The sequence below is a fragment of the Mytilus galloprovincialis genome, chromosome 5 (genome assembly GCF_965363235.1).
Source record: "Mytilus galloprovincialis chromosome 5, xbMytGall1.hap1.1, whole genome shotgun sequence".
Taxonomy (NCBI): Eukaryota; Metazoa; Mollusca; class Bivalvia; order Mytilida; family Mytilidae; genus Mytilus; species Mytilus galloprovincialis.
The window spans coordinates 26,732,087-26,787,854 of record NC_134842.1 but is presented as its reverse complement, the minus strand read 5'-3'; the positions used below and the strand labels follow the sequence as shown (position 1 = coordinate 26,787,854).

At 34.8% G+C, this 55,768-nt stretch overlaps 2 protein-coding genes across 3 annotated transcripts; both read left to right on the top strand.

The window, feature by feature from the left end:
* The first annotated feature begins 1,716 nt into the window (after nucleotides 1-1,716).
* On the top strand, nucleotides 1,717-43,642 carry LOC143075499 (uncharacterized). Of its 2 annotated transcripts, none has more exons than XM_076250930.1 (9): nucleotides 1,717-2,171; nucleotides 4,122-4,340; nucleotides 5,031-5,260; nucleotides 6,199-6,361; nucleotides 39,364-39,468; nucleotides 39,791-39,911; nucleotides 41,165-41,292; nucleotides 41,833-42,064; nucleotides 43,406-43,642. In XM_076250930.1, the coding sequence occupies exons 1-9, from the start codon at nucleotides 1,799-1,801 to the stop codon at nucleotides 43,605-43,607; spliced, it is 1,773 nt and encodes a 590-aa protein (XP_076107045.1). In that variant the 5' UTR covers nucleotides 1,717-1,798; the 3' UTR covers nucleotides 43,608-43,642. The 2 variants fall into 2 exon arrangements, with proteins under 2 accessions (XP_076107045.1, XP_076107046.1); XM_076250931.1 differs by lacking the exon at nucleotides 43,406-43,642 and adding an exon at nucleotides 43,341-43,395.
* Nucleotides 43,643-43,865: 223 nt separating this feature from the next.
* Nucleotides 43,866-50,247, top strand: LOC143075504 (uncharacterized). The gene is made up of 5 exons (XM_076250938.1): nucleotides 43,866-45,603; nucleotides 46,429-46,549; nucleotides 47,273-47,388; nucleotides 48,066-48,324; nucleotides 49,861-50,247. The coding sequence occupies exons 1-5, from the start codon at nucleotides 45,222-45,224 to the stop codon at nucleotides 50,078-50,080; spliced, it is 1,098 nt and encodes a 365-aa protein (XP_076107053.1). The 5' UTR covers nucleotides 43,866-45,221; the 3' UTR covers nucleotides 50,081-50,247.
* Nucleotides 50,248-55,768: the final 5,521 nt, after the last annotated feature.

The window sequence follows — 55,768 nt, the reverse complement described above, 5'->3', positions numbered from 1 at the left end:
GATTTAAAAAATGCGCATGCCATACTTTACTAGTTAAAGTATCATATCTATAGCATACTATTCCAAAAGATTTTAGTTGCGTTCGTATTGATATTTTCAACAATGTCATAAAGCGGGAGGTTTCTCATACCATTTAACCAGGTTCAACCACCTTGTTTTTTAAATGTCTTGCATCGAGTCAGGAATATGACAAAAAAATCGTTCCTATTTGTGTTTGTGTTTGTTTTTGTTGCACTTCGGTTTTCTGTTGCGTCTTTGTTTTCCTCTTATAGTTGATGTGTTTCCCTCGGTTTTGGTTTGTAACCCGGATTTGTTTTCACTCAATCGATTTATGACTTTTGAACACCGATATAATACTGTTGCCTTTATTGCCGAATGAGTAGTTACTTATTTCTTGCATTCTGCTTGTTGTTTAGGGTTAGTTTTATAGGAATGGGGTTTGGTTTACTTTGTTTTGTTACACGTGTTGTCATATAATACACTTTATAACTCTACATCCATAAGTCTATGTTAACATGATTAACAGATCCGGTGTGCTGCTTTCTAAAAATGAGTAACAGTATGAACAGACAATTCATTAGTTACACGTCTTACACCTGACCTAGTACTTGGTTTGTATACTTAAATTAGTCTCGGAGTTTGAAACTGTTCTCCAAAGATATCAGTCTTCTAATTTGTACGCCAGACGCGCATTTTGTCTACAAACAACTCATCAGTGACGCTCTAATAAAACATTTAAGGTCAAATCAGTTCGAAGTTCGGCATTGAGGACCCAACAAATCCGAATGTTTCATATTCAACCTAAAATTAATAATTTAAATACATATTGTGCATAATAACTTACCTTTCTAAAAAAAAATCCAAATACATGATAGTATGACTGAACTTTTTAATTTTATGAAAACATGAATACTTGAGAACTAAGCTTATTCCAGGCAGGCATGGTCTAAAGCAACTAACGTTAACTTAATACATACTTGCATGGACTAACACAACAGACTTTGACCCTGCATGCATGGACTAAACTAACTTTACATAGACATTTGAAATTATTCTTTTTTCAAGCAGACTTAGTCCATGCAAGTAAAACGATACAGAGTAATGCAGATTTTTTAAACTTGAAGTTGATTTCCAGTTTTATTTAATACATTGTTAGGGACGACATCAAAAGATCAATGTAAGATAAAAAAAAACTTAATTCAAATAGTTTGGGGGTGGGGGTGGGGGTTTGAACTGCTGCAAGATTTGGTTATCTGACATTGATTTTTACATATATCCATATGGGTCAATCAATTTTCCCCAAACTAAGTTAATAGGGGGTAGGGGGGTCAGTGAAAAAACTATTTGAATTAAGTTTTTTATCCTTCATTGAACTTTTGATGTCAAAAAGCCTTATCCCTTAGTGCTTTTTTCACCAGACACATATTTCGTTAACAAAACTGTCATTTGTGACGTTCGCCCGTTACATCAAGTTTGAGGTTGTAGAGCATTGACCCAAATATTCCGAATAATTTGACCAAATACAGCAAATGTATTCCCTTCTTGCAGGCAAACATCTTTAGTTTTTCGCAGAACTCTATAACCATGAACTACTAATCTTTCAGAACAGAGTGTTGACCTGAATAGATACCTTATTTGTTTCAATCTTCATTGCGTCACTAGATAACAAACCTCTATGGAATGTTTTATCTGTATCTTCCTTGTTGAATTCGACATTTCAAATGTCTGAAATAGATAAGAAGGACAAACACGTCTTAAATGTTTATCAGATCTGATCTCTGTCGTTGTTGATTAGTATATGGATCAAAAGATGAGACTGTTAATAGTTATTTCCGCATTTATAGTAGTTTCTAAAAGTTGCGAACAAATTCGCTCGCCATTATGTCAAACGGGAGTAGGATATAATTTAACAATATTCCCAAATTTAGCCGGTCATTTGTTTCAAGGTGGAGCAATAGTAGGATTACAAAATATTAGAGCTTTAATTGACCAAAAGTGTAGTCCAAATATCAGAGAATTTCTGTGTAGAGTTTACATACCGGAATGCTACCAAGGAAAACCTGTTTTGCCGAGCTGGGAGATGTGCCAGGAGGCTTACGAAGGGTGCCACCAGTTAATGTCTTCTTTGGGACAATCTTGGTCATTTTCTTTAAACTGTTCTAAATTTGAACGTAAGTATTAGAGGATTACAAGATATGTTTACGTGAGCAAAATATTAAATTCTTCCTTCCGTAGAAATATAAAACTATTACTATAAAAAGAGCGTAAAGCTCATATGATGTTGGATTATATATTTATACAAAATCTATCAATAAGAAGTAAAAAGATCTCAATTTGATTTTTTCTGATTGCTTAAAGTTTTCTTATCATTAAAGGTAAGCAATATCGACGAAATGTTGGGGTTTGTTTTTTTTATCTTAAAAGGGGCACATTTGTTAAATTTCGGAAAATTGGATGAGCAAAACTAAAATGTTAGTAAACATTCTTAATTATTTTTATACAATGTGTCCTAAACATGATAACAGATTTTAATGAAAGCCATTTAAAAAGTTGAACTTCAAATTGCTGAAAACGTGAGGCGTAAAATATCAAAGGGATATTCAAACTTTTAACCAAAAAAAAAAACTGACAACACCATGGCAAAATTGAAAAACAACGAAAAGAATAACAGTTAACAAAATCCTATATAGAAACAAACTAAAGACTGAGCAAGACAAACTCCACCAAAACATTTCGAAAGTTTATATGCCATTACATGTTTTGTGTATAAATTCGCGGATTTTTTCCTGTAAGCATTTTACAAATAAATGTTATGTTGTGTAACAATAAAACAGATGTACCTTTTCACACAGAATAAGATAACTAAACAAGGTGATAAGTCAGTGTTTATGATTTTTATCTTTGAAAATCTCACGTGAATGCAATATTTGACGTCGTGTTATACCTTTTGATTAAAAATACTGCAAAACATAATTTTTGGGGAAAGATGAATGCTAATTGTTACCACAGATACTACAACTGTGTTATGAATTCGACTCAAATATTCTCCAGATTTTTTCTAAATATCATTTAAAATATTCATCTGAGGCAGTTTAAATATCAATCATTTAGATTTTTTTTGTTGAAAATACAGCCAATAATTTCCCTGTAAATGTTTGTCTTCATGCTGGTTTGATTCTTCGTTTAATGAGGTAGTTTTAGGTTAAGGGAAATAACTCTTAAAATCATCAGTATGTTTGTGTCAATCATTTTCATAAATATAGTCTAAAATTTTAGTTCACATAGATTATTTCCAATCTGTTTCAGGTAAAAGCTTAGAATACATTGATGAAAACTTGACTTTTACAAACGCACGAGTGATTTAAAGAGTTGCCCCCTTAAGGCATAAATGCTTTAAAGAAAATAATTAATTCCGTAGAAAGTAGAATTTACAATGTTCTCTTAACATTTAGTTTGTTTTGAAACGGTCTGTTTCTGTCTTTTTTTCTTGGCCATGACATTATGTGTATTTCTTCGGCTTATCCGTTTTCGTCGTTTTGCCATTTTTGGTATCACGTTTGAGGAAATAACTAATTCAAATTCAGATAGAACTTATATTAGTACACCTGCTGTAACTAATGGTACGATATTTGATATAAGAACACACAACAAAATCAAATGAGCAGTAGTTTTCCGATGTTAAAATCTTCGTCGAATAATCTTAATGATAAGCATCGCCTAAGTGGTGGTGTTGTAACGTTCCTGGTCAGGGATGAAATTTGTTCGATTCCCCTCCGAGAATAAGCACGTGTTGATTCACAGCCGGGTCGATTCAACCACTATACAATAGGTATGTTTTGCTTTACAAGTGTGTACGCTACTACTAGACTTGATCATAAACCAATTAACCCTATTGCTTCTTTTCCACTTAAAACCATCACCAAATGCAGTTCGCTTCGTCAGCTTCGTCAGGTTTATGCAGAAAATGAAAACTAGCTGTGATCTTTCATAATTATACTTAGTTTATCATAAACATTTTAAATCGTTTGTTTTTCAGTACACAATACTACAAAGTACATAATTTTACTATGAACTTTAAACATGAACAATATATAACTAAAAGAATTGCATGTATTTATTAGAAAGTACAATTGACTCCATAAAGACTAAATCCAAGGATAATACCGAATTTTGGTTTGGAACTGGAGTTAATAAACTGTGCAATGCACCTCATGCAACCATTGCATGTAAGAGAAACATACATAAAGGTCACATGGACAGTATTGTGGCCAGATTCAATGGAAATTTAGACACCTCACAGGTAGACCGATTAATGCAGATCAACTATACATATAGTGCAGGTAATATTCATTATAAAAACACAAACATTAACTATATACTTCCTTTTTAATGAATTAACATACTGAAGTCATGCCATTTGAGTGCTTAAATTAAGTTGGTGAAATAACAACATTTATGGCAGTACCACCATTACTGCACTAAACAAGCATTTCACATCGATGTATCTTAACTATGAACAAAATAATTGAAAATTAATAACCTAATACAAATGAAATAATATGAATAAGAAGATGTTGTATCAGTGCCAATGAGACAATTCTTCAAAAGTTAACAGTTTAAATACTTATACATTTCGGCGTCAAGGGCGCGTTTTGATTCATATATACCAGGATGGCTTGAACCTCGGAAAGGCAGGGATGTATACATACTCAGAGACTTATTGATAAAATTAGACCTTAATAACAAAACATTTTTTTTAAAGATCAACTTTACTTGAGGATGGTTTAAATGTAACACAACTTATGATACCCTTTAATACTCCATCATGAGCTTAGTGCGAGTAAATGCAAAAAACACTTTATAATATTCGTACTTCCAAATTGTCTTTCAAGAAAAAACTGATCATCCATTTTCGAATAATGACTTTATCATCAAAATATTGATATACTTACATGTATCAACTAACCTCAGTAAATATGTAATATGATTGTATTGATGTGATTCAAGCATAGCTCCATATATTTTTTTAGAGCACATAACATCATGTTTTAACTCTTATTCGATGCCCGGTGGTAGCTTCCAGGTTGATCCGTTATCTCCTGCAGTACATCATCCATGGGAAGTTAGAAATACCCCAACTATCACGTGGACAGCTAACCCATCTCAGTATTATACACTGGTCCTTGTTGATGCTGGAATGGGCGGAAACGCTTATGCCGTGTTTATCAACATACTCGGCAATGACTATGCTCGACATGAAGTAAGAACATTTCAGCACTTTTATTATACATAGTTCTTTTCATTCGTATTTAAAAACTTGAAAAAGTCATGAAATTTGGAGTTACTACTATACGTACAAATAGATTTATACTTTATAGCATGAAAGACAGAATATATTTTAAAGGTAATGAAAATTTTGATAAGATAAGATATTTGGCATGCGAACCTTTCGAGATTTAAATATATAAATAGTGTTTTTTTTTATCATGACGCGAGAGACTTAAACTTAGTGAAAATTATAAAATACTAAGGCTAAAAACATCCCTTAACTCTTTTGTATGGGTGTCTGTTACAAATTAAAGAAAATTAAGGACGGGTGGTTTAGATTTATATAAATATCGCCAAGAAAAGTTTGCTTAGAAAAAAGGGAGATATCTTGCTATTGATAGATTAAAATCGAAGTAGTAGTCTTTCTCCATAATGTGTAAATCCTTGAACGAAACTCGAGATCATATCACCATAGCCAACTAGTAGACGTAATGATAATATATCTATGATATGACATTCACCAAATTTTAAACAAATTCTTTGATTACCAAATATTTTGGGCTGATAATAACTGAAGATGAATGATTTTTCGTAGTGCGTATTTGGTGCTTTAAATAAATTAGTAATGCTTTATGATATATTGTTTACAATATTTTTGTTGAAAATTAACCAACCGTCCTAAATATTTGTATGAATCGGTCCAGAACTCGGTAATACATTATAGGCCACTCGGTATTTTGGTTCAGAATTGATGGATTTTGACCAAGCATTACACTATATGCTTTGAATCAATTTATTTGGAATATTGATTGAAAATGTATTCGGTGTCATTTTTCTCTTATGTTTTTTAAAAACTTTTCTTTTGTACAATTTGGATTCTTTTATAGAATAATAATAAGGTGTATTATTTCTTTTACCTCTAATTTTCAGGCGGTAGTTGATTATCGAACACCAATGAACCCAACAGAGGTCGACAATCCATATGTTTTCCTATTATATGAACAAACAGGACGCATATCAGCTACCGGCAGTTTGATTCAAAATCTTACTAGTAATACTATAGCCGCATTGCACGCTAATTCTCATTTTAGAGGTAGGTCACGCTTTTTCATGAACTGATTTTTCTATAATTAGAACTCCAACGCCAATAGATCACCTGTTAACGTTACCCCCTATTGCGTTACATGAAAATGTTAGTGTACGCCTGATACGGTGCTTTTTGTCCGCAATTTGCTTTTTGTCCGCTTTTGCTTTTTGTCCGAAACTTTTGCTTTTTGTCCGAAACTTTTGCTTTTTGTCCGTTGCTTTTTGTCCGTTTTGCCTTTTGTCCGAAACTTTTGCTTTTTGTCCGAAACTTTTGCTTTTTGTCCGTTGCTTTTTGTCCGTTTTGCTTTTTGTCCGAAACTTTTGCTTTTTGTCCGAAACTTTTGCTTTTTGTCCGTTGCTTTTTGTCCGTTTTGCTTTTTGTCCGATAATTTTGCTCTTTGTCCGATATAAAATGCAAAAAATGAGTACATGTATATTTTTTTGCAGGTTTCATTTTGAACTTCGTAATACCTTGCCCTTTTTTGGAATGAAATACACACCATACTCACTATGTGAATGATTTGTACATGAACTATTCGTTTCTTTCCCGATATATAAGAAGATATGGTTTGAATGCCAATGAAAAATCTCTCCATCTAGTTTGATCAATATGTTCCGAATTTATCGCTCTCTAACGTTCAGTGGAAAAGTTTTAGAAGAGCATTTATAATTTTGACTTGTATTCACTTTCGACCGAGAAGCGCTCAACATAATGCAAAATATAGGTATGTAAATCCGACATCTTTTTTATCTTTTGGCATATATTTCGTTTAATTTATTTTAGATGTGAAAAATATCCCAATAATTAACAAAACTGCTCCAATGACACAATTTTCAATTGATTGTCCTTGATTTTATTTTCGTTGTTTCGTTTGTGTATAGGCTGATTTTAGGGGTATTTGTAGGATTCAACTATTCTTTTGTCAATGTTTAATTGTTATGTGTTTTTTTTCCTTGTGTATTTTTATCAATGAGTCAATTACAATAAGCGTATACAGGGGCTTGTTATTTTTACTAGAATATTAAACGCGGTTCATCTGATATTGACCTTACTTTGATCTTACTTTCATGTGCTATCGGTCGATGCTTATTTTTCATTAGATGTGTTTTTGTAATAATCTTATAGTAGACCAAGTATATTTTCTGAAATGATTTTAATAGGAACATACTATTCGCCAATAGTACGTCTGGAATTAAATTAAATTCGTTGTTTTATATGTTGTCTTTATGAGTGTGGAACGTTCGAAATTCAACAACGAGCAAAGTATATACTATATAGTCAATTATAAAATGCCCCGAAATAACAAATGAAAACAATTCAAACGAAAAACTAGCGGCCTAATAGTTGTACATAAAAATTAACGAAAAACAACAGTAAAAAACACCAACCACTGAATTAAGGTTCCTGGCTTGGGACAGAAAAAGAACATACAGAATGAGGAGTGGTATAAATGTAAATCTTCTTACCACCTTAGATCACCCCGAGTTTTGCTCAGAATGTTATGTTTTGTGTTCTTTGATTGTTTGTGTGCATTTGTCTTCTTTTTTTAGCCATTGCGATGTAAAATCATTTTCGCATTTCAGTTTTAATACCTCCTTGGTATTATTCGCCCCCTCTTTAGATGGAACAGTTCTAAATGAAACCACCTTAGATTTTCCATTTTTCCTTATCTATCTGAAAGCTTGAAACACTTGTATAGTTGTATCCTGAGAGAATGCATAGCATCCTTCAATTTCGTTTAGATTAAGAAAATGTTTGCCAATGTTGAAGGACTTGAAATAAATAATTTCAGACTAGTGATTTTTTGCCTTAGTTATGACTCTTGAAACTTGAAACTGTGGTTTACTCAATGTTAAAAGCCGAGCAAAAACTGTTTCGTTTCGTCCCCGAGGGTATCACCAACCCAGTAGTCAGCACTTAGGTGTTGACAAGAATATCAATTATATGGTCATTTTTATAAATTTTCTGTTTACAAAACTTTGAATTTTTCGAAAAACTAAGGATTTTCTTAACCCAGGAATAGATTACCTTAGCCGTATTTGGCACAACTTTTTGGAATTTTGGGTCCTCACTGCTCCTCAACTTTGTATTTGTTTTGGCTTTTTAACTATTTTGATCTGAGCGTCACTGATGAGTCTTATGTAGACGAAACGCGCGTCTGGCGTATAAAATTATAATCCTGTCTGGCGTATAAAATTATAATCCTGGTACTTTTGATAACTATTTACACCACTGGGTCGATGCCACTGCTGGTGGACTTTTCGTCCCCGAGGGTATCACCAACCCAGTAGTCAGCACTTAGGTGTTGACATGAATATCAATTATATGGTCATTTTTATAAATTTTCTGTTTACAAAACTTTGAATTTTTCGAAAAACTAAAGATTTTCTTACCCCAGGAGTAGATTACCTCATCCGTATTTGGCACAACTTTTTGGAATTTTGGGTCCTCAATGCTCCTCAACTTTGTATTTGTTTTGGCTTTTTAACTATTTAGATCTGAGCGTCACTGATGAGTCTTGTGTAGACGAAACGCGCGTCTGGCGTATACAATTATAATTCTGGTACTTTTGATAACTAATTATAATGATCACACTTTTGATTATTGGCTTTACTGGGTACACATATACCAAACAGGTTTTACAAGAAATCATGTGATGAAACTTCTTTAATGTCTTCTGATTTTTTATACCATAAGATGTCAAACTTTCCGCTATACGGTATTTGCATGAATAGATTGAAATACAAAACATAAGAAATAAAAAATTCTGAAAAAACAAGTTTTAATGAAAAAATAATACATTTTCCTGATTTGTATAAACACGGTAAATACATTTAGAAAAGTGTCGTTTGAACAACCTTCAAAGGTATCTATTCTTAAAAGACAACACTTATAGGTAAATTGGTAAGAAAAGAATTGTTAAAATTATATGACATTAATACGAGTTCCAAAACATACATATCCCTCTGATTGATTTGAATGAACTGTAAAAGTAATCCAACCTTTCACGACTACCCTCTGCCATTAGTTGCATACAATACAAATGCAGGGGAGGTGATGGCGTTCTAATGTAAAAGTAATTTCCGAGAGTTCAAACTGTGACATATCTGGAAATGACTGGGTTTTTTTTGTGTGATTTGAACTGATTTCACTTGAAAACGAGTACATGGACCCCTTTTATTTAAAACTGTATTGTTTATGATAACGTATGAAGGTTATTTGTACCAATTTAAATGAAAAAGTCAAAATTGATTTTTTTTTATTTGATAAAATGCCACAAAAATGCCGTTTTCCCTAAGATTCCGATTGTATTTGCAAAGCATTGTTGAACATACTAAGAGACGAGTTAAAAAGATTTTCATATTTTTTTGTACAAAAATCCGCTTGTGTTCATGTGTTCAAATAAAAATCAAAAGGATAAAAATGTAAAAAAAAAATAAAAAAAAATTGACCAATTTTATCTCTTAGACTTCAAGTAGCACATGAAGGTATATTATCATTACACAATTGAATTATCTTAGGTTTTATGCAAATTTTCGTACAAACATTATGGGATCGTAACTGTATTGTATACCATGAATGAGAAACTAAAATATTTTTATATGACCAGATTAATGTTAATCAAATGTACTTGAAAATTCATTCACGTTAGCTTAAGTGTTATACCTAGTATATGCAAGTCCTTTATTTAGGATACCGGTATGTGTAATGTACAAGATCCTACAAGGTACTACAATTTTAAAAAAAAACAATCGTCTTATCTTCTTATGATAAGGGGTTCAAAAAATAAATCTGTTTACCTCTACATAAATCTCTATAAAAAGTAAAATACATAAAAGTTAATATTTGTATACATCATTCAAAAATTAACTGGAAAGTCAAAAAATTTAACACAGTCAAATTAATATGAAAAGCACCTCTGGCAAAAGGAAAACAAACTACTAGGCTATACCAACTGGTTTGTTGCCTAAACTAAGATATACTAATTGACGACTGAAAATAGCATTGTTTCTTACAATTTAAGATATCAATCAAAGAAAGTTACGCTTTCTAGCGATATTTAAAAGCATACCAAAATATATGAACTAATTGCTTCAAAACAAACAATAAAAAAAAAACTGAAATAACTTGGTCTATGGTGATAGTTCAAAAATAACATATACTTCATCCAAATATTGGTTAAATGCAGACAACATTTTGAAACCTTTTTTTTATCATTATCTTGAAACGATATTTTTTCTAATTTTATTTAATATTTTGTTGAATTACATTCAGTTTTACAGCAACTTGTAGTAAAAAATACCCAAAAATCAACACATATGGCCCGAGAACACAGTTTATTTCGTGGTGCATTTCTTTATGACAATAAATTCAAATTAAAAAAATCGCACCTGCACTTTCTCAAATTTTGTAGTGTAGTGTACTACTAATGGGACAAATAATACCAAAATCATAGAAAGTTATACCAGCTCTAACTCAAAATATTAACAATTCTGTGATAAGAGGGTCTAGAATTAAGTTTGACAGCTTCAGACGTAATAAAAGTTGACCTTTTTGAACTGGACCAAATCACTACTTATTCATCCAAAGGTTTTTAACATGTAATGTCACCCCCTACATATAATTTCATGCATTAGATATCAAAACATTTATTGGGAAAGTGTATCAATAAAAAAATATGGCAAGTTATACACTGTTCACACTAGGGACTATGTTCGTTTATTCAACAGCAGCCAACTAGTTGTTATATTCATCTGATTTTCTTTCTACTATGATCCCTGTATTTGAGCCGTACATAATTAAGCCTTGGATTGATTAAAAATATCAGGACTTTTAATTTGGTATCTACATAACTCTGGATTTTTAGTTTCAAGAGTTAAGCTTCACAATAGGTATACATATATGATATAAAAATAAAGATGAATAAGTACAAACAAAAAGCTTGAGACTTGGATTATAGACTTGATGCAATACTTTTGATTTACCAAGAATCCCATGGAGAAATCAATTCCAGTATCCGTAAAGTATACTTTTCACGACAGTTTTTTTTATATGCAGTCTGTCTACAATTATGTAGAAATTGTTTCCCTATTTGGCTACATTTTCATATATCACATCATCAGCCAAATCATCTAACAAAGCTTTAGAACCTTGTCGAATATAAAGGTAAAAACAATGTCTAGAATATACATATAAGAAATTTAAAAGAAAATGAACATTGCATGGCACATATATGGTGGAGAGTTTCGCTTTCATAGTCAATAACAGTTGATTATGAAAATACAGTTGTGAAGTTAAAACGCCTGTTTTTTTTTGCATGACATCAACTTTAGATTAACATTGGAAAACCATATCTATTTATGAAGTGAATAGATGAATTGAAAATATTACAATGAAAATATCTCATGTTTTTAGTAACACATCTTGAAAAAAAAAGCCAACATTTATGCGATTGCCAGTGACAGTCATCTCTCCACCAGTGACTAAATATAAATATAAGAAACATAAGTAGTTCAATACTATAGCATACTATGTTGGTCAACAAGCGGCATTCAACTCGGAAAAAAATTCGTTAACATGTTAAGAGAACATCGACAGTGAATATGAGAGCGTTTAAACTGTAACAGTTATCTACAAATACTTGATAAGTTCTCTTATTTGTTAATGTTGCTGTATTTTGAAGTAGGTTTACGTAACTAAATTAAAAAATAAAGAAAATCTTAATACACGAAACTTTATATGTTTACATAGATACATGTAGGATATAACAAACAAAACATTTTGTTTTTTATAAATGTGATTTAATTTCACTTCAAAACCACCGATTATAGATTCAAATTTGATATTAATTCGAGACTTTTAAGATACAATACAGTATTTGAGTTCTGCTATACTATTGAACTAATATACATTCTTAGTAGAATTAATCATCGTCATGTTTTAGATAAAAGTCAGTTATGTAAAACCATCCGGGTGTATCTGAGCTTCTAACAGTAATATACCCGCTGAACCATTTCGTATAGCCTCTAAAAATATCTTTTATACTGATCATAAGGCCACTACTTTTACCTGATGCCATGCAAAGAGAACGCAATGAAAACTCATATATCCTTCCATCAAACTCAGTACTCATTTCATTCCTTACCTTATTTGTCAACCGTGTCATTGTACCGGAATTTATATAAATCTTTGGAAGTTGGTTTATACTTCCAATGATCATTTGTCTAAAATGTGTACAAACTCGATTTAAAATACCAATACAAGCTGCAGAGGATCCAATTAATAAGAACAATATCTTCAGTTGTATTTCCCTTGGAAGTTTTGTAAAAAGTGTAAACATTGACGCTCTTGTGTATAGCATTCTGGTGTTTCTTTTATTTCTTTGAGCTACATTTTGAAGTTGACATGGTGAATATCGAGACGGAGGAATAATTTTTCTCTTCGGTCTTTTTTCCTGCATAGGTACATCACAATGAATATTGCCGGAATCATCTTTTTCGTCATTAGAATTGTTTTCAATATCGGTCGAAATATTATTATTTTCATTGAAGTCAGGTGACTCTCCATTATCATTACTGTCTGCTTGGTTTTCAGAATCGCTTTCCTTTTCTATACTAATATGACTGCAAGCATCCTGTTTATTTACAGACTCATTTTCATTATAAAAATCACTTGCATCGTCACCAGAAGAATTTTTTACCGAGAAAAAAGTATTTGAAATCAAGTCATTTCCGGAGTTTACAGAATCGTTTTGGTAGTCTTGTGATACCAGATTTTCCAATAAAATATAGTGTACCTCAAATTCATGACCAAGATAAATATTTCTATCTTGGGCCATGTTTGAGACATATGGCAATATTTGTTGCAGTCGTGTGTCTTGGCTTGACACAATATTAATTTGGACATTATAAATATTACTTATAGCAACAATAGATATATGATCACCCCATTCGTCACCGGCGAGACCATCTAAATAGTCTTCCCAATTTCGATTAGGTACAAAATCAGCTAAAGCTTCGCCGTTCGGGAGTGTGGGATTTGATCTAAGATAGGCTACTACTGCCATTCTGATATCTTCTTGTCTATATTGAACGTTGTCAAGCTCTCCAACACCTATAGCTACTGAATGGAACAAACAATTTCCATCTTTTGGAATATCATGTGATGAGGGAATAAGATTGTATACCATGGCATTTCTTACCAACTCATCGCTCGCGTCTTTTTGATCCTTGACACTCTGCACTTGAATTTCCGAAAGATAATTAAGATAGTCTATAACTTTGCAGTTTTTCTTTTCCAAAATAAAAGATGTAATATCCAGAAAATTGTGTGTTTTAATACAGCATTTGCCTATAAGTTTTTTTCTGCAACAATTTTGATGCAGATTGTAACTGCAGCCCGGTGATGGACGTTTGAAACAGGTTTCATGTGCACAACTGCATGTTGGCTTTATTCTATCAAAATAGAAATTGCGCGATCGTCTTTTTAGGTCAGTTTTTCTACACAAAGCGGCAACATCACAGACGCGGAACCATTTCAACTCTCCATTTTCGGTTCTAATCTTATATGTGTGGAGCTTTAGGTTTCTTTTCACTACTGTGCCTATTTCAGTCACACGCTTTCGTTTTACTGCACCAATATTTGACTTTCTTACCATCACTTTTTCCCCAATGTGGTAAATGCTTGGTGGGTTCTTTGCCAAACTTTTCGTAATAATTTTGTCGGCTTTGTAATTTGAATGCATGTTTGCCTTTTGTCTTATCTTCTCCTGTCCTTCAATATGTTGGGATATGTTTGACTGAATTGTTCCAATTACAGATTGTCGAAGTTCTTTATGCCCAAACCTATTTGACACTCTGCCATGATATACTTCAAATGGTGACATTGATAAACTGTCATGTTTTTCCTCATTGCGGATTCTGCAATATTTTTGCAGTGATTCCACCCAATTTGTATTTGTCTGTTTACGAATGTCATAATGAATTTTTTTTTTCCATGAGGAATGTGAACACTCTATCTTACCCTGGCTTTGAGGATGATATGGTCTGCTTAAAATGATTTTTATACAAAGTTCGTAACACAAAGCAAGAACTGCACCCTTGAATTCTTTCCCGTTGTCACACTGTAAAATTAGAGGTGAGCCTTCTGACTCATATATCTGCTTTAAATAAAGTGCAACGTTTTTACTTCGTTTATTTTGTAGTGGTCTTAACCATAAATAACGACTAAAGACGTCCATAACAGCTAAGACATATTTATAAGTTTTTCCGTTTTTCGTAACTGGCATTTTATTGAATGACACTAAATCCACTTGATGGCGTTGCTGAACAAATTCTGCTCTTATTGGTTTTAAAGGTGCCTTGTTGTCGAATACCGGTTTATTTGCCTGAGCATCAGGGATGGTTTTCAGTTCTCTAAGAATATTCTTGTAACTTATTCCTTCGTAGGTGCGTTCAAGTGTTGCTGCAAGTTTTGTGGCACCCGAACCCTTTGCTTCTTTCAATGCCTTTTTAGTGTGATCCCTTAACATGTTTTTTGAGAGCAACAGTTTGTTGTCGATGAAAATCTGTTTTTCAAGTTTCTGGCTTTTGATGTTATGAACTTTCCGGACATTAAGTGACAACCCTGCTTGTCTCCACCTTCTTACTTGGCGTATGGCAGATTGAACTGGTCGGGGTAAATTTTTCTCATTCTCCCTTTTATACTTTCCATCAAGTATGTCTACAAATATAAGTGAACATAATCATAAAAGTGTAGGTAAAACGCCGAAATGAAATTGATTTATATACATAATTTCTTTATTGTTTATAAGCACTGTCCATTATTCTGCGCTTAGAATTTGAACTAATCGTTTAACTTATCTCGGTTTCCAAATCTCCGATTACCAGTCCGTAGTTTTTTTTTTTGTTTTTTTTTTTTGTTATATTTAGAATAAAACTTTACCATATTTAAAACTAACAATTTTAATTGTATACCAATCCAGTTATGTGTCATTTGAATAAACTAAACTATTCCTATATTTTCGGTTGATATATTTTTCAAAACTGTACTCAACAGGGACAAAATTAATGTCAAAATGTATTTGTATTCTCATTAAGCAATTTTGAAGCACAGTAATCATGAGTAAAGCCTCGGTCACACCTTACCGGATAGCACGAACGGACGTCTAACGGATGGAAATAACAGTTGTCCGTTGACAAAATTGTTATTCGGTGGGAGTCCGCTGATATACTGACCGAATAAAACGGACTTGTAATGGCTGCCTTACGGACACAAACCGGATATGCAACGTACGAGAAACGGAAACGTACCGAACAGAACGGATGTAGAACGTACATCCAACGGACGAATACCACATAAAACGGACACCTAAAGGAAGCGTACCGGATAAAACGGATGAACAATATATACGGAAAAATTAAAGGCGACAATAATAATACATGTACATCGCATACATATTCAAAATGTATCGGGTTTTGGTTTATTCTTCAAAATACATCAAACGGTCAGTATCTGGCCTGAATAACAGCTTTCTGATTGTGAGGAATCGCCCTTTCCCTAAGGTCGATCATGAATAATAAGAATGCATGAACCTTAAGAAATCTGACATACCAATTATTGGCATTTCTGATGCGAAATTTTCAATTGGCATTTATCCGTTTCAGATCTGTTGACCATCCGTCCGGTAGAAGTCCGGTAGAAGTCCGTTTCTCATTCGTTTAACATCCGTTTTATCCGTTAAAATTCCGATAGAAGTCCGTTGGTGAATTTATTTTCCAGACCTCCAACGGATTTATAACGGACACGTAACGGATACAAAACGGAAACAAAACGGACGAGTATCTTACAAAATCGACGCCTAACGGATGTTCAACGGACATTTTATCCGTTGGACGTGCATTCAAAGTTTTGATCATGCTTAAATTTTCCATCGGACAGAATCGACGTCGACGAATAAAACGTACGCTTAACGGACATGCGTCGGATATGGATAGTAGTGTCAAAAGGGGGATTCTGCCGCACTTGACATTTTAAGCACAAATCCTGCATATGAACCCCAACCCCTAACATAAAATGCAAACACAATGGGTTTTAATTAGCCTAAGGGTAAATACAAATATGTCTTTTACACAAAACCCAAACACCTTAGAAGGATGTAATCCTAGGGTAAATACAAGTATGTCGTTTACACAAAACCGCAGCCCCACAAGGAACCATTTCTGAAATTGATATAAATCTCAAGGGATGGCATCCAATATTGTTGATATAGATATGGATCAGTATGAAAAATCGAAGATAGTACCCTAACTCCCTATAAGCAGCAGTGTTGTAGCAAACCCAATGTAGAAGATATGGACGAAAGGACCAAAAAGTGTCAGCACTGCTGGAGACACAGCAAAGAACCACGCCAACAGGAGGAGAAAGAGGATACACCAGTCGGAGAGAAAATCGTGGTGAAAAACACCATGAAAGAACTACTTGAAATCGCGATAAAGGAGGGACTTACGGGATACAGTAGGAAACCCACGGGTGAATTGGTAAAGTTAATTTAGACTAAAACCGCCCACAAATTTACACACGAAGAGGTCTTTACCAATAAGGAGATGAGGACCATTGCCAAAAGACGGGGAATCACCAACTATTCCCGACTTGGGAGAACCACACTGACCGAATTGTTGAAAAAGGAGATCAAAAATGCCCCCGTTGAAGAGGTAATCGAAATTGTTGACAAGCGTGATGCATTGAAAGGAGTATTTTGCTCAATCGTCATAAAACCGCTCAAGCAGCAAGATTTGGAAAGGTTTTTCCAGATAATTCGAAGCACCATTTTCAAAGAACTCGAAAGTACCCTTGCCCAAAAGAAAGCATTGAAGGTGCAGATAGTTTTAACAGTAGGATTAGTGAAATCAAACCCTGCAACAGGAGGGAATATCAACGTCTATCCCAACTTCAGATCATATCAGGTTACGATCACCCAATCATCAGAACTTGATTACGAGATTTCCCTCGTGGCAGAGAAAGAGGACAATATGGCCAAATATATGCGCGATGGTAGTGAATTGACATGTGGAAAGGTCGATCAGCTAGAAATCCACTTGGACAAATTCAAACCACTCGCCGGGAAGTCTTACATTCCACTCCCACAGAAGCTGACCAAAAAGAAAGCTTGAAATAACCGTAGCTTCTTTGCCTCCCGGTCAGACGGAAACGTGAGAATTGATTCAGCAAGGTAAAATACAGGAAGGTAGAATGTTCTTAAATAAATGAGCAGCATACGGGTGCACAAACTAATCCTTCACCACAAGCCCCTGTCGAATAAGGAATTGAAGAAAGCCGCCACAGCCCTAGGAATCCCAAGTTTCATAAGGGTGTTCATACGAGATACCCTACCACCCAGCCCGCGCCGCATCGAATGTGGAATCTTGAATCATGTTAGCTGGAATGGTCCTGGAACGCATTGGACTTGCTGCTATAAAGTAGACCAGTAAAGTATTACTTTAGACTCCTATGGATGTCCACCGCCTGACGAGATGGCAAACTACTTACAGCCTGGAAATCGATATAGCACGGATGAATTACAGCAGCGAGACTCGGTGGTGTGGTCACTTTTGTCTGTACGTGTTGAATATACTGTCTGCGGGGAAGTCGCTAGATGACGCGGTCTTCTTACTCCATATATAAATGGATAAGTTTGGATATCATGCAAGAAAGCGCGAATCCGTCTGTCGGATGCTGCAGGATTTGGATATGAACGACAATCGGACAATCGGACATCCCAAGGAAAGTTCAGATGCTGTGACAAAACGGTGGGTGACCCAACAGTTGTAAGACGGTATGAAAGATCTTGACAAGCTAGAATCGGTGTTCAAACAGATTCATATGACCATCAAGCGACTGGAAACAGACTTTGAATCATCGAGCAAAGAACTCGCCCAAAAGCTGATGGCCGTAGAAAATGGTAAAGTCGACAAGACAGAATGCGTCTCAACCAACGGTGGTAAGATTAAAACAGACTTGGACATGCAAAAGTTTGACGTGCTGAATCTCCCACTCCCACGAACTGACAACGAACCCATAACCAAAACCCTTTACGATCGTCTACAGACGGATTTGGATGCATTGAGGATTATTGTTGAATTGAAGCTTGCTTAGTTTTCCAAGTCTTTCCAAACTTTACAAACACCTCATTAATTAATTTCTTGTTTCGCCTGCGGAGGATCTTCTCTATGCGATAGACGTCCTGGTCAGTCTTTTGAAGTTCGGGCTCAAAGAATGATCCCTAAATTTACTCGCCACTGAAATCCGTGAGGCGATAAGTTGGCGGCTGAGTGTTGAACACTAGGGAAATGATGAATACTTCCGCGATGCATCGGGGTGTGCATTCCTTCTCGAATGTACTGTGAAAGTACTTTAATTCGTGGGTATCAATTTTCGTGGTTTGAGCAATATTTACATGTTCGTGGGTTTTTAAATTCGTGGATTTTAGTTTTCTAAAAAAAATAAAATTGAAAAATTGAAGCCTTTAGAAACGAGGGTTACAAATAGTCTAGATTGAAGGAAATTGCAAAGTAAACATTGACCCATGTAAATCGTAGTGATAACACTAATTAACCCATGATAAAGTTATCAACAGATTAAAGACCACCAAAAGTGTTAATTAGGCCATTAACATGTCACCTAAAGAAAACAGTAACATAAACAAATGCTATGAATTGCCAAATAATTCTTATCAAAATCAAGACCAGCATAAATTTTTTATTTCTTATATGTACGAGAACTATGAGGATATAAAATGAACACTTTATCATACTAGCATATCAATACCAAAAATCTGACTTTCATTGAACAAAAACAAAAGTTGCACATTTAAGGTTATTAAAGATTAAATGGGTATAATCCTGCATGCGGTTGTAGTTCTGTGACTGCTATTAAAGTATTCTCAGAGTTGGTGCTATTCAATATCTTCTCTTAGACTAGATCATACATGTCATATCAGTAGTCAAACATACCGATTGGGATCTTTCCAGGTCTTGATTTAGACAATGGTTATTTTATTTCGTTGGACACTTAAATTCGTGGATAAAGTCATCCACGAAAACCACGAAAATTGGTACCCCACGAATAAAAGTACTTTCACAGTACCTTTCTTCTTGGTGATTCGGACTTTATCGCCAGCACGAAATCGTGGTGGTTTCATGTGAGGTATGCTGCCGTAAAGGTTCCAATACACCTTGTTTTCGTACTCCTTGTGACATGCGACGACAGGGGTCAGCTTGATGGATCGGTGCTTGATGAAATTGTACTGTGAACAAGATCGTCCAGGACCTCGATATAGGTGAGTGTAGAGTTGGCCTAGAAATATTTGAACATTTTCTCTTTCATGGTGCGATTCCAGCGTTCAACCACACTCGACTACTCCTCGTTCTCGGTGGAGTAGAGTTCGATATCCTGGTTTTGGAGCAGCTGATTACGTCGCCGTTGTAAAACTGCCATTGTCTGCCCAAAGCTCCTTAGACACACGCTCCTTGAATACTGATTGAAAGGCATTCCGCACGGTCACACCTTCTTGTTTTTGAGTGGTATAAGCCACTCATATTAGGAGAAGACATCGATGATGCTCCAGATGAACTTATTTCCCTTGTTTTCCCTGGAAATGGCAATCATATCAACAAGGTCGGTCGCCCAGGTCTCATCCACACCACCCACTACCACACAGCGTTTCTGAAACCTACGTCAAACTATTTGTGCAACTCCTCAGCTAAATCACCAGTCCAGCGAACATTTTTTTTGATACCCAGACCGAATCGAGCTTCGGTACCGATGATGGGTCCGACGATGCTGCGGGTCCATGCGTTCACGAGTAGTAGAGTTGGAAATGGTGTTAAGCGAGGCTATCATTGCTTTGTCACATGTGGGGAAATATGGGAATGGTTTCTACATAAGCGGTAATGGTAACGTTTTCTTCTGTTGTTCAGCCCTTATCATAAACTTGTATAATGGCTTGTTTCGAGGCTGAGACATTTTTACATATATGTGGTTAAATTTTCGGGATACGAAGTGTGATTCATTTTTCCGTAATTAGCAAACCCCGAGTATTCTTTTGCGATGTTGCTCCTCATGGTAAAAAATCACATTTTTTGACACAATCAGTTCTTTAAAAATTTGATTTTTTGAACACATTTAATAACTTCATAGTTTTTACACATTTATTCTGTGTTTCCTTACTTTCTTAATTAACACAAATGGTTCAGCTCAGTCATTTATTTATCATAGATATATGTCAAATATCACTACACAAGGATTTTTGAGTTCCTCATTTCAATGCGCATTAAGGATACTGTCCCAGATAGAGTTGCGTGAAGCGGTATCCTTATGCTGGGAATAACAGAAAACTCGAAAAATGGGTTTTGACCAAGCCTTTGGGTGCCATCAGGGAGTAGTCGCTTGCTAGGTTTAGTCCCTGGCTCGGTAAAGTTGTGTCCGGGTAGATGCATTTCCATGGGTAATCCGTTGATTACCTTGTTCCTGAACACTGCACCGGTTGTAGCAACAAACTGAGACTTCTTGGCACCGCACACCTTGCAGTTGTCAACTTCCTCCGTCACCCGTTGTTGGTAATTATTTCGCCTGGGTTAACTGTGTCCGTCTTCCTACGACCTTTCACGCAGAAGATCATCGTTATTTTATTTAAATAAATGAACGTCGAAGACATTTCCTACAGTGCCAACGCTCCCAAGGGGAGAAATCACTACCTCCTACCGCAGCGGTCGATCAGATGGGTTGATCTTTTGGAAGTCGGACTGTGGTAAAGCAACGCTATGGAACAATCTACTCCTGAGCGATAGATGGGTCGCCCTGATCGATTACACGTCTTCTGAAAATCGCTTCGCCTGCCTATCTTCCAGATGTTGCAGCAATCGCTGGGAAAAGGCTTCCCTTAGGAAGAAATCCAAGACCTCCTATAGGGTAGGGGTAAGTCACCCTACTCGTTGATCGATGTGGTCAACGCCTTACCACCACCACGACACCCGAGTGGTATCAACACTTTTTTCCTCAAGCAAGGGAGCAATGTACTAGACCCCCTGGGAACTCGACCCCAGTCGCAAGATCCTCATGGTGTTCGACGATTTGATGCTGAGCAAGCAGAACACGTGTGAAGGCTTCTACGTGCGCGGTCGCCACCACAACGTGGATACTTTCTACCTGTGTCAGAACTACTTTAAACTACCCCGACAGTCTATTCGAGAAAATGAAAACTTTATCTGTCTTTTTCAGCAAGGTGCAAAGAATCTCGACTACATCCGACGCGATCACTGTAACGATTTCACCAAGGAACAGTTTGTCGCTCTGTGTAAGCATTGCTGGTCCTAATCCTATGGATTTGTTACCATCGATCTCACAAGCCCCAAGGCAAATGGAAAATATCGATGCAAATTAGATGAGTTCTATGAAGAATAAGATAAAGAATGGATACGTTCGAAAAAAATCTTCCTGGAATTGGAGAATGAAAAATATCTGAATACAGAGGAACCCCAGCCCTGACCCTGTAAATGCAAGTTCGAGTGGGATCCGGTCGATATGAGAAGTATATGTTGGAAGTGTAGTCCTCCATCCGATATATCACGGTGGAGGTGATTTCGACGCATGGAACCCCGGTCGTCAGTATGGGCCTGTGCAGCGTCCCCCACAACCACAATGCCCCGTCAAGACAATGCGTGGCCACCAGGGCACAAAACCATGGCAACGGCGTAAAGACCTATGCATCAAACACTGGAATCTCGCAAAGCAAAACAAGAGGCTGCAACGGTTACAGACGATACCCCTAGCGATTGGGAAAGGCGTCAGAACCTTCCCCAAGGCTCTTGGGATCGTTTCACCTAACGCTATAGGGCGTTCTATCGAACGCTTAGGGACGTTCGCACCAACGCTTAAGGGCGTTTAAAACCAACGCTTAGGTGCGTTCACACCAACGCTTAGGGGTGTTTAACAGCGTTCGCTCCTATAAATAAGTGACGTTTATCAAGATTACCGATCCTAAGCAGCGTGAGGCGCTCGCAAAGGAGTTGCCTGAAACTAAGCGGATCATTCAAGCCAGCAAGATGCAACACCACCTTGACACCTTTACAGGGTGTTCAAGCCTGTGGTTGAGGTTCAGCGGGAAGCAGTTTAAAAAATCACCAAAACAATCGAAGATTTACCTCCAGCATTACCCACCCTTCTCCACCGCCCCAGTTTGCCGACCCACTACCCATCGCACCACCTACAGACGCTGTCTTCGGACCTCAAGCACAGCAGTACTTGCAGCTCAGTATGACTCCTGCCGCCGACCACACCTTTGGAATGCGATCTGAAATTGATGGTATCTTCATCGGAAGTTCACCAGTTACTTTTGATGATGATGATATTTTCGTAGAAAGGTGTGAGATACAAAGAAATCCTTGGCCTATGGGAACTCATGTTGAAAAAGAATCCAGAATCATTCGAGCCCGAAGACCTGGACGACTATGCAGAGATCCTGAAAAGTTCCTGTGCCATGTATCAAGGCAATTCGACCCTCTTGAGAACCACGAAGGCGAATAAGAGTTAATAGTGGAAGGAAATCGTATCCCAAATCTACAAGGATAAGTTTGGCAATGGGCTGTAAACCGTGTTTCTTCCTTTCAATTTCAAACAGCTTCTCGATCTCTTGGAACTGTGTGCTGCAGCAAACCGAGCAGGAAACAATGGTGTGCGCAACGAAATTGTGTCGATTATCGATGCTTTGACAAGGGGTAGACATATCAGCATCGAGGAATATAAGGTACTGCATCGTAGCACCCTATAAATAAATGCTGCAAATCAAGAAAGGTTATGCTCGAAAGTACGCTTTACGGTGGTGAAGGACTATTTGACACAATCGTCAGTTTGGCTGGACGCATGTTTACTTCGAAAAATTCCTCTGCCACTCAAACCCTAGGAAGTAAGGCCATGAATGATGTGACACCAATGCAGCCTTGAAAGGTGTTGAAAAAGGGGCTTCCAAAGCCGTCGACCATCATGTGGTTGGTAAAGTGACCCGCCCCAGAAAACGTATCAAAACTCCTCAACAGCCTAGTGTTCAACGCAAGAAGCCAGAGCAAGTTCGCTTAAACAATCTAAGCTCTGGCTCTGGTATCAAAACCAACCACGACTTCGTCCAACGCTATGAATAAAAACATTATGTCTAACATTCTTACAATCACCGAAGGGTTGACCTTCGACGAAAGTCTCTAGGAGTATCAGGTTCGAGAATACGAACCACAAGCCGGTGCCCAGTTGAACACTACCGGTGCTGAAATCCGAATAAACATCGAAACCTAGAATTTGTTCCTACATCTCGCCGCGAGTTATCTCGTGGTGGAAGATCGACTTCTCAAGAATTATAACACAGCATATGCCGATGGCGATCTTGCGTCGCTCACCCACAATGGTATCATGTATCTCTTCCGGTCAGCAGATCGAACATATTAACAACCCCGGCATTGCCACCACTATGCTGGGAATATTAACCTACCCCAACGACTTCTCCAAATCACAGGGTCTTAACCAACTGTGGTATAAGGATTCTTCCACCGATGATGAGGCTGAGAACACTGGATATGCAGCCAGCCATGGATACATTATCACCAAGCCCACCAACAAAGGATAGTTTTCGTTGCCATCCCCCTAAAACATATTTTTGGATTTGCAGATGATTACAAAACAATAGTGTACGGGTTAAGGCACGAACGCTCATTCAAATGTTTATGCCATTCTGAGAGCAGCTGCCGTCAACAATCCGGCAAATATCGTCCTAAGTAAACTTTCGTGGTTCGTCCCTCATATCAACCTCTCAGACGAAAATAAGATGCAACTTTACAAAACCTTCCGATATATCAATGTCACCTTCAAAGCTAAACGTTATCCAGCAGTCGATTATAATGCGTTTTTCAGCGAAAATAGGATAGCCAGAGTGTTCAAAGAGGCCTCCGACTTCTGAAAGAAATTCCATAACATGGACAGTCTCCTTAGTAATGGTGATATTAATCCCTCTGATTTCATTGACTTGTACCCCTGGTTTGTGATTGATGTGAGTCATCACTCTGAGCGTCTCAAAGAATCTACAGTTGATATTCCAATCCGAGTAGAATTCGGCCGCATTGTTCCAGCCAACACCGAAGCGTTTGCACTTCAGATAGAATCCTACAGTTTGAATCAGATAGTCAGAAAATGAACGTCGTGTACTAAAAGTAAATGGATAAAATTCACCTACAACTCCTCTTTGCCAGGTATCGAAGAGTGGAAGCAAAAATATGTGACAATGGTCTACCATAAATAAATGGACAACACATTGTTGCAGCAAATTGCTAATAACACCGACCCCAAGCATGGGTTTTCCTTCATCGTCTCTGGAAACGATAGCCCAATCCTTACCCGATTCAATCCCACACTACAACTCGAGGAATCCAATGCCTACGAGATAGCCTTGTTAACCCTGGAAACCTAAAACTCCATTCCCAACATTTACGCAGGTAACAATTTCTTCCGCTACTACACCGACTATGGCGCCAACTGGTATCCCATCGCACTGAGTATAAGTTCCTATGACATCGAAAACTTTAACAATGAGATCCAGCGCCGTAACAAACGCCGTAACTGGTTGCCTTCGGCTGTTATCTGCTCTATGGTCGGGTGGTTGTCGCTTTGACATATTCACCATTTCCTTTCTCAATTTTACAAAACGAAGATCATCATCGATGCCAACCGGGCGATCCTAAGAGCAACGCTGACCCTCGCCAGACACTAGAAGTCTACCATCTGACAATAGCTTTTTTCTCGCAGACGGTCCTGGTATGAAGATCATTCAAACCCCCAGGAATCTAGTATACTTGCGAGTGACCTTGCGAACCTTCAAACGCTTGAAAACGTATCTCACCGATGAAAACGGTAGGCCCATCGATTTCAGGAGTGAACATCTCACCATCCGCTTTCATCTTCATGAAGTATAAATAAATGACTTATCACGAACAAGGTTTGAACTTGACAAAAGGTCAAGCTGATAAACTACTTCGGGCTCCCAAAAAAGGTTGTCCGGTCTCCTTTCGTTTCTCTCACGCAAACCTGCAAGGCAATCACAAAAGGTGGCTCACCACCCGCCAGGTTCAAAAGATCGCCAAGCTTCTACAAAAGGGTACTGGTGGCATGGTCCTAGAGTTGAGTGCGATCCAATTAAGGAAAACATGACGGGTGGCTTCCTCTCCATGCTTGCGGGGCTGGCAATGAGGGCACCTCCCATGTTAGCAAAAACCATTCTACCCGCCTTGGGAGTTGGAGCCTTGAGAGGTCTGGGTTAAGTAGCCGTCAACAAGGCCTTAGGGTCTGGATTGTACCTGAAGCGTGGTGGTAGCGTTTGCACAGTGAAACCTAGTAGCAATGGTCTCTACCTTAAACCTTCAAACGCTCCGATCACCTATTGTGATGGACTCTACTTGAAGCGTGGTCAGCAATTCCACGACGGAGCTGGTCTGATCTTAGGTGCTAATAGCCCTTCAAAAATATTCCCCTCCTCGGTATGCTCCTATAAATAAATGGATGATTTAGATTCTGGATACCGACAGACCAAAGTGGAATGTATGGAAGACCAACTCAACGCGGATATTCATAAGTGTCAACGTACCTTGAAGATCGAAAAACGTCTGGACAAATTTTTATCTGCAGCACAGGGTGCTTGTTCTGTAGGCAGTTTGGTGTTAACCAGCTGCACCATGCGTTCAGCTTTGACCAGTATAGGTATTCCCATAGGACCCCTTGCTTGCATGAGTGCCAATGGCGTGATGGTGCTCACACTGATCTCAAGTCGTATCATGAAAAAGAAGAAAAACACCGCGACATCTTGCGATTATCGCAGTCCACAAAATTTGTGGTCGAACAATGTACAAGTACTGCTTAGGTTGATGATGAACAAATTGTTGATGCGGAGTTTTGGAAGATTATAACCTGCCTCAAGAAGTACTATGATGAGATAGATCAGCTGCGACAACCTTCCACTACTTTTAGTGAGGACCTTAATGCGCATGCGCCGTAAAAAACGTCACCCATCATTCCATTACACATCACTCCACACATGGTTTCACGATGTGCTCCGGAACAAGCATAAAATAAAACTTTCCAATCCGGCAGAAATGTCGGATCGGAAAATTTTATGTACCCCAACCGTCCCATCATTGTTTTTGGACTTACTTTCTCACATGGTTGCAAGTAAAGTACTCCTGTTTGGTCTATTGCTGACTTCTGAGCCTGTACTTCTCACAAAGGCTCTTTCCAAGTCAACGAGTTTTGAACTTCTGAGTTCCTCAATCTTTTGAACGAAAGCCATACTTGTATTTACCCTAGGATTACATCCTTCTAAGGTGTTTGGGTTTTGTGTAAAAGACATAATTGTATTTACCCTTAGGCTAATTAAAACCCATTGTGTTTGCATTTGATGTTTGGGGTTGGGGTCCCTAGGCAGGATTTGTCCTTAAAATGGCAAGTGCGGCAGAATTCACTATGAATGGACGTCTAACGGATAACAAGAGACATGTAACGGACATGAACGGATTGAAAAATAAGTTATCCGTTAGGCGTCTCACCGACCTATCCGGCAAGGTGTGACCGAGGCTTTAAGAATAAAGAAAAGAGCATTAACCTTTATACGAACTTTGGTTGCAGAGTTGGAGCTAATTTTCTCTTTTCAAATACCGTTAACGCGGGTTATGCCCCTTACAATCTCTACGGTCAAAAAAATGTAAAAAAATGCGCCTCAGTCACGTTAACATATTTCACTATTTACTATTTCTGTGAGTTAACCGGTTTTTTTTTACATGAAGGAAGAAAAGGGGAAGGTAGGGTCACCTTAACCCAACTTAACCTCAATTAAAAAGTTCCGTAACTTTACCCACCGGGGTCTTTGGGTCCAGGCAACCTTTGGCCGGTGTCTATCATTTGAACTAGTTTTGAAAAAGCTTTGCCGTAGCAAAATTTTATGAAGAAAAAAAAGGGGATGGTAGAGTCACCCTATCCCAACTTTGGACCTCCATCAAAAAAGTTCCGTAACTTTACACACCATGGTCTTTGGGCTCAGGAAATCTTTGACGAGTGTCTATTATTTGTGCCTATTGGGAAAAAAGTTTTGCGGAATGGCAAATTTTACGAAGGAAAGAAAGGGGATGGTACGGTCACCATTCCCCAACTATGAACCTCCATAAAAAAGTTCCGTAACTTTAATTCACAACAAAGTCCCTACGGCAAAGCTTTTGTCAACACTAGGTACACTCGATAGGCAATTGCCTAAGGTTGCCCGGTCTCAAAAGATCAGGAGTGTAAAGTTACGAAACTTATTTTAAGGTCCAAAGTTGGGGTCGGGTGTCCCTACCACCTCCCTTCTTTTATTCACCGCAAAGTCCCTACGGCAAGGCTTTGGTCAACAATAGGTACACTCGATATGCAATTGCCTAAGGTTGCCTTGACTCAAAGGCTCCGGAGGGTAAAGTTACGAAAGTTATTTTAAGGTCCAAAGTTGTTGGGGTCGGGTGACCTTACCACCTCCCTTCTTTAATTCATAGCAAAGTCCTAACGGCAAAGCTTTTGTCAACACTAGGTACACTCGATAGGCAGACGCCAAAAGGCCCAGTAGCGGAATTTTTTTTTAGGTTGAATTTGTAGTAAGTTTAAAAACGGAGTTGCACACACTACATTTATAAAAACATATAGTTCTCAGTCATTTAACCAAAAGAAATCCCACACGGATCTGTTGGTTCAGGCAACCTTAGGCAAGTGTCTATCATTTGTACCTAGAAAAAGAAAAAGCCTTGCCGTAGGGAATTTTTTATGAATTAAAGAAGGGGGATAGTAGGGTCACCCTACCCCAACTTTGGACCTGAATTAAAAAAGTTCCGTAACTTCATCCACCTGAGTCTCCGTATCCAGGCATCCTTGGGCAACTGTTTATCATTTGTATGTTGTGGGTACAAAATCTTTACAGTAGGGAATTGTTTATGAATAAAAGAAGGGGGATAGTAGGGTCACCCTACCCCAACTTTGGACCTTTAAGAAAAATAATTGTAACTTTACCCACCTGGGTCTTTAGGTACATGCAACATTAGAAAATTGCTTATCGTATGTACCTTGTGTGGACAAAAGCTTTGTCGTATGGAATTTTCTATGAATTTAATAAGGGGTATGGTAGGATCACCTTACCCCAACTTTGAAACTCCAAAAAAAAGTTCCCTTACTTTACCCACCTTGGTCTTTTGGATCAGGCAACCTTAGGCAATTGCATATAGATTTATTACGGATTATTGTCAGTTTACATAAGCTTGGATCTAAATAAATTGATGTTTAAATTAACGAAAGTTCTTATGACAAATCGTTTTTAGTTCTATATGTTTTCTATATATGTATATACTCTTACACTGATCACTCTTATCGAAATGTAGTAAATACATTACTACAGTGACTATTTACTTTTAAATAATTAGATGAACTAGGTACATCTTTGACGAAAAGTGCATATAATGGGTTTGAGCTATTATTGATTTCTTTTCAATCGTATATATAAGATTGAAGATATAATTGTATCACTAGCAATAAACCCATCTTTAATCATAGTGAAAAGAGAAAGGGTTAATTAAAAAGAATTTTAAATGCAGTTTAAAAATAAAAGTTGCATTAAATACACTAATAAATAATTAACTTTGTCTGTGTTAAAATGGAATTGCATTTCATCTCCCTACTGTAGATTATTTGACATCAGATTTATAAGTACGTGCCGTTTTATTGTAGGTCTTCGGTTTAAGGTCATGATCAAATTGGCGCGGTTTTTTTCATTGTTCGCTGGCTTATTATTCACTTGACTTATTGTTCACTAGCTTGCATCTTATTGTTCGTTAGCTTGAGTCTATACCATTATTTTCTATAAGTATATAATTATAAACTATAATACGTCCAGTAAAAACAATAAATAAGAATTAGAATATTTATTATTCATATCAAGAGCCCTAAGTGATGGGCAACATTTCATGTTCCTTGCGTCGTAACTACAAACCTCTTCCTGTTTCACGATTGTTACCTATTGAATTAGACTATTTACCAGACTTTAGTAATGACTTGAACCACACGACGGGTGGCACATGTGGAGCCGAGTCTGCTAACACTCCCGTATCACTTGCGATCATCCCTAGTTTTTGGTGGAGTTCGTGTTGCTTAGTCTTTATTTTTCTGTGTTGTGGGTTGTGTGCTGATACAAAAAGTATTTGTCTGTTTGTCTTTTTCATTTGTAGCCAGGGCGTTGTCAGTTTTTTTCAATTTATGAGTTTGACTGTCCCTTTGGTATCTTTCATCCTTCTTCTATAATATTATGAGATGCAATTAATGTAATTAAATAATTCCTTCAAAGCCAATAAAAGCATTTGTTAATATAAAGAGGAAATGAATGTTTGTATTATGGAAAATAAAACAAATATTGTGAGTGCTGCAACCATAGTTCACTATTTTATTAGCTAAACCATATGGCAAGCCGTTGTGCTATTAATTCGTACTTAAAGATATCTCATAAACTTTATAAGATATCTCATAAACTTTATAAGATATCTCATAAACTATATAAGATAACTTATTAACTATATGAGATATCTTATTAACTATATAAAATATCTTATATAAAAATTGTTTATAAGAAATCTCATATACTTTATAAGATATTTTATAAACTTTAGAAGATGTCTTGTAAATTATATAAGATATCTTTTAAATTTTAGGAGATATCTTATTTAGTTTTAAAGATATCTCATAAACTTTATAAGATTTTTTATATAGTTTATTAGATATCTTATATAACTTATAAGATATCTCATATAATTTATCAGATATCTTATATAATTGTCTTTATAAGATATCTCATAATCTATATAAGATATCTTATAAACTATATGAGAAATCTTATAAACTATAAACGATTTTATAACCTTTATAAGATATCTTATAAATTATAGAAGATTGCTTATATAAAAATTGTTTATGAGATGTCTCATATACTTTATAAGATATCATATAAACTTTAGAAGATATCTTATAAAGTTTATAAGATATCTTATAAAGTTTATAAGATATCTTATAAAGTGTATACGATATCTTATATCACATTAAAGATATATAATATTATATATGAGATGTCTTATAAAAATGAAATTATATTAAGATATGAGCTGCGTCGGACAGAAATCGACCTTATGCGAATGCATATTTACATGTACATGGATACAACTTTGATTGGTTTTAGGAGCATTCAACATGTTTAAAAACGTAAGAAATGATGCATTTTGTTTGTTTTATAGGTTTATAATATAACAACTCAATTTTCAAACATTTACAGACTTTTGACAATGATTTGATTTTCAGCCGAAATTTGAAACCAGATATGTTGATATTCACTTGCATAAGGTCGATTTCTATCCGACGCAGCTCATATCTTATATATTAAAGGAGATATCTTATACATTATATAAGATATCTTATATATTGTAGGAGATATCTTGAAATTCGAATAGATAGTAAAACGGCTTGCCATAAAACCATGATATTAATGTTACGACCGGTCAACAAATTCTTGAAGGAACAGATAAGAGTACCTATAAGGATCTTGTATCTTCCTTCTTCTGGGGGTCTTATGCTATTTCCTGTAGTACCACCATTGCATATATCAAAAAATCTGAAAGAAAATAGTCATGTCGAGATCATTTAGAGTGATTAAACAGTGTATGTGTTAGGGTGAATTATTGAAGTTATGCATTTGCCAACCTTATTTTAAGAGGTTCGTTATACATGAAAGGCAAGCCAGCAATACCTTGTTTTGTTTAAAGGACATATAGAGAAATATGCTAGACCTACGAGTATCAAGCTACATGTACCCAGCAATTATCATCCTTCAATTCTCTTAATATCAAAAAGCTATCCTGCAATTCTCCATCATGCAATTTCGTTATGAAATATACCTGAGCGACATTTTGTATGGTTGTTTTTGACATTTTATTCTAAATAAAAACATAAGTAGAAACCAAACCTTTTCATATCCCATCAACACATTTTCAACTTATGTTGGTAGATTTCTGACACACACACACACACATGTATTAACGATTTTGTTACAAAAAATTAACAATAAAAATGTTTCGGACTAAATTATTCGGATTTTATAAATCCATACACTAGAAGTAAAGCAAAATATATCTTAGTCATAAAGAACTGCCAAAACAATCAGTTCGAACGGTACCCCAAATGCGTATTTCATAGAATTTGACTTGTTATCAATGTTTCGGACGATATTTTACGTCCTTCAAGAATTCATACACCAAAAATGCGAAACCATCCCGTTGTAGTACTTTCCCATAGCTATTCATTAAGAAAGGGGCTATACATGCAAGTCCCGGTTTTAAAGAAAGTCCGATACAAATGCAAAAAAAATAATTTTCCGTTGTCGTTAATTATGTGTTGAAATTAATTCAGACTTCGAATCTTTATTTGTTTCAGGTGAAAAAACTAAACATGAAAAAGCAGCCAATTATTTTATGTCTAAAAACGATAAAATCACATAAGACTCAAACGTTCAAAAAAAAAAATTAGAAACAAATTAATAAATATAATTAGACAGCGGCATTCGACAATCCAGGGCTTGTAATTACAGAAACAATGCCGGAATTGATAATGAAAAAAAATATATCAAAGTTCGACTATCATTGTTTAAAAAAGATTTAAGTAAGTTGAGCCTCTGTGGTGGCTAGATGGGCATTGATTTTAAAAAAGATATATTTTAGTGGCGAATAGCCTCGATTAACATTTTTCAATGAGCTGGGTCTGAGTTTTAACTTTGCCGTATGGATATACCGATGAGTACCGAATGAATGGAAAATATTGAAAATTCGCTATGAAGTCAACTTTAAACCTCTGTGGTGGCCAGGCGGGCTATGTGGAATAGCATGGGATAATAACTTACAAATGATCAATATGCGGTTCGTGTGAAAAAAAACTGTAAAGGTGGAACTTTGAACATCTGTGGTGGCCAGACGGCACTGGATCCCTGAAAAGATCTTATTTACGGCAAAGTTCCGAATCGTACCTAGTTCATTTCAAAGGTGTTGACCGAGGCTATTCGCCACTTAAATGTTTTTTTTTCTGAAATCGGGGTCCTTCTGGTCTCGACAGAAGTTATAAGTTGACGTTGGCTTATTTTCAATTCAAATCAAAATTCGGTACTCATCGGCATACATGTATCTCTATGACAGAGTACCGAACGGGACCTAGCTAATTCTAAAGGTGTTGACCGAGTCTAAATGCCACATTAATATTTTTGGGTATTCATTAGTATACGGTAAAAGGATATATATATATATATATATATATATGTGTGTGTCACGATATCACAGTAGCATGGGTTCGAATCCCGGCGAGGGAAGAACCAAAAATTTGCGAAAGCAAATTTACAGATCTAACATTGTTGGGCTGATGTTTAGACGAGTTATATATATATATGCTATATATTTATATAATGGTCCGTGTTGGAAGGCCGTACCGGTTGACCTATAATGGTTTACTGTTATGGAGAGTTGTCGCATTGGCACTCATACCACATTATATATAAATGTGTGTTTGTATATTAGGGGGATAAAAGGGGTATAAAGATGTCCTCGAAGCTGACAGTTTTATCACTCTTTTAATGTCTTCTTTTGTATAGGGGTTAGAAATAATAACTTGACAATGGATTTAGTAGTTTACATTAACTTCGTGGTATTATGACTTTAAGAAATGGAACTGGGTATGTGGAAATGGGGGTGGGGGTTCATTGTAATGTCAAGATGTAAACATATATCTCAAGCTTATTTATCCTTATGACAGACTAAACGTTCTATCAAAATGTCTTTATAATACAATAACGACTATAGCTGATATAGCATTACCAATATACACACTATTGTTTTATTAAATGAAAAAAAAAATGGTGAAAAAAGGGGGAGGGAAGTTTCGTCATTTAAGGCGTTCTATGGATTCTTGTAAATGCAACTGTTGGTATGTTACAAGTGTGCAGACTTTATATTTTTTGGTGGAATACCAACCCTATCCATAGCAATGAACAAAACAGAAGAGTTTTCAACATTGTAGAAATTCGTCTGCTAAGCGGAAATACGAGTTGAATATAAAAGGCTCAACAAAAATGATACGGATACGTAAATACGCATATATATATATAAATATATATTTACTAGAACAAACCTGTGATTCGCGGGTCTGTGACTGAATTAAAGAATACAACTATGCGTAAGCCTTATAAGTATTGTCATCTGATAAAGTCATGTCGATTATAAGATACACAGTTTTTTCTGCTTTCAACATCTTTCTGTTTGGACCCGTCGACCTGGAACTGATCAATTATTGGTATTAATAATTTTATTTGGAAAACAAAAGGGCCTGGAAAGGAGTATGTTTTAATCAACAACATTGTCCTTTATGAGTTATAAATAAAGTTGAGTTCTTTGATTCGCTTTTTTACGTCATTTCAACAAATTGAAAATTGTACATGCTGTACTTATACGCCTTATTTTAAGTCCAGATTTTTTATTGTTCGTATTGTCATCTTAGAAAGTCATGCTGATAAAAGTACTACAAGTAGTACAAGTACTACAATGGGGAACAGTAGTAGTGTCAACCCTGTGATTACGACCCGTGTATATAGCAAAATCCTAAATACAGCGTTTGGTGGTGCGCCTGTCTGATGCGGAACGTACAGATAAGTTAATAGGTAACAGGTGAATATACTATTGGTATCGGTATCGGATTCGACCCGGAACTTCTTAATTATTGGCAATATTAATTATGTGGAAAACAAAAAAAGGGTCTGGAGTGGTGTAATTTTTAATCAACAGCATTGTACTATATTAGTAATATATAAAGTTGAATTCTTTGATTCATCGTGTTTACGTGATGACGGCTGAGAAAATGGACCTCGTAATTTTAGTATTATAGATATATATTTAATATACTAGAACATACCCGTGATATTACGGGTCCGTGACTGAGTTAAAGTATATAACTTTGCGCAAGCCTTATTTTAGTATTAGTATTGTCACCTGATAAAGTCATGCCGATTATAAGATACACAGTTTTTTCTCTGCTTTCAAATCTTTTTGTTTGAACCCGTCGAACTGGAAATTATCAATTATTGGTAATATTAATTATTTAGAAAACAAAAGGTCCTAGAATGGAGTACTTTTTTAATCAACAGCATTGTCCTATATTAGTTATAAAAAAGTTGAATTCTTTGATTCGCTGTTTTACGTCATGCCCTCTAACAAATTGAAATGTATATAGCATATTAATCCCGAATACACCGTTTGGTGGTGCGCCTGGCAGATGCGGAACGTACAGATAAGGTAATAGGTAACAGGTGAATATACTATTGGTATCGGTATCGGACTCGACCCGGAACTTCTTAATTATTGGCAATATTAATTACGTGGAATTAAACAAAAGGGCCTGGAGTGGTGTTATTTTTAATCTACACCTTTGTACTATATGAGTTATATATAAAGTTGAATTCTGTGATTCGTCGTTTTTACGTGATGACGGCTGACAAATTGGACCTCGTAATTTTAGTATTATAGATATATATAACGTTATGTACAATTATCCCATTATACCAGCCCAATACTATAGTACAGACTAGACTACCCTTTAATAATGAGAAATCTGGAAGCTAAAGTATCCCGATGAACTCATCGGTCGCCAAATATGACCGAAATGGTTAACATAGAATACGATTGAAACTTATTTGTATATAGAAAGACCTTAAAATTAGACATTTTGATTAAGAGTATCTGACGTGCGCTTACATACTAGGAATTTGAAGGACGTCTCATTTTAACAATTGAAGGACTCCTTATTAGCGATATTGTTTAGCTATTCAACATATATGTATCCTGGCAGATTTTTTATTTCATTATTTTGGTCTCTAACATCACTGAAGAGATATATATTGCGGATATGGCTGGTGCGATAAATTGGTACCGCTAATGCTTACCCTTCCTTAAAACCATAAATCATCACAGTTTTTACAGGATTCTTGTTTCTTTTATTTTTTAAAGTTGTAGTTTGAGGACTGTTGTGTGTATTTTTTTTATTTTGACTGTGGCTTTGTTGATTGGTTTCAACCTGTTTTAGTGTTATAACCTCTTTGGGAAATTCCTCCTCTCTCTCTTATATATGATACCATAATGAGTATATATTAAAATATTAGCGTTCATATGTACATTTATGTGGATACAATGTTAAATCAAAATAAACATAATTAGTAGATGAGTAAAAAAAAATGAAGAAATAGAAAAAGTAATTTAGGAGATATAAACAGGAAAAGTATAGAAGGCAATATATAGGGATATTTGTACGTGTGCGAGGTTGGAATATTTAAGTGTTGTACTTTTTTTACACAACAGACAACATTATAGATAGTGTTATATAGACAACACGTTTATTCATTCTTACTACTAGTTGTAAGTTAGGCTGTCATCCTCAAATGTGTTAGTAATGGTGTACCTTCTGCAATTTGTTGAATACAAAGGATATTCAAAGATTCAGACGAACATCATCGAAACAGCATAATGGTTTGGAAATTGATCAAATCAAATAATATTGAAAATCTAAAAATGTTTACCGCGCTAAATATCATATATGACTATCATACAAATAAGTCAGAAACTCCACTGTTGTTTAGTAGTTTTTTTTCTCTGTACATCATTTGTTTGTCGTTTACAGTTTTGTATAAAATCAATCATGTCATTGGGTGTTCTCCTTTGAATTGTTTTATTATTTTGGCAAATGGTGTCGACGTGTGTTGCATGTGTTTATAGTAAGCTTACACACACAATTTCTTCTTTCCGATTGTGACATATAGTCACAATTTGCATTAATTTTGTAGCTAGTTTTTTAGATAACACTTATTAATCTTTAAATTTCGGAATGTCTACAGCAACTATTTCCAAATGGCGTACACCTTTACTTTAAAAAAAAAAAAAAAAAAAAAAAAAAAACGTTTGAGGCTATTCAAGTAATGAAGATACTTCGGGAAACACAACAGCATTGACAGTCAAAAAGTTACATACTCGAAAATAGGGGGAGAGTGATTAAAGAGATACTTAGCATTTACTTGATTTTCCTAACGAAATAGATATGTACAATATTTTAAATGTAGAAAGAGCCATTTCCAAATGTAAAATACACCTTTTAAGGTAGGTTGATGGTAAACCGCCATCTTGGATTGTACAAACACAGTACGAAATCGGTCTAGTTATTTGCCCAAATCAGCAAATTTGGAAACAGATTTGCAATTTTATGGTTAAACTGTTTATTTATATAAAGAAAACTTGTTAATTTATTGTATTATCCAAAATATTTTAACAAATATCAACCTTTTTGGTTTTTAAAATCATTTTTTGCAAAAGAGCCATTTAAGGGGAGATAACTCTTTTAGTACAAAATTTATACTAGGCTAAAATGGATTTTTTTTATTTTTTATTGTGACAAAAAAACAAGTTCGGTGACATCATGTTTTCTTTTTATTTTCTTAAAGCATATTACGAAACCTATCTTCTCACAATTTATTTCAAAATTCTATCTCATAGAACTTTTTTTATGCACTCTTATGTGTTTTTCCATGAACAAACTAACCAAATTTAGGCAATTTTCAACGACTCATAGCTTGAAAAACAGCGCGGTGAACCATACTTTTTATTTTATTTTTGAAAAAAGCATAGTAAAATCTTTATAATGGCAAATTATAAGAAAATTCTGTTTCAAAAAACATTTACTTATGATCTACCTTAAAGAAGCATTTGAAATAAAGACAACAACAGTGATTATTTTCAAGTTGATCAAGTCTGTAGGGCGGAAAAAAGAAGTTGTTATTTGTTTTCTTCACTAAAATGAAATACTTTTTAATAATACTAATCCGTAAATGTGATAAAATGTTAGGTATACTTTTTTATTAATAGAGTATGTATGTACCATCAAAGAAAGATGACTGTATCCCGGGTTACTACTCCTGAAAAAGAAAAAGGAATAAAATCAGATCTTGAACTACATGTCGCGGTTATCAGGACAGTAGAATTTTTCATATGAATATGTGATACAAGTGGAAAATATCAACGAATTAACATTTTTTTTATCATAATTAGTCATAACTGTGTGAATAAATGTGTATTTACAATAAGTATTATTTTAGTAACAAAACTTATTATCTATCTTGTTTTAAGTAAGCAAGTAAGAGAAATTGTCTAAACGATCGAGTGCAGCAACCCGAAAACACGTTGAATGTGTCTGAAACTTTAGGCAGAAAGATTTTGCTAACCTGATGAACATTTTAACCCTTGTTAGATTGGCTCTAAATGCTTTAGTTTCAGAGATACAAGCCCAAATCTACATTTAACCCCTCCCCCCCCCCCCATTATGTTCAAATTTTTTAGACATGGCGGTCATCTTCATTATTGGGCGTGTCAAGGGGTACTATTTTTTAAAACTAGTTACCATAAGGATGGTTTGGGCCACATGTAATTTTATTTTGCCAGTAGTTTAATTTTTTTTCAAAGTGATGAGAAGTGCTTATATAAAAAAGAAGGTGTGGTATGCTTGCCAATGACAAACATTTACAACTATAGGTCACCGTCAACAATGAGCAAAGCCCACACCGCATAGTCAGCTATAGAAGGCCCCGATAAGACAATGTAAAAAAATTCAAACGAGAAAACTAGGTGAGATAAAAAAAACAAAACTGACAAAAAGCAATGAACAAAAGGCAAAAGTGTCGGACAAAAAGCAAAATTATCGGACAAAAAGCAAAACGGACAAAAAGCAACGGACAAAAAGCAAAAGTTTCGGACAAAAAGCAAAAGTTTCGGACAAAAAGCAAAACGGACAAAAAGCAACGGACAAAAAGCAAAAGTTTCGGACAAAAAGCAAAAGTTTCGGACAAAAGGCAAAACGGACAAAAAGCAACGGACAAAAAGCAAAAGTTTCGGACAAAAAGCAAAAGTTTCGGACAAAAAGCAAAAGCGGACAAAAAGCAAATTGCGGACAAAAAGCACCGTATCATACGCCTGACCATATTTGTTTGTCTGTAGAAAATGTTAGTGTACGTCTGACCATATTTGTTTGTCTGTAGAAAATGTTAGTGTACGCCTGACCATATTTGTTGTCTGTAGAAGGAAACAGAAATGTTGAAACATCTTTTTTTTCAAATGTTGTGCTTTCATTTAAGAATTGAATGCTTCTTTTTGTAACTTCATTGGAGTGTAAAAGCGTTGACCGAAGTACATTTTGAATGAAGCGCGGAAGCGCTTTATCTAAAAATGTGCGCACGGTCAACGCTTTTACAACCCTATGAAGTTACAAAAAGAAGCATTCAATACTTATAATTACATTTTTTAGCTATGATCATGAAAACACGAATTTATAATTGTTTTATTTAATTCACCTGTGCACTTTATTGTGGGACCACGTGTTATCATGAATGAAAAGTTTTATTGAGTATAATGCAGTTGCTTAAGGAATAACACGTGGTGTGCAGTTAGCCATTCAGAATTAAGTATTATAATGAAACATACATCTAATGTAATTATAAATGCATATAACATCATACTTTCGTGGAAGTAAAATGTAACATTGAGGATGGATAATGACTTTTAATTATAGTTTATTGATATAATATATAATTTTATGTTATAGATTATAAATGATATTTTCAAGTTTTTCTCACCGTAGAACACCCCGAGGTGCGTTCTACGACAAGAAACCCCTTAAAATATGCGTTAACTGACGTACATGTATATACCGTCAAGAAATATTAGCTTTTATAAAGGTTTACAAAATTTAGAATCATATTTTACCGACCACACATTATAAAAGTAAAATTATATATATTTATTTTTATTTAGGTCCCAAAGCAATATCTTGGGTCAGAATCAAACAAGATCCGTACTCTATAACGTACCTAGGAAGCCGGAGTGTGGTAAACAATTGTCCTTCTCTTGTGTCCGAAGGTATGTTTAGCTGATGGCTTTAAAAATGAATGATATCTAACAGTTTTTGTAATGTATTAGTATATTTGCTGTTGTATTAAACGTTTACTTTCCAGTACAAAAATAGAAAAGAAAATGAATAAGTTTTATCTTCAAATAATTAAATATCATCAATATTTTTAAGATGTCGCGGTTTTTATAGCACGATCGTAAAAATCACAATTAGATTTTTTCAATATTTAATGATGTCGCGGTTTTTATAGCACGATCGTAAAAATTACAATTAGATTATTTTATAACTTCGAATGAATTTTTTTTTGATTTTTCGTTTCGTAATTTTCAGCTTTACATCACCATCCAGCATCTTTCATTCCTTCCAATACCATACTGGATATGTCTGTAGATGTTACATACACACCATCCAGTATTAGCTTTATTTCATGTTGTAAGACCTATGTTTACAAGTAAGTTTTACTTTCATCCCTTTACCTGAAAATCTATTCCTGTAATCACTTTACCTAATTGTCTATTCCCGTAATTGACCCTATAATTAGATATCCCTTTTTAGATCATCTGGCCTGAAGGGCCAAGTGAGCTTTTCTCATCGTCCGTCGTCCGTCGTTCGTCGTCGTCGTTAACTTTTTACGCTTTGAACTTATTCTAGAGAACCACTAAATAGAATAAAACCAAACATGGCATGAAAGTTCCTTATGAGGTGCTGACCAAGTGTTGTTACTTTGTAGCCTATCCGTCATCCAAGATGGCCGCCAGCGGAGGGACTTAGTTTAACATAGGACCCTATGGGAAATGCATACAAATGGCTTTTTTAAGAGAACCACTGAATGGAATGAAACTAACATAGTATGAATGTTCCTTATGAGATGTTGACAAAGTGTTGTTACTTTGTCGCCGATCAAACATCTAATACGGCCGCCAGTTGGGGGAATTAGTGTAACAGAGGACCCTATGGGAAATGCATACACATGACTTCTTTAAAGGAACCACTAAATGGAATGTAACCAAACATAGCATTAATGCTCCTTATGAGGTGCTAACCAAGTGTTGCTACTTTGTAGCCGATCCATCATCCAAGATGGCCACCAGGAGAACTTGTTTTAACATAGGACACTATGGGAAATGTATACAAAAGTCTTCTTCTAGAGAACCACTTAATTGAATGAAACCAAACATAGAATGAATGTTCCTTTCCTTAGGAGGTGCCGGCCAAGAGTTGTTACTTTGTAGCTAAATTTTTATCTTTTTTTATATGATTTCAAAAACCCAAAGAAGAGTCAGGTGAGCGATATCATACCTAGGCTCTATCACTAGCATTGTAAATCAAATCCACAAAAAAACAGTCAAGAAAAGTACCTGAATTTTTCTCTTGCATACATTTTTGGCAATAATTGTGTTTTTTTATGAATAGAATTTTTAAAAATATCATGTTCTTTCTTGTTTCCCGTAGGTCATCCTGTATGATATTTACACACCAAATGGTTTAATAAATTGATTGATTAACGTTTTTACTGTTTAACGTGCCAATAAAAATAGCTCATGCATGTTCAGGAAGACCGTTTAACTTGATGATAGCTCGATCAATTCTATTTTATTATTTTATATCGTGCACAACCACCATCACTTTACATATATTACCTAATGATTTAAACAGTTTTTCATTTTAATGAATTTGTACATGTTTATGCCTATCTGATTCCAGTGAGAAGTCGTTTTCGATCAATCCTATTGGAAACAGCACTGTAAAAACAGCACATGTCCGATCATCAGCAATCCCTTCTGTCTCTCTTTCTAAACGAGATTGGTACCCTGAGGCAATCAAGTTTGCAGGTAAACATTTCATTAAATGCGTTAGTTTTTCAAGCCCTAACCAACGCTTAGTCCAATAATAGGTAAGAATTGGCATACTCAGGATGAATTCAATATACTTATATAGTCCAGTGGCAAGTATTTAATCCATAATCAAAGCGATATTACAGGTTTTCAAATGGTTACTGCTAGGAAAATAGTTTTCTTGATTCAACTTTGTCAGGAACGTTGAAATCCCAAACATGTTATCAAACGATCTATTATAAGTACCTGAATGCTTAAAGACTTATACAAATGAATATCTATACCTCCTTAGAACTTAAGTGGTTAGAACAACATCAATTATAACTGTCTTTCGTCAAATCCAGCACATTTTTTTTATAAATCGATCGCGAATTCAAATGACTTTCTCCTAGCACGACCAATGAATCGTGTTTGGAAGAAACCTCTACAATCTAGCGGACAAGGACATATATCATCATATTTATGTATACGTACATGTATTCATTTCATATCAATTATTTTATCTATTTTATGGAATGAATTATTTAATCGTTACAGACAATGAACTGTATACCCTAATGATGGTAGATCCTGATGCAGGATCCTCTCCATATCTTCACTGGCTAGTACTGAATATTCCCAAAGGAAACGTCAACGATGGTGTTTCTGTACGAGAATATAAAGGTCCAGCGCCACCTAGTGGTGTCCACACATATTACTTCCTCCTTTATAAACAGACCGCCAAAATTAATCCTTCTGTAATTGGCAATTATACAACATCTTGTTCTAGGTAAGAAACTATGGCAAAAGACTGACAATACCTGTCTTTGAAATCGAATGATTTGTTTTCTCTGATATACCTATCTGATAATTTTGATTTAGATATAGTGAAATCGTAAACCTTTCTAAAAATAAGTATGATTGCTAATCGATTTAAAAATAACAAGACTGTTATAAATTAGTGTTATATGAATAACAGAATTGAAAATGGAGAAAACAACTTACGATCTCGAGCACTTATTTTATGAGAAATAAACCAAAATGATTGGAGATTTGCACGTTGGGAATTGATTCTCTAGATACATTTTCATACAAATAATATCGACAGCTGTTTTCTTTCGAATGCTATGAAAAAAAGAAAAGAATTTTATAAGATTTTCAAATATAGCCTTTTAAACTATAATTGAAAAAAAATATGACAAGAAAATTAGGGCTTAGTGGGTGAAAATTTAAATGATAATACATGGATTAAACCAGAGTATTCCGAATACCTGACAAAAATTCAAACACATAAGTAGCAAACATCCTTATATCACGGTTTACTTACTTTAATAAGAAATGAGCAAAGGTAATGAGTAAAATACCGAAAACTCGTAAACATGAAAGAAAAATCGATATTTCAAATTGTAAACAAAACACATGCGAGTAAAATGGATGCGACAATGACGTAGAGACAAACCTCACTGAACCAGACCTCGGTGAATACTCTGATGATAAAACATTCAATCACAATCTTTTCGGTTGTATAATGTACACTTAACAATTATTAGTCTTGTAACAAATTCGAAAATAAAACGACTTTGATGAAATAAATAAAAAAAATAAAATAAAGTTAGGCCAACAATAGCATTTAAGGACGAGTGCAGGCCGTTTCTATTGAAACTGCCTCTTCTAATGAATACTTGAATGACAAAAGACGTCAAACAACAAACCTGGTTGAACGTAGCATTAGGGGAAACGCTAGTGAAATATGATTAAATGTACGAAAAGACAAAAATGTAAAAGTAGAGTTCTAATTAATGTTTAACAATATTTTGAAAATAAAGAAAAATACTGCCAATGTGTTCATTTAACAATATTTTGATTCATATTTATTCATATGCATGTGTGTTTACCGTTATCAAAATACCATTTTGTCAGGGTCCAACACAAAATTTAACATGAATAAAGTTAAAAAAAAAAAAGAGAACATACATAAATCAAATAAATCAAAAGCATACAAAATGACAATAAGATATGTGCGCATCAATTCCAGATTCATTTTTAATATATAATCTTATTTGTAGATGTGGCTTTAAGATCAGTAACTTTCAATGCTAGACTCATTTGTAATATATAATCTTTTTTGTAGATGTGGCTTTAAGATCAGCAACTTCGTAAGTAATAACCATTTGGAACTTAAAGGCGCCAGTTGGATGCTGTCATCACATGACGAATACGTCCGCCATCTTCACGTAGACGAGAGTAGCAAGGACAGGACACAGGTTTGTTCTGGTCAGTCAGGATTTCCAGCTTCATGTACTAGTGTTGGTTCGTCCGTCACAGTTGGATGAAATGGAATGTATTTTTAAATAAAATTTCTAATGTCTTCTGCATCTTTATTGTCATCGATAGAACTTTGAATTATTCATATTTGAATATAGATTAAGAAGGGTTTGTTTTAATTTGTAAACTATCAAGGACTAAATCACAATATAAAAAAAGAAGATGTGGTATGACGGCCAATGTGACAACTATTCACGAGAGAATAAATGACATAGAAATTAACAACTATAGGTCGGTCACCGAACGGCCTTTAACAATGAGCAAAGCCCATTCCGCATAGTCGGCTACAAAACATAGAAGAAACGTGTTTTTCAAAACCATGCGCTTTACAGTTATGTTTTATAGCATGAAAGTTATGAAACAATATGAGCTACCAAACACTACACATTACTTACTTATCTAGTTTACAGAAATAGTCATCTATGTTTCACCGTACATGCTGTACTAGTATTAAACTGTTTTGCTGATAAATAAGAACAGATAGAAAACAAGTGTGTACCCATTTTAAGATTGATACCACATGTACAGTAAATAATGACGGATCTAAGAATAGAAAAAGACAACTTTGGAACAAAAACATTAGAATTACATGAACTGTTACTATCTAGCGAGACCAGCAACGTTGACGCGTAAATCATCGTCAATCTGCAACGCGAGCATCATCCGTAATATACTTGTAAAGTCATATGTCAATATGAAAGTGTCAAATACAAGCTTTTTAAAAAGTAAAATCACAAACATACTGAACTCTGTGGAAATTTCAATCAAAAAGTCCCTAATCATATGGCAAAATCAAATGACAAAACACATCAAACGAATAACTGCCATATTTCTGACTTGGTACAGGCATTTTCAAATGTAGAAAATGGTGGATTGAACCTAGTTTTATAGCGCTAAACCTCTCACTTTAACGACAGTCTCATAAAATTCCGTTGTATTTACAACGATGCGTGAACAAAACAGACATAATAAATAAAATAGTCAAGATATGGGTACAGCAGTAATCACTGTATTACAATCTTAAAACAAACAATTTTACAAAAAAGCACAAAAGCACAAAAGCATCTATCAATTTAAAAACACATTCATTGCTTCGCGTGTCAAATCACCTAAACTGGATTTTGTTCTAATTCATGAAAATGCTACTATTGTCGAAGCAAACACTAATTCTGTTATGAAAAATGCTTTACAGGAAAAAAATATCGATCACAGAGTTTCAATTTATTACAGAGTTCCCTTTAAAGTAAATTCACAGTCATTGTAGTACAAAAATCTATCACAAAAGTAACTTAGTACATGGGAATCGTTGTTCCTATTTCGAAGAATCAATGAGTTAGGTAAATTTATTTTTATAAAAGCACATCTTTAATTAGTCGTTCACAGAAGAAAAACACCACGATAAAGTTATTACGGAAATAAATGATCCAATAATAAAGAATTGAACAATAACAAGACATTTTTATTGCACAATTAAAACGTATCTCCAAGCCTGAGTGATACCGTCTTTAAGTTCAGGAATGCAGATCAAGTATAGTATATATACAATGTACATAAACACGAAGTCTCAATGAGTTATTTATCGAACAGGTACAGGTGCATCTATCGTTTAAAATTAAAATAAAATGGCGTACAAACTGGTTGCTCTCCTTTGTCTGTTTGGATCTCTTCATGCAGACGATACTTGTGAAGAAATTACAGCACCAATGTGTAAAAATATTGGATATACTTTGACCAGGTTCCCTAACAGTTTCGGTCATGAAAAACAGGATGATGCTGGACACGAAATACACAAGTTTAGCCCACTCATACAAACGGGATGCAGTCCTTACTTACAACAATTTCTGTGTGAGCTGTATATTCCTCAATGCGATCCATCTAAACCCAATATTCCGATTACTTTACCTTCCCGACAACTCTGTGAGAAAGCAAAACAAGGTTGCGATTCAACAGCCTCAGATTTGGGAACCTCTTGGCCAGAGGGGCTAAAATGTGATAAATTTGATAGTGAGTATTTCATTAGTAGAATTTAGAACTGAAATAAATGAGAAGCGAATATCCAAATAATAATATGTAACAATGTCTGTGTTTGTCGTTGGTTCATGTCTGTCATATTTGGGTTTTTTTTCGTGAATTGTTTTGTCATTAATAAAGCCGTGAGTTTTCCCAATTAAAATGTATCATATTTTTTATGTCGGGCCTTACAGAGCCGACAACACGGTATGCGTTTTTCTCGGTGCTTGTAGTAGTCTCGAACATCTTAAGTTTTTTACAATAGTGTTCATTTCACACATAAAGTCTGTTGTATTCCTGTTAAGGTTGTCTGGTTGGCTGTTCTCATATAATTTCAGGACAACTGAACTGCATTAAAATATCAATAATCTGACAAAACAAAAGTCGAAAGTTAAGTTTTACATACAATATGAGAGCATACGTCTCAATATTAGAATCTTTTCAATATATTTATGTATCACTATATGATCTTACTTTAGTCTATCTTTTTAATGCTTCACATTGTAGTTTATAGGAAAGATTTACCGCTTACCTTGCGGTATGAACATTTTCCATTTATAACTGATTTGTAGTTATTTCCTTGCACGTGTTTTTTGTTTTGTTTTATGGTCTGAAATATCTAATTTCTGAACCAGGCTATCTGAAAACTGGCTGCTCGCGATTGGCTGCAAGCTTGAGTCTGGTAATTTCTATCCGTAACTCGTTCTTTTTTTGTTGAATTTATTTTTATTTCTTATTATTAAAATGCAAATCTTACGGAGAAAAGATGGGTTCTGTGTTGATATCTTTTGCTTATCATGTCTTTGGTTTGTATTTAAGATGACCCTACTTTAGATGAGGATGAGGATGACGAGCAACCTTCATCAACGTTTCAACTAAGTATTAAATATTCCCCTAATGCTATAACCTTTGAATCCTGCTGTCACGTGTATTATTATTCGTAAGTATGATACTAATTACCGATACATTGCAGTTCGTTTAGTGTTGTATGTTTAACTTGTCTTTTAGGTCGGGTATATTTTAACTAAAATTTTCAACATTTATGTAAAATAGGGATTTTTTAAAATTTAAATTTAAAGCTGTTTTTTTTTTGTTTCTATTAATACGAAATGAAAGCAAGTCTAAAATTACACGTATTATAAGTTACATGGTGTGCTAGTGACATAATACGATGTAAATGGGGTAAGTAAATTCCATGTGGGGTAAGAGGGAAGCTAGATTCGGAATATCATTTCCTTTGATCAATATTTCCTGCTGAGGATTACAAAAAACTTTTACGTATCAAATGACAACTTACGAAAAACAGAGGTTCGAACAACTTGTCAAGACCAAATTCAATACTTTAAGACATTTTTTTTAATATTATTATACATTTCAAAGTTATTTAGAACAGACCACTTTATGCTTTTTCCAAAAAGGTGGCATGCATTTAGTATAAAAAAAACCGGGTTATTAAATTAACTTTTAATTTTCAAAGTTATCTGACGGACTTCTAAAATTGTAGAGGTCAAGGTTTAGTAACTTGTGCGCACAAGATAGTAACTTAATGGGGCGCGCAAGTTGTAATTTTATTTTTGCGTGGCACTTCAGGGCTACTGTGTGTCAAAGACGTTTCTTTTAAAAGTTTTAAAAAAGTCTTATAAAAATGTCAATACCTTTGTAGACAAAAGACATTCTTCTTGCCTTCGGATGAAAACGTGATGGTGAAAACAGCAGACGTTAAATCGTCCAATGAGCCTAAAGTCACGTGGAAGAGGGAAAGCGGATCTAGACGAAAAGGTTAATACTTGTAATTTGTATTAAGCAACTGTTGTTGAGGGGCGATAAATAAAACATATACTATGGTGAATAGAATAACAAGTGACGGAATAGCAAAATACAAACCATATTTCCAGAACGTATGAGATTAGCGATACGAACGATGTGATCAAGTAATGATTTCCGGAAGAATACATCATATTGTTAATGACCTTTAAGTCTGGCTACCACAGTGATAAGTAATATTCCATGATCACAAGCCGAAGAAAAACGTGGCTAAACAAACAGAAAAACAAGCCTACCAATATTTTAATAGAAAATATGTGTTCCATTTGTCGTATACGTAAACACGACATCTTCAGACTATACGTCAGGCAATGTTTTGCCAATTTACTCTTATAAGGTTGTCGTAAATATAGAAACACTCACTTTTTTTTAATCCTTACTGCCTATTTAGTGATATAATTGTTTACTTCATTAATGATCCTTTTGATTTGAGGTTACTTTTAATAATGTATACCGGCCGAAAACTATGTTTCAAAATTTTCTTAAACACATCAACATTGTCATATTGTAACTGTATTTATAGTTAAACGTTATATAGCATAATGTACCATTAAAAATATGTCAATTTTGCCAGACTGTGATTATTTTCGCTGCAAATTTTGATAACACTAAACCATTTGCAATTTTTATAGGTGATTATTCGACTTTGATAATGGTAACTGGTTACACGGAGTCTTCTAACAAACAAGACAACCAGCCTCATATGTACACCAACTGGATGGTAGCTAACATTGCGAACGGACAGGTCTCCAGTGGGATAACAGTCAAAGAATACGAGGGTCCACAACCAACTCCTAATACTGACAATAAAGTTTACTTCCTATTATATCATCACTCAAAACCTCTAGAAATCTCTTCATTAGGAAAATGCAGCAATCCAGAAAACTCAAGGTAAAGTTAAACTTTTTAATAATGCTTTTAAATAAATTGGGACTAATACGAATTTGATTTAATGAAATTGCGGAATAAACTTCAATGTTATAAAAATCCTTTTAAACATCTAATTGACCAAAACATACTAAGGGTTATTATGTACCTAGTTTATTGTGTCAAATCCTTAGTTTATTTAGAACACATTTTTTAGGTAGCAGCTGAAGCACGACTCCGGTTGCTGGATTTTCTCGCTGTGTTGAAGATTCATTTGTGACCTTTGGCTGTGTTTCTGTTTTTCTGCTCTTTTGTCGGGTTGTTGTCTCTGTGACACATTCCCCATTTCCATTCTCAATTTTATTTATGTTTAGGCATTATTGATCTGGCAGACCTTAATTAAATCCTCCCAACATTTTCATAAACTAGGTGCAAAGTCAGTTATGATAGGTTATGGTTTAAAACAATAGTGGCTATAAATACCAATGTGCAACAGTCATGTGATTTCATAAAAGAACAGTCATAAATTTTATTGTGACAATGATTTTGCGTTATTGCTAAATGTTGTCTTCCGTCAAATTCTGCATTAAGGAGTACATAGGAAATATTGCTACAGATATTGCAACAAAATATCATTTGGGTTATAATCGTCTGTGACAATCGTTTGATCTGCGATTAGATTTGACATGTTTCAAAAGCTATTGTTTCATACAAAATCACTATACTTTGAGATGGCTTAAATTAGCAAGATCTCTCAACAACACTAAATATTGATTATATGAACAATGATGAAGTAAGACAAACAAATATATATGCGGCTTTCCTGCTTCCTTGTAGGTAAAATTATTGTTTTTCTTTATTTGTTAACATCTACTATATAGAGAAGTACACTTGTATTTTTTGGAATGTCCAGTGGCAAATGTTACATTTTCCAAATCACGTTTTAATCACTCAAGTAATAACGATAAATCTTTATCGAGCATTTTTATGTAGTTTTGACGGAAGCTTTTTTTTTAAATGAAGTTTTTTAAGTGGACACAGTGGCTCTTGGCCAGCATTTTTTTTTTTATCCCTATATATAAATCAGGTGTGGATGCTTTAGGTATATATGAAAATAGGGAGATGTGATATGATTGCCAATGAGACAACTATCAACCAAATTCAAATAAAGATGTTGTAAGAAATCATATGCAACCACACGCCCGATAGTAATGAGAAAAAACCATACCGTGTTGTCGGCTATAAAAGTCCCCATGCTTCCAATATAATCAGATGATCATGCAGATTGTCCAGTTTTAATGGTCCTATATTCTATCTATTCTTTACAGTTATTTGCCCATTATTCTCTTTTCGTGATATTTTAGCACCCCAAAATATTCTATTCCTAATTTTTAGGGCTTTTTCAATTCTTTATGTTTTGGCCCTTTTTCTGCAGTATAAGCATAGTATTTCATATTCTGTAATCACCACTTAGACCCTCAAAATACGAATATAAGACTGTAAACCCTTTTGAAAACTATATTTGAATGATTATAAACATATTCAAAAATATATATTTAGATACCAGCTGGATATAGACGCCATCTTGAAGGATAACAAAATGGACTTAACAGCTTCTAAGTATATGTTAATGGAGATCGACGAATATTCTCGGTTCAAATCGATTCAGGACTCCCATAGGCCCGAATCTGAAGTTTGTAAAGGTGTCATTGGATACCCAAATCTATGTGGAAAGACACTACGAAAAAATGTTCCACTGATCATCAACAGGAAGAGATAGATAAACAATAGATAATGTATATAATAACATTTCAGTTGCGAGTGATATGATCTGTGATACTGGTAACTGTTTTGTGTCACATTGTTGAAATTGAAATATATTATTGTACAGGAATGTTTTGTGTGTGTTTGTTTTAATTATTTACAGAATACAAAGATTATATTGAATTTCATTGAATTTTTAAACGTCAATAAGAATACGATCATTGCGAACGAGTTATTATCAATAAATACTAGTACATAAGATGGTGCCAAAGGAATATCACCTTCCGAAAAAGGAAAATTAACGATAGGAAATGAAAAATCGTCCCTTTTGTCGTGAATTTTTTTGTAGAGTTTTGATTGTCCTCTTAAATATCTACTTCTAGGAAAGTACAGTTATTGCCGTTTATAATTGATTTCTTTAACTTAAGTTCCTTTGACTAAATTACGGAAGCATATTTATGCAATTCGTGATAATTTAAGGACAAATTTCCTCAAGCGTAAATGTTATTTTAGATTATCAATTAAAATTCAATTATAACGGTTACCTACTGAGTCTGGCCATAAACAATACTTCATAACAGTACAAGAAGTAGTCTTATATGAAAGGGGCACACTTGGTTCCCATACGAATACCTACAACCTCTCAATTAACTTAAGCTTTAAAAAAAGGTTACCTATTAGGAATACAAAAGCTATAGAATATGTTTTCATATTTTTTTTTTATGTTTGTCATTTTTTTTATCTCTCTATGGTCATGGTGTAGCAACGACAACGCATGCAACTTCTTCTTTCTTGTTTAAAATTCTTTTCTCCACCATAGATATGCGTGAAATATTTGCCACTATTCGTTCAGAAAGCAACAATCAATCAATCATGACATCTTACAAAAAAAGTAAGGAGTAATGTTTTCCTTGTGAAAACTGCAGACGTGTGAACGTAAACAAAACCATTTAATACTGTTTCCATTTCGTCCATGTTCATTCCATCCCGTAAAATATTTAATTTCATTCCATCCCGTAAAAGTGTCCATGAAGAAATTTAAAACGTCTGTCGAAAATATCCGCGTTTAATTTTTTTCGACAATTTCCGTTATTGATTTCCAGACTTTTACTGTATCTTCATAATGATACAACCATTGAACCGAGTAAAATCAGATGCTTTTACTGAAAATAATGATTATAATCTACCGATTATAAAGAAACCGGGACCACTGAAGGTAATACATAATGTACTGCAAATAATATTGAACCTACTGAACATAATGATAAATGCACTGAATATAACGTTAGAAGCACAGAGCATAATTTAAATACCACTGCAAATAATAATGAAACTACTGAACATAATAACCAAAGCACCAGACATAATACTTCACACATAATGTCGAAACTACTAAACATATTGCATAAAGCACCGAACATATTAAACAATGAACACCAGAAGACAGTCATGGCGTTCCATACTTGACAACAGTGAACATTTACAATTTCAATGTGTTAATGCGAGCTTTATAATTTGAAAAAAATGATATATTATTTCTGTAGAGGATTGTATCAGAAGCAGTATTGGCCACCACGCAATGTTTGTCCTGTATATTGACATCATGTATACTGATACACAATAACTGTCCTGTATACTGATATCATGTATACTGATACACCATTATTGTCCAGTATATTGATAACACGTATACTGATACACCATTGCTGTCCTGTATACTGAAATAATGTATACTGATACACCATTGCTGTCCTGTATACTGATATCATGTTTACTGATTCACAATTGCTGTCCTGTATACTGATATCATGTTTACTGATACACCATTGCTGTCCTGTATACTGATATCATGTTTACTGATTCACAATTGCTGTCCTGTATACTGATATCATGTATACTGATACACAATTGCTGTCCTGTATACTGATATCATGTATACTGATACACCATTGCTGTCCTGTATACTGAAATAATGTATACTGATACACCATTGCTGTCCTGTTAGTGATATCATGTTTACTGATTCACAGTTGCTGTCCTGTAATTGATAACATGTATACTGATACACCATTACTGTCCTGTATACTGATATCATGTAAACTGATACACAATTACTGTCCTGTACATTGATAACATGTATACTGATACACCTTTACTGTCCTTTATATTGCTATCATGTATACTGATATACAATTACTGTCCTGTCTGTATATTGATATAATGTATATTGATACACCATTGCTGTCCTGTATACTGATATCATGTATACTGATACACCATTGCTGTCCTGTATACTGATATCATGTATACTGATTTGCAATTACTGTCCTGTATATTGATATCATGTAAACTGATACACCATTACTGTCCTGTATATTGATATCATGTATACTGATACACAATTACTGTCCTGTATACTGATATCATGTATACTGATACACAATTACTGTCCTGTATACTGATATTATGTATACTGATATACCATTACTGTCCTGTATATTGATATCATGTATACTGATACACAGTTACTGTCCTGTATATTAATACACCATTACTGTCCTCACTATTGATATCATGTATACTGATATACCATTACTCTCCTGTATACTGATATCATGTATACTGATACATCATTACTGTCCTGTATATTGATATCATGTATACTGATACACAGTTACTGTCCTGTATATTAATACACCATTACTGTCCTGTATATTGATATCATGTATACTGATATACCATTACTGTCCTGTATACTGATATCATGTTTACTGATACACAATTACTGTCCTGTATATTGATATCATGTTTACTGATACACCATTACTGTCCTGTATATTGATAACATTTATAATGATACACAATTACTGTCTTGAATATTGATATCATTCAAACTGATACACCATTGCTGTACTGTATACTGATACACAATTACTGTCCTGTATATTGATATCATGTATAATGATACACAATTACTGTCTTGAATATTGATATCATTCAAACTGATACACCATTGCTGTACTGTATACTGATATCATGTATACTGATACACAATTACCGTCCTGTATATTGATATCATGTATAATGATACACAATTACTGTCCTGAATATTGATATCATGTAAACTGATACACCATTACTGTCCAGTATACTGATATCATGTATACTCATATACAATTACTCTCCTGTATACTGATATCATGTATACTGATACACAATTACTGTCCTGAATATTGATATCATGTAAACTGATACACCATTACTGTCCTGTATATTGATATCATGTATACTGATACACAATTACTGTCCTGTATATTGATATCATGTATACAGATACACAATTACTGTCCTGTATACTGATATCATGTATACTGATACACAATTACTGTCCTGAATATTGATATCATGTAAACTGATACACCATTACTGTCCTGTATATTGATATCATGTATACTGATACACAATTACTGTCCTGTATACTGATATCATGTATACTGATACACCATTACTGTCCTGTATACTGATATCATGTATACTCATATACCATTACTCTCCTGTATACTGATATCATGTATACTGATACACAATTACTGTCCTGAATATTGATATCATGTAAACTGATACACCATTACTGTCCTGTATATTGATATCATGTATACTGATACACAATTACTGTCCTGTATACTGATATCATGTATAATGATACACAATTACTGTCCTGAATATTGATATCATGTAAACTGATACACCATTACTGTCCTGTATATTGATATCATGTATACTGATACACAATTACTGTCCTGTATACTGATATCATGTATACTGATACACAGTTACTGTCCTGTATATTGATATCATGTATACTGATACACAGTTACTGTCCTGTATATTAATACACCATTACTGTCCTGTATATTGATATCATCTATACTGATATACCATTACTGTCCTGTATACTGATATCATGTATACTGATACACCATTGCTGCCCTGTATACTGATATCATGTTTACTGATACACAATTACTGTCCTGTATATTGATAACATTTATAATGATACACAATTACTGTCCTGAATATTGATATCATGCAAACTGATACACCATTGCTGTCCTGAATATTGATAACATGTATACTGTTACGATTTAGTGATCGTATTATTAAATTAATGGATCTCGTGTTATCCATAGTTTACAGTAGTAATTTTGTGAATCAGCTGTTTTTGTTTACGTTTTCGCTACGCTATTTTCACGATGGAATGTCACCTCGTACAGAATATTCACGGTTGGTTGGCATGTATTTCAATGATACATGATGCGATAAGGTGTTTACCTTATTTTCTTATTTATTTTCTTAATGTAATAACTTATGTTTTAGCCGTAATCGTCTAAATACCAGCAGTGCCATAGTTTATTTACAAGAGAAGCCCACAGGCACTTGTCTCAGAAATTTTTTTTCCTATATACCTTAATATAACACAAGGTACTTAACTAAATTTTTTGAAAAATGACACCCAGTCCCGAATTCCCGTTATTTTTCGATTTCTCGGTTGTCAAACCTACTTAAACTTAATATGGCGTAAATCTAAATTGATTTATCTACACAATGGTATATGACACGACTATCATTGTTGTCGGGATCATTAGTAGCAGGTCTCAGAAGTCGGTCAACGGGATTTTTTTTTGCATTCGTCTCAAATTTTGGCAACACCCAGTCCGCATGTAATTTTATACTGGTTTCTCATTGGTCAATCGTCTGGCTAAAAATAAATGTGGGAAATTTTGGTCAATTTATAACTGTACATTAGTGCCGTTGTGTACACGTGTGTTTCATAACAAAATGAATGTCAAACAGCTTATAGCATTGAATGAGGTAAAAAATGGTCATAACCTTTTGCTTCTTGGGCAAAGTGGAACGGGGAAGAGCCATTTGGTCTGTACGATAGAACAAGAACTAAATAAAGGGGGAAAACGGTCGCAGTCACAGGAACAACGGGAGTGGCTTCCTTGAATATAGGTGGGATTACTGTCCATTCATGGTCCGGTATAGCAGATGGTCATTTTTCTAACGACAAACTATTACAAAAATTAACTATTGATGAACATTTTCAAAAATACAAATTGAACATCAGGCAAACAGATGTTTTGATTCTAGATGAAATATCAATGCTTTCTGCTAAAATGTTTAATCAGATTGAATTTATATGTAGAAAAATCAGAGATAGTGATCTTTATTTTGGAGGTATACAAATAATTGGGTCAGGAGATTTTTTTCAGCTCCTCCCAGTTCCAGATTTACTTAACCAAGACCCTGGAGAATTTTGTTTCAAGTCTGATGTTTTTAAAAATGTATTTAGACACAAAATAGTGCTTGATAAAGTAATGCGTCAAGATGAACCTGATTTTGTGAAGGCTATACATGATATTTCAAGAGGAGAGCTACCAACTGATACGCATAACTTGTTAAAACGTCTACAAAGGCCACTTCCTTCTGGCAATGACCCCATCAGACTCTTTGCAAGAAATTTTGACAGAGAAGTGTATAATGCGTCGCGCCTTCTTGATCTAGAAGGAGATTTAAAATCATTTCATTCTCTTGATGAAGGAGACCCAACTAAATTAAGGAAAATGTCTGTTGGTCTGACACTCAATATAAATACACCATTTTCTTTCAACTTGGACTTTGTTATACATGGAAAAATGGC

Bases quoted from the DNA above. Each gene is read 5' to 3' on its own strand.
- LOC143075499 (XM_076250930.1), top strand. From the start codon at position 1,799: ATGGATCAAAAGATGAGACTGTTAATAGTTATTTCCGCATTTATAGTA. The intron at 39,912-41,164 runs GTAAGTTTTACT...ATCTGATTCCAG, and splicing joins TGTAAGACCTATGTTTACAA to TGAGAAGTCGTTTTCGATCA. The intron at 42,065-43,405 runs GTAAGAAACTAT...TCTTTTTTGTAG, and splicing joins TATACAACATCTTGTTCTAG to ATGTGGCTTTAAGATCAGCA.
- LOC143075504 (XM_076250938.1), top strand. From the start codon at position 45,222: ATGGCGTACAAACTGGTTGCTCTCCTTTGTCTGTTTGGATCTCTTCAT. The intron at 46,550-47,272 runs GTAAGTATGATA...ATACCTTTGTAG, and splicing joins TGTCACGTGTATTATTATTC to ACAAAAGACATTCTTCTTGC. The intron at 47,389-48,065 runs GTTAATACTTGT...CAATTTTTATAG, and splicing joins AAGCGGATCTAGACGAAAAG to GTGATTATTCGACTTTGATA.